The sequence below is a fragment of the Alligator mississippiensis genome, chromosome 1 (genome assembly GCF_030867095.1).
Source record: "Alligator mississippiensis isolate rAllMis1 chromosome 1, rAllMis1, whole genome shotgun sequence".
Taxonomy (NCBI): Eukaryota; Metazoa; Chordata; order Crocodylia; family Alligatoridae; genus Alligator; species Alligator mississippiensis.
In genome coordinates, this window is record NC_081824.1 from 48,454,239 (window position 1) to 48,526,327 (window position 72,089).

A 72,089-nucleotide genomic window follows, 5' to 3' on the forward strand; every position below is an offset into this window, starting at 1 on the left:
ACAATATGAGGATCAGATTCTGACGCTGAAATCTCACACCACAAAAGTATCATTTAGCTTCTGCAGTTAAGTAGCATTTAGATTAATTTAAAGACACACTGGGACAGATGTGAACAAGTTGTTTTTTACTAGCATAAGGAATGTACTCACCTTTTGATACTCAGGGTTTATGCACAGGACTTCCATTAATCCTAAATTAAGGGAAAAACTGCTATGAGGTTTAGTGTTATTTCATAAAAGCAGCATAATACTGTAATATATATATATTTGTACTACACATCTAACCAAACATTTTTTATGACCCTGTTTAAAAGCATATTACTTTAGGAAAAAATGATATTCCCAACCTAGCATAAAGGTGGTGGTGAGTGTTTAAAGAAAGATAGCTATTTTTAAGTTAATTGCTTTCTTTGGCATTTTTAAGATATCTGTGCATAAGATTTACATATGTTAATATTTTTTTCTGATGTACTTTCTTGAATAAATAACTTCAACTTGTGCTGAAATTTAGCTTAGCAAGAACCTATGATTATTTGAAAAATGCCTATTGTCCATGGAGAGTAGGTAGTTTTATACTGTTGTTTTGAACAAGGCATAGGGCATAGAGCTGGAGGACCATGCAATATAAAGAATGTTACCTCTTAAGAAGCTTTTGACAGGTCCATTTCTCTCTTGATTGCTTTCCACCAGCCAGTTATCTTCCCTTATTAACCTGGTCCTCAACCAGCAAAGCGTATTTGAAGGCATAATCATAGTCATGTAAAAAAGCCTGTTAATTTGCATGTAAAATACTGCATACGCTGGATTGCACAGCACATTTAAAACCCCAGATTATTAACACAGAATATCATAGCCTGAAAAACAAATAATCATTTGATGCCAAAATCTAGAGATGAAAAAAGGAACTGTGCTATCACCGTGTGATTTTTCCCATCAGGCTTTCTGTTGTCCAGACAAACTGCTCCTGGACCGACATTTACAACTGGAATTTACAGTTGGAATACAATGAAAGTGAGCATGCCATATTAGAAAACTTACCTGTTTTCCAAGACTTATCCCTGGGTGTATGTGTACAGGCATAGCATAAATTGTCATTAAAATGGAAACCTCTTCATATGGGAATCATTACAGCAGGCCTGGAAAGGGAACTTTATTCCCCATTTTTTATGCTGTGTTATTTCAACATAGTTTTCTAAAAGAATATTTATGGTGACTGCTGCTTACAAATGTATGCAATCAGCTAACTTGGTAATATGTTATTGAAAGTAGCAAAATATTAAATTAATTGGAAACCTTTTTTTCTTTCCCTCTTTGTGTAGGGCCATTATTAATTCACATGTTAAGCAACAGTTTTCTCTGTTTCACATTACTTCTTAAATACTTTAAGTTAGGCCATGTTCATGCTTCCTTACTTTTCAAGACGGTTCATTTTTTTTTTACTTTCAGCTTCCATGTTCTATCAAATTGACAAAGTTCATTTTTATTTTCCCCTTTCCCCAATCTCATACTGGGTTTCTCTATTTCTGTCTCTCTTTCTGTGATAGTTGCATCCTATATGACAGTTCCCCCACATAACGGTGTGTAATGAAGGCCAAGGGAGCAAAAAGTGCAAATTATGTCAACAAATGTGATGCAGGCTCTCAATTGGTGGTAGAACTATAAGTATGAAAAAATAATTTACAATGCCACTGATTGATCTCTCTAGTTTAGATAAGGTCTAAAAAAATTGGGGAGGAGAGAAGATTGCTGTTGCCATGACATATGGAAGATATTGCCTGCCTGTCCTTCTAAAGCTAATCACATTCTAGCAGGCAGAGGAAATGCACTTGTGTAAAAGGGATCAGAGTTGTTATAGCCATGATGATCCAGGGAAAATGTGAGAAGCAAGATTTGTTTGGTGATATCTTTTATTGGACCAACTGTATAGGTAGAAGAGATGTTAGAGAAGCTTCCTCTCATCGATAAAAGATGTTACCAAACAAGCCTCAGGTTAAACTAGGTTCTACACATCTGAGACAGATGGGTATTATTCTGTACCTTGTCTCTTACAAATATAGGGTTAATCCATCACCTTACAACCTGCTCCAAGTAAGCATCAGCATGTAGCCATGCAGCCAAGAAAGACTAGAATCACAAGGCCTTTCCTGGTAGGACATTATTTTCCCTTCTGCGCCAGTGCTAGGAGGCAATTATGAGGGGCAAAGGCTAGGCTCCATTTCACCCTGTCAAAATCCTGCTCTCAGTTTCCATGAACTTTCTCCTGTTTCTGTGGAAACCAAGGTAGAGCTCCCATTAACTTTACTAGGAAAAACTGCAGGTCCTGCATTAGGCTTCTTCATTGCATGAACTTTATGTTCACTAACTCAGTGATTCCCAAGTAAATCAAAACACTATCATACTCCGGAGTGCATTTATAGCTTGCATGAAATATACAAGCCTGAGAAGGGCAACAATTTAAATCCATCCTCTCAAGAATAACTTGGGGCAGTGTGTAACAGGGGCTTAGGCAGGAGACCCCGTTACTAGGGTAGTCACGGGAGCAGGTAGCTGTAGAGAGGACCTTGCCCAGGTGAGGAGAATCACACAGCGGGGGAAGGTTAGGGTAATTAGCCCACCATGGCCGGTATAAGCCAGGCAGTGGGTGAGCACATTTTGTCTTCAGAACCTGGAGAGAGAAGGAAGGACTGTAGGAGATGAAAAGAAGAGAGAGAGAAGGATGCCCGATCGATAACCTGGGAGAGTCCAAGACTGCTGACCCTGAGACATCATGGCTGACTGGTAAGGTGAGGTACTCACCCAAGTCCTGCAGCCAATACGGTGGACCCAGAGAAGAACTGGGGATCCAGGAGATCACCGCACCCAGGAGAACTCCTAGGTAGAGGGCTCCAGGGTGGCATATGGGCAGCAAAAGCGGCACGGAGCTACCTGTGCTACTGAGAGAGCTCTACCAATATGCAGGGAGGGAGCAACAGGGACAGTTCCCAGCTCGAGACCCGCAGAGGTGTGGGGAATGTGCCCCCCTAATGAGTAAATTAGTGGGGAAGACCCAGCCTGGTCTGAAAATAGCTTAACACATCCAGGGCACTCTCAGGCTTCCAGAGCTGTGTTATCAGTGACACTGGTTTCCCTCGCTAATGAGGTAATTAGCGAGATGAATAGAACTTTGTAACCTTCTGCTGAGAATAAAATCTGCACTAGGTAAGTTAATCACCTGGGTGGTCTGTGGTGTTTCCTCACCCTTAAGGATAACACTAAACATCTTCTTTCTTTCAATCAAAGTCATGGCAGGCGAGTTCAGAGGGAGACCAAGGGACCCAGTCACCCCTTCACACAGTGATACTGAGTTTACCAGTGCACCTTAACTCTGGGACTGGAAGAGTAGTCCAGAAGGCCTGTTCAGTTTCATAGTGATATTGCAAACCACAAAGGGGTGATTAAAAAAAAAATTGTTTTTGTGTTGTAGTCATTTGTTCATTAGGAACTGAGCATACCATTTCATTTCTCATGTGATTGGCTGCCAAGTAGATATTAGATGATTGATTTCCGCTGCTCACAGCCTAGGCCAGAGTCAAGTGTCATGATTTCAATGTTTATCTCCCCAAATACGATGATCATATTTAATGCTTTTTTGAGATTTTGATTACTATTTGGGAAAAAGATGTATAATGTTATACATTTAATTTATTAATTATAACCTACTTCCTTATTTCACATTTGACAGAATTTCTGGATAATAGGTTCATTTGTATCAGCTTGTTTTCACTTGCTCATAGAAGTTATCCAAGTAGTTCAGTCTTCTTGGCTTTTTTTTTTTTTACCCCACATTTTTAAGTATAAACTAAATCAACAACAGACAGAACATGCAGATTGGAACATACACGTCAACAAAAGATCATGTGAAAGAAAAATTTCCAAATTGGACCAGTGTTTTCATTTCACTTGTTATTGGATTCAGCGTTAATGATAATGCAGAGTTTAAACAAGACGACACATGAGCCATATTCCATAGATCACTGAAATAGGATGCCAAGATCATCAAAAAGCACAAGGAAAATATTTCCTTGGAATAATCTTTACAAAAATGTATGTAATTAATGTGGTAGAAAATATATTGTGAACAGTTAGATTCTGTGATAGTGAGCAAACCTTTAATACATATATTAGACACAACCTTAGACAGCATATCTTTTTGCATATACTTTTATAAGAGCAACCAGGGTCAACCTGGAGAATATGATATTTGGTAAATTTTCTTTGTATATACTCGATCAATTATCCACATTACTTTAGTACTGACTTCTCTTGAGTAAAGAACTACTGATTATGGACACCTATTACTTTGAAATATATAATGAAAATGGATAAGTTTTATGCGGTTTCCCTTCTCGTACAGTATGTTCAGATGCTTATTTGCTGAGACCTGCAAGGTGTACACATAGTATTCTGTGTCTTATTCAGTGTATACAGGTACATTTTAAAAAAGATATGCCAAGTATTTCTCTGTGTATTTGTGTACATATTTATCACACATCTTTTTTAAAACTTTCTATCTAATATTCAGTTAGAAGTCTAAAAATAATTTTGGCTGATTTATAGAAAAGCTTTGACTTTGCCTACCTTTCTCAGGAAATAAATACTTATTTACACTTTTACCTGTATTTACAAAACTATCTATGTTAGAAATTCTACTAAACCTTGATTTTTCTCTTCTAAATTTTAAAGCTTCAATTACAAATGATCTTGTAATATTCTATTTCTTTTTCAATAAATTAGATTTAAATTAATTCCTATCATCCACAGTCTTCTAGACAGCGATATTTCTATAGAATAAAATACCTCACTCAATACTTTTTCCAGCTTTTGGTACTGAAACAGACCTGTGATTTTACAGTCCAACGGGTGAATTATAACATTTCAATTACAGTAGAGTAGAAAACAAATGGATCAGAGTAGAGTTTGCAGCAGCCAAGTCAATGGACATTTTTATTTTAGCAGGGGAGTTTTTAATTCTCTCTTTCTCTCTCTCTCTTTCTTTTGCACATCCAGAATGAATAATTTAACTTTTAGCATTCACATTTCATAGGTAGGTTAATTTTTAAAACATAACTCCAGTATGTGTTAAGATTATGCATATCCTAAATACCTTGCTGGGATCTTGATACTTTTATCAATGTTTGTTTTTAATTAAAAATACTTTTTTCTCAGACCACTAGAAGAAAAATACCATTGGCACTATAAGTTAAATTGAGCAGCCTGCTATGGCATAGCCAGGGAGAAAATCCTCTAGAAGACCTTTTAGTATGAAAGATTATTAAGTATACTTTTTGGTACTGTAAAAATAATGATAACTGGCAAAACTAACTTGATTTCTGCATTTGTCTTTTACTGTTCTGAAATTTGGATATTTAATAAATTGCTAATATTGTTAATTGAAATTAAGATGTGAAATTTAAAATCAGATAACTTTTATCATGTTCATTGTTAGGCATTTTGAATTTTGTTATTTTATTTTTACATTTTGTTATCAATTACTGGAGATTGCATGCTTCTTAAACAAATCTGGCAAATAACTCTGCTAGAGAAGAAATGATTGGCCCCTATAGGCATGCAATATCACTTAATATTGAATTGAATTTACCATTAAAGTTGAACAAATGTTCTAGTACCTTTATATGAAGTTAAGAATTTACAAGGGCCCTAAAAACAAAGAACATTTGAACCACAAATGTACCAGACAGAAACATAAGGATTTCCCAGTATTTGAAATGGACTTTTGAGTAAGAATGAATTACGTTTGTTCTGTGGGTAAACTGTTTTCAGTAAAGTAAACAATTAAAAATATGATTACCATGCTACTCTACATATATTCTATTAATATCTGCCACAGTATCAATTGTTCGGTTTTTTAGTAATACAATTCTTGCATTCAATTTTACTTTTACTTAAATGAATGTTCCCTTGTTATTGCATCCCATCCTGAAAGTGTTTGTATTTAATAAATCTTTTTTTGAATCACTAGATATAACAATTATCAAATGGAAAAATATTAAGCACAAATAAAACACTTAGCTTTCTAATTCTGCCATTAGCCAAGGCAATAAGTATTTTAATTTGTATTGTAAGATGCATGTTCCCATTCTCCTTAGTAGAATTATACCAGTATATCTTCCTCATAAACCTGTGCCTTATCAATTGCTCATTAGTGAATGAACTGCTTTTTAATGTAACTTTAAATCTAAATGATAACAACTAGTTACTGCTACTAGGTGTTATCAGTTAGAATTACTAGCATACTAGTTTTTTGCATTGCAACCTCATCATATGTATTGTGAGACTCTTTCACCCAAGTTTTCTGGCACACCATACATTTCTTGTCTATCCTTGGGATCTTCTTAAAACTGCACTGTAGATAGTGCCACCCATCTAACTGAGCGCCACTGATTTGTCCCCAGTCTTTTAGCCTCATTCATTACCATCTTCTTCCAACAGCCATTACAACCCTTTTTCTCTTTCAGGATTAGATACTCTTCTTTATTACCACAATCAATGCAATTAGTCACATGGAACTAGATCCACAAAGGAACTTATGTATTGTAATACCTAACTCTTAGGTGCCCTGCTTCTTTGTGGAAAATATAGGCAGAACTGAAAGCAGATCTTCCATCTCACAGGCAGGTGCTCTAACACCTATTGTAATTGGTTCTATGGTCTCTCTGTCTGATCTTTCAAAAGAAAGGCTGACGTGGCTTAGGCATCTAACTCAAGGGGAGGATTCATAGCTGAACATCTTGAATGGAGATAGGCACTGTATAGCAACCTGAGCTGAGGCTCCTAACCTGTGAGGGATGGTGCCTAACTAGCCAGGGTGGCTTTCCTACTAACTTGCTGGTTCCTCTGAATTCCATCCTTAGGAAGTCAGCTCTCCCTGCATGTTGCATGGATGCAACCCTGCCCTGCCTTCTGCACATTGTATAAGGAGCCTTCATAACGTATGTATGTAGGCAAAAGATTCCACTAGGCTGCAGATGCTATAAATGTGTGCTTTGTGGACCTGGGCTATAGGGACTTTAGGGGCCTGTAATTACAGCGTGTTGGAGCACACTTGATTAACTGAGTCTGTGGGAGCATGCTAATTAGTGCACTCCAGCAGCCTCCATGTTTCATGTACCAGTGTCCCTGCACTTCCAAATGGCAGTGGAAGCGCTTTAACTAAAGCTAGTTTGACAAGCTTTAGTTAAAGCACCCCCCCGCCACCATTTTGAAGCACAGGGATGCTGATACACAAGACACTGAAGGCACTTTAATTAGAGTGGCTCTTGGACAGGGGACAGATGAATGTAGACTGCAAGCACAGGGGACAGATGAATATAGACTGCAATGGTGCCTAAATAGTACATTTAGGTACCCACATCCTTTGGGCTTTGAATATGCAAACACCTGCACATTTACATTACTTACCTATATGAACAGTCCTATTCTATGCATATAGGTATCTGTGTGATTGCTGAATTTGGTCCTTGAGGCTCAAAACTTCAGCTGTTACTAAGGTGAAAATTCCCTCTGAAATCAGAGTTAGGACTGCAAGATCAGGATATCAATTAATATGGTTTTCAATATGACTTAAAGGTAGTCCCTATTCAGCAGTTTTCATTCTTAATTTACTTTTGCTAGTGACAACTGTTAATTTAAAATCATATCTTATTAAAGTTCTTGTAGCTGTCAGGAAGATCAGTCCCTTCTTTGGCTGGCTAGAAGTCAGCACCTCAACCTACTAGACTCAGACATGACCATACTCAGCACTTCATTTGACAGGTCTGTACAGGAAGAGATAAAATAACCCTGGCCTATTCATCATAAGAACTACATGCAAATTCTCTCCTTAGCTAAGTTTTCCCATGGGAAGTTCTTCTCATACAATACCATAGCGCACCCTCTCACACAACTGTGCAAACATAAAACAAACAAAATCTGTAGGCTAATCACACGGCTCCATTTACAGAGTGTGGAGGAAGATTATTTCTAAGTTCTTTGAAAGTGCAGATGCTAGCAATGTGGGCTCGGTACATAGAACATTAAAGCTCATCTGGTTACTTTAATTACACTTTTTATTACTACAATACTAAAGCAAGTCCATCTGATATTGTATAAGTTTGCAATCTGTATCTTACTCAGATGGAAGAATTCCTGTATTATTTTTTAAAATACTGTTATCCTCCCCTTGCACTTCCTAAACTGAACATTCTTTTTTGGAACATATAATGTTTCCAGTTCCAACCAAGCTGTTACTATTAAATGTTTTGGGACTAAAAATACTATTGGGACAATGATAGAAAATTGTTCCACAACGTGTAATGTACAGACTTTCACAGTTCTAATGAAAAAAGGTATTTTAAACAAAAATGTCATGATTATGTAAGTAATTGATACCTAACAGGAGCAAGATGAAATTAAAGCCATATCCTAAGGGCCAAATTCTGGCTCAGTGTGCAGTTGCACCCTAAATACATGCTGCAAGAGCAAAACTGAGATATTTTGGTAATCGCAAGCCCTAAACGTGTACCGGTACCTACTATTTATTTTGCCCTGAAGTACATACAATTTATGCAATAGAAGGATATCATAAAAAGGGCAATGGCTGTGTCATGGGACGGTTGAATGATGTCCCTTGACCCATACTACAGAACACAACTTAATGGATTTTGTGGAGAGCTCATAGGCCAAACACTGAGAAGGTTCTCTCTCTTTTTGGGGCACAGATTATTTTTGGAAGGCATCAACATGTATTACTTTGCCAGAATGTGGCCCAAAGTGCTAAATCCCATTTCCCTCATTCAGAATTCCAACTTAATAAGATGAACAGGATTTAGCCTCAAAAATTTAACCCTTCAAGTCATACAGAGTAGTTCCATTGCACTTAATCTATAATTCATAAATCAATTTCTATAAAAAGGGAAATCATATCACTGTTTATCCATGGATGTGATACTTAACAAAGCCAAGATGAAATTAAAGTCAGCTTTACATTTTCATATGTTAAGGGCCAAATTCTGGCTCAGTGTGCAGGGGTACCCTAAACGCATGCTGCAAGAACATACAATGTTTCCAGTTCCAACCAAGCTGTTACTATTTAAATATTTTGGGGATTAAAAATACTATAGGGACAATGATAGAAAATTGTTCCACAACATGTAATATATGTTCATTAGAGAGGAAACTTTGCAACAACTCACTACATTTTATTATTCATATAGTTATGGAATTGATAAAAAAAAAAAAAGAGAAAGTTTTACATGGCACAATTTTCTCCAAAGCACAAGTTCAGCATGTCTACACAAGACTCTGACTACACAGTAGCTGAAAAATACTTTGAAGTAGTGTGTTACAGCATGGACAGTGCTAATATACTACTGCACAGTATTATTAGACTACTGCACAGTAGTGTCACCTAAAAGACATTCACCAGTGCTGGTGTTACTGCACATTTATTTAGTACTTGCTAATATAAGTACTAAATAAATGCATAGTAATAAGTGCTCAGTAGTGTCTCGTGTAGCTGCACCTTTTGAGAAAAATTAGTTATGGGGGATTTTAATATATTTACCAACTAGGGTGATAGATGCTTTAAAAAAACCCTTTATAGTTATCTAGAATAAGTCTATGAATGCTCGTGTATATATATTATATGCATCGGCATGGATAAATAATAGCTACTTTAATAAAAGGATAATTGTAAGCTTTATACAAAATTACCAAAGAAAACAGAATTCTCAAAGGGCCTTTTAGATTTTTCATGTGGAATGTGTGTTCATGATTTTGAGAAGAAAAAAAATGCAAATAATCCTAGAGAAAGTTCCTGCTTGACAGAAGTGGAGAAACACAGAATTTTTATATTAAAATGAGAAAATGTTATTCAGTTACTCGAATGTATGTTATGTTGAATTAAATAGGTCTGGATCTGAGTTGTTATTCATTTAAATTATACAGTATAAAGAGTGAACGTAATGACATTAAAATTAAATTAGCCAATACTGACAGTAGGCTTTTGACGAAATTCATTTTAGTGTAGTCTAATCTAATAATATACAGCACTCAGAATAGAATCTGGGGATTTAATATCATTTAAAATATTCTAACAATCTTTGTATAGATTAGAACTAATGGGAAAGAAGAACATGTAAAACTGAGATAATCCCAGTTGAGTTGGTTTAATTTTGGACACTATATCATCATTGCCAATGCTTAATATGTAACTCTACTTGCCAAAAGGTAGTCATAATAAAAGAGTTCTGCAAATGCTTTTCCTAAAAGTGTCTGCATTTACATATAGCATAGAACAGGGTAAAGTATATTTGGTTGATCAGTAACTCTTTTGGCCTTTCAGTGGATGTTGAGCTTTGAGGGGTTCATTGTGTTTTGAGAAAGTTACCCATAAAAGCTTAATAACTCTGTTAAAAGGAGTGAGTTTTACAAATTTGGATCTATCTAGTCATTTTAGTTAATTTTAGTGCTTCTTGCCCCAAGAGTGAATGGTATGTAAATCTTTATTAATAATAAAGGTGTAAATTCTAGAGATTACCCGGGAAAATAGGTGCACATGTCTCACTGGCAATGGAAATAGCAGACATTACATATTTACTTCCCCATGCACAGTGCTGAAATAAAGCATAATTTGAGGGACTAAAGATAACATCCTGATCCCATTGAAGTCCATGGCAAAACTCCCATTGACTTCATGGGCAAAAGGATTTTATCAGTCTGGTAAAAGGGAAAGTCACATAATAAAAAGCCTGTGATCAAGGCCACATACTCATTAGTAAGGCCAGGAAGAAGTTAGTGTTAATGACATTGTGTGTGTGCCTGGTAAGACAAGTATGAACATCTTATTGTTAATAATATTGATATAGTAATACCAATATTAATAGTTCAGAGCTGTCATATATGATTTACTATTTCCCATATATATATATACACACACACATACGTACACACAACCGATGCTTTTATGCAAAATTCTGCAGCATTTACTCATTACTTACTTATCGGTCTAATAGCAACTTATAGGATAAAAGGATTGAGAAGAGAAAATGTTTTCTGTTGCTCTGCTCCTGGCACCCGTAGTCCCTCTTGCCTCCAGCAAGTAGTGCTGCTTCCAAATGTTCTCTGTTGCTCCCTCCCCTGAAACCCTAAATGACAGTAATTCCCAAACAAGGAGTTATGACCTCAAGTGCAATCAAAACAGGACTAAGAATGGTAATGAGCCGCTATTTACTCTGAACCTACAACTATTCTGTAGGTGTAGGTGTCCTGAATTAACAGAAGGCAAAGTTTTACTGTGGCCACGTCTACACAAAACTCTTACTGCACAGTAGCTCGTTACTAGTGCACAGTAGTGTCATGGGGCATGAACCGTGACACAATGCTGCTGCACAGTAGTAACGAGCTAGTGTGCAATCAACTTCACCACAAAGCCATGCAGGGATGCTACTGTGCTGTAATGTTGGTTACTGTGCAGTCATTTAGTACTTGGTTATGCCAGTACTAAATGATTATGCAGTAACAACTGCTCAGTCAGCATCTCATGTAGATATGGCCTGTGCCTCAATAAATACTCCAGTGACTGCAACTGTTTCAGTCAAAAGAAAGCAAAACTAGAACAATTATCCCTGTGTTAGTTGTATTGGTTTCACTCTGTCTTGCACACACAAGCAGCAGTTACAGATTGTATGGGGTAGCATGAAATTATCTGACTGTAATCCAGGTCTTGACTGGAAAAAGCTTGGAAACTGCTGCACATTGGTGATAGGCTTCAGAGCACAGATGATACTCTTGGGGTACGATAACTAGGAGTGTGTTCCTATGAAGGGAGCAGCTGTGAGATTAGGGTGATCTTCCCTTTCTATCTCTGCTGGACTATCACCTCTGCAGACTGGGAAGGATACCATTGAGCAACTAATGAAGGAGGACTCTCCTCCTTTTCTTTTTGCTCGTAGATATCTGGACAGAAGATAGGGCAAGCAGGAGTCAGATGCCCTGAGGCAGAGCCCTTAGGATTGGCCCATAACAGACAGTGCAATTTCGCTCTTGAAATCCTTGCCATAGCCCTACCTATGAACATTAAATGGTTGCAATCTAAATCATAGAAAACATTTTCTAACTTCTGAGAGGAAAAAGTTTGATGACTTCACTGCTGTGAAGTGGTGGGGGGTAAAGGAGGCATATATTTTCTATTTGCTATGTTCAATAGTTTTTTGTAAAATCTCTTTCACAAAATATACAATTCATAAAAATGAACAAAACTGGCTAATTTTTAAGATGACATGGTGCATTCCCAATATATATTGAGATTTACTGGCAATAATATTTGGCTGCACGGAGCCTTTTATTAAGGGATCTAAAAGCACTTTTGAACGTTACTTGAATAAGCTTCAGAAGGACCATTTGAAGCTAATTGCATCCCCATTTTACAGCTAGAGAAAATTAGATGCAAATAAATTAAGTGATGGCCAAAGGTATCGCAGCATGTCAGTGGCACAGCTAGGAATATAAATTAGTCACTGTTCCACTCATGGCATAACACTCCCTTCCTACTAAGTACATTCATTGTATCTTAATTATGTTCGTTTGACACCAGCTATTTTAAAGATCATGAAAAATGGGCTGTTTTGTAGCATTAAACTTATGTCAATTATATATTTTTCCATGTAGGCACAAAAGGCTATTTAAAGGGTTAACTGCACACCCATGTAGGTAAACATTTTAATTTACTGTGGCTTATATCTAATTACAATGTTTAAATGCTGACTGGCACAGAAGATACTGAGCTAGCCCTGGACTCCCTTGTTTTGTTACTGGGCATGGAAATGGTACAACAGGATACTCCTACTGTAGCTTCGGGCAATTCATCTTCTTCAGTCCATTCATTAAGATCTGGATTGTAGCACTGAATGCACTTCTTATATTTCTTTTCTATTTCATTCCAGCCCCCCACCAAGTAAATTTTCCCATTAAGGGTTGAAGCACCTGCAGTACTTACTCCAGTTTGAAGGGGCGCAGCATAGCTCCATTGCCCAGTGTAAGGGTTGAAACACTCAACAGGGAGGACATCAACCCTTTCACCTCGACCTCCCAGTTGAGACCCACCCATGACATAGACCCTTTCCCCCAGGGTCACAGAGCAGTGCCATCCTCTTGGAGTGCTAAGGCTTGACTTATCCTGCCAGCTATCGTTGCTGGGGTCATACATACACACAGAGCGGGAGTAAGCATTATTTATATAACCTCCTGTAACCAAGATCCTGCCATCTGTTACTGCACTAGCATGGCAACACCTTGCTACCTCTAATGAGGCCTTCATTTGCCACTGATTAATTGCAGCCACATAGCATTCAACTGAGGATAAACATCCATCAGAGTTCCGACCACCCGCTGCAAAAAGGAGGCCATTGAATACATTCAGGCTAAAATGTGTACGCTTCTGATTCATATTTGCCAGGTGAATCCATGTGTTGAAACGAGGATCATACCTGCAAGCATTAAGAAAAGAGGGTAACTGATGCAATCAAAATACTCAAATTTTTTTGTGGAAAATACTGCATTGTATCTGCCTCTGCATAGCAGATGTTGTAGGCATGCGAAGTCATTTTTGCTACTTCTTATTTTCTAGTTTTAGAATTTACTTGAACTAAAAGTTGTAATTACTGTTACATTTCAAAGAAATAGGGTTTTTTATGCTTAAGAAATGTGTTTTTGAAATTCAAAAATAGTTTTTTCCCCTCAAAATTTAGCCCTTAAATTTATCCAATTCCTTTTAGAAGTCAGATTGTTTAATTTTTATTTGTCATTTTAAAAGTAAATAATCTTTAAAAGTGATTACAGTAAAAGTAGTTTAACTATTTCTATATAAAATATTATATTTTATTATATTCTATGATTATATAAAATGTCTTATAAAATACATTGTAAAATTTATACAATCAATAGTTAAAATATGACATATATTACACGACGAGAATGTCTCCTTTACAACTAATAATGCAACTATGGGTGCTTACAGACATGGAACCACTCCACCCAAAACAGCACTTTACGTTCACTATGTTGTGCCCCTGTGCTGAGCACAGCTCATGCCCAGAAGAGGAATTGCATCAGTTTGACCTGGCTCCTTAGGATCTATATAGCTCACGCACTTCAGCAGGGCTTTTTTTGAGCTTTTGTCTAATAGCCGATTCAATTGTCAAAGGGCCCAATATTGCTTGAGTCAATTGGGCCCTACAAGGAGTAGTACAATGCATAATGTAGACACAGGTAATAAACATTTGGGATGCTGACAAACAAAAGAAGAGGAATCAGGCGCTTTATGGGAAGAGGAATCCTGTCAGTTTTACCTAGCTCCCCAGCATCTGTATAGCTTGCACACTTCAGCAGGGCTTTCTGGAGCTTTTACCTAATAGCTGATTGAATCAGCTATTAAATAAAAGTGTGAAAAGGCCCAGCTGAAGCACTCAATCTATACAGAGGCTGAAAAGCTGGGCTGAAGCAATGTGCTACTTCTTCTGGTAAAGCGCATATTTTTTTTAACATCTGCAAGCAACCAAAGCTTCTAATTTACTTTAGTCCTGTTTTAAATGAATACCAATGAAGGGAAAATACTAAAAATATTAATGTTCAGAATAATTAATACCTTGACTGTTTTCAGAGACTTTGTATAATATATAAGCAGCCCTCAGATATGAAACAACTTGCCCAAGGTCACTGAGCTTGGAATAGAATATGGGACCGCAGCACGTTGAACTGGGTCAGAGCAGCCCAGGCTGGCAGTGGGCTTGAGGGGTCAGCCTGCCAGGCCCGGGCTGCTTCAAGCTGGGTCAACGTGCTGTAAAGGGCCTGGTTGGGGAAAGAGGGTATTCTAATGCGGGGCTAGCCAGCAGGCAGCCCTTGCACTAAGGCTAGGGACAGACATTACACATAAACTGGTTTAAGTGATCAGAAACTGGTTTAAACCTGTAACAGAACAGATTTTCAGTGCACATAAACCAGTTTGAAAATAACTGAAACCAGTTTGAGATAAACCTGGTTGAATGTAGTATCAGACTTAACTAATTAGGCTCAAACCAGTTTATGCTATGTCTGTCCCAGACCCCTTTTTGGTTTAAGACAAACCAGACTCCCCCAGCATCCTGACATGCTCTCTGCGTTGGGCAGGGCTGTCTGCTCCACAGCAGAACTGGTCCCTCCCCTCTGCTCCCTGGATGCAGTTCCGGCAGAGACTTGCAGGCTGCTCCCCTCCTCTTCCCCTCACACTCTCTGCTAAGCAGGAATTCCCCCCACCCTCTGCCTTGCTGAGAGGTACTAGCTGTGTATTAGCTAGCAGGCCACCTGCGGGCTCCAGTCTGTGCTGTGACAAAGGCAGAATCAACAGGTAGCTAGTAATGACCCTCTGTTGTTTTCTTAATGGGGTGATAAACACTGAGTTAGGGGTGATAAACACTGTTATCAATTCCCTGCAAATCAGAGCATCCTGCCCCAGCCCGGCCACGTTCCCTTCTACTCAGTACTGTGGAAGGGAGGGAGGGCTGCTCTAATACCCCTGGCTTCTAGCCTGAGCCACTGCAGGCATGTATCTGCATTTCTGGAATGACAAGGGAATGTCTATCCACCTCCAAATCAGTTCAAGCTTTGCAGGTTAGACTAACCTGCAAAGATTGAATCAATTCCAGGTCAGGCTTTTTGAATGTCTGTTCATAGCTTAAAGCATCTTTGTGCCCCAGCCAGCCATGTCAGTAACTACATGCACAGTGCTGCAGAATAAAAATCTCTGTAGGAAGATAGCACTTGTATTTACAAGTACTACCCTGCTGCTGGTTTTATTTGTTTCCTACAGCCTACTAGGGCCACATGTGTAGACACCAAGACATTTACTGGTGAGCTAATTAGTCAACTCTGCAGTAAATGTAGATGTGCCCACTGGTTCCTATCACTGTTTAGTGATATTCCATCCTGCAGTTTGGCTTCCATCATGCTGGCAATATAAAAAAACTAGGACTGACTGAGCTCCATTTTGCAAGGAAAGGGGAGACAGAACTGAGAAACCATCTCTTTTATGCAATGTGTTCTTCTGCAAATTGGCATATGTAGAAAAATGAAGAGCCAAAGGCAATCATTGCCTCATTACTTTTCCTTACATACTTACTGAGGTGTCTAGGAGGACTTTAACATCAGGGGGCTATAGCCAACAGCAGAAGAGCAGCAGCTTTGTACCCACTCCAGATAACAGGCATAAAAGTATGCTCTTATATTATTTTTTTAGACATAAAGGTGAGTTTTCCAATCTCCATGTTTTAATGCTATTTTTAGGCAGAATTATCTATTAAGGTCAGTTAGGATCCGCTTAAAATTAATTTGACCCCCCAAACTTCAGGCTATGCTCACTTCCTTTCCCATACATGCAGTTCTATGGGGACAATCCAATGAAACTACAGTTCTTCAGAAACTTTGCGTTATTTTGGGTCTGTTACACAGAAGGGAGCAAAATGATTTTTAAGAAACAATTTCTGTTTCCAAACCTCTGTCTTTAGGCTTAAGCTTTGAAGAGTCTTGCTTCTTTTGGTTAGTCACAGCTTTAATACTATTTACAGTAATCCTGCATTTGCAGTAATCCTGCATTTTAATATTTTTTATAGAAATTATTCATTTACTTTGGCATGAGACAAATTTTCTGACTTTGACTTATTATATTTTGCATTTTTTTGATTATGGGGAGTTTTACATAACTATGGTTGTACATTTATAATACCTAATAACTTAAACACAAAATTACATCCCTTTTCTTCCCTCCTACAAATCTTATCTGTTGGTGCTATGCTTTGCACCCTTGCTTGGATTGTGTTCCTGCTCTATGTGGAATTTGTCACTTTAAAAATAGTCTGTTACCTGCAAAAATTGCTGACTGCATGCTTGGCTTGGTTTCTGGCATCATTCTGGTCTTCACCACCAGCTACATAGAGAAATCCATCCATCACAGTCACACACTGATTAAAACTTTTAGCAGGCATTTCAGTAAGCTTCTTCCATCCATTTTCAGGATCTCTGTACAAGATGTCTCTACTAAGGGATTTTTCTGTTAGTGCTGGGCGTCCCCCAACAGTGACTAATACTCGGAGACCTCCACGGATCCTTGTTCTTCTAGATTGCAGTGAATTTTGATGATATGGAAGCAAGTGATAGTTCATAGCATCCACTAGAAGTCTATGGCAGTCAGCATCTTGCATCATTCTTGGTACATTTTGAACGTAATTGACCAGGTCTTGAGCAGAGATGGTACCAAAACGAATGTTGCTTAAGAGATCTGCAGCATACTTTACTCTTTTTTGGTCAAATTCCAGCCATTTTATTGCAATCTGGAATGCAAGAATTTCAGAAGGCAACTGCAAGTCGTCATCTGCAAGGAGTTCATTGATCTGATCAAAAGTAAGTTTTAAGAACTGATCTGTTTCTGAAAATTCAATGAAGTTGTCTCTAATAAATTTCTGCGCTGCTTCTTTGGTGTTTTTTAGTCCATATGTCTCTGCAATATTGGCAATGTACATGCAGTTCTCAACACTGATTTCTTGTATCAAAAAATCACAGCACATCTTTACAAGAGTGTGAATCTGAAGATAAATTGCTGTGGAAATGATACTACCTATTGTATACAGTGAAAGAGTAAGTTTTCCAGTGTAGGCATAGGTGATAACAGTGGCTAAGCCCAGTGGAGATACATCATTGAGGTCCACTCTTTGAGTGGATGGATCTTTCTTTAAGATGTTGTGAAAATAGTCACTGCATGAAGCCATCACCACCTTGTGGACATTGAAGGATTTGGTTTTTGTACTGATGGTCAAGTCACAAAGAAAATTTTCCTGTCTCATTCTACTTAGACCGTCCAAGAGATTTGGGCTATAAGACGAATCGGAAACCTCAGTTGAAATGCAGCTGAAACCATTTCCACCATCTAAGAGTCCATTCAAACCATTTAGTTTACTTAGGGGGCCATCCTCCACAATTATGGTCATCTCATTGATATCTCCTTTGTTCTTTTTTACATTCTTCTTCTTAGGCGCCATGACTGCAATGTAATATTACAGCCAAGAGCTTGCTAAAAAATACAAAGTTGAGAGCTATATTTCAGTTTCAAGTATTTAACATTTCAGTGATGACACACCAAAGACTAAACTTGATCAATAAGTTGAAAACAGTCTCCACAAATAAAATATGTAAAATGTTGCACTTTAGGCATGGTTTTACATGTATTTTTCTGTATTAAATGTCTGATCCAGAGTGTTTCCAGGCTTCTGACCTTAGATACGTTAGGCAAGGCTTATGGTATATAATTCCCCATATCATATTCACAAATGCACTTCTACAAATAGTTTAATTCCATAACTTTTCCATTGCTATATACATTACCAGTAATTTGAAGTTACTGTGCTTTCACTTTCAGCAGTTACTATTGAAGACATTGCAGAGAAAAACCCACTTTTATTCTTAAAGGGTTTTTTTGTGAGTTGATATAGACTTTTAAGAAGCTGTGCATGAACAGGAAGATCATTTTCACATAACAGTGTTAAATTAATTGATCACATCATACATATAAACACTGACAATAATCCAAGGACAAAATTTCTACTCAATTCATTGTAGAAGGCCCTTTGGTTCTTTCAAAGGAATTATTTCATGTACCAAAAAAAAAAAAAGCAAATGTACCTTAAAGGAAGGCCATGGTCCTGGATTATTACATCTAAGAAAGGAGTCACTAAAGCTAATCAAATTCAACACTATATCTGAAATACAGTATTTTCTTGGATTCTGACATGATTTCATCATTAGCAACCATTCTGATCCTTATGGTCAAACAAAAAATACAAAATAGAGGAGGGTTGTTTAATGATAAAATAAGCAATTATGTCATTTACTAGATCTATTTAGGAAGTGTGCTTCTCCAGTAATATTTCCTTTTAAAACCTTACCCATACAATTTGCCTAAAGCACACAGCCTATAATAAATCAGCATTTTAATTATAGAAAGGAATGGTTATTGCCTCTTTAAGAAATTTTTTTTTTCCATCCTACTGGATGAAGCCTGTTCACAGTGCAGGGGACGGCCATGTGTGCGGAAAGTGTCAGTGTCATTGCATGCCAGAGTGAGTTGAGATCCCAGAATGTCTCCTTGCCAAAGAGGTGGGTCAGCTGCTGCTCTGCTCCCTCCCCATCCCGGCTGCATTCCAGGAGCTGCATCTGTTGAAACCTATCAGAGTCAGCTCCAGGAATAGTAACACTCACAGCAGCTTGCCATTTTAAGACAGGTTCAATTTAAGGTGCATTTGTCATTTTGGATGTACTTTGTTGTTTTAAATGCCTGGAACAAATCAAAACTATAGAAAATACAATATGCATTTAATTGTTAGATACCTGAAAAGACAATAAACTTTGGATAGCATCAGATATTCTACTCACAAACACCCTTGTTGGCTAGAAAATATTATCTTGGAAGGCATAGCTGTGGTTTTAAATATTTCCAGAGACCATTTAACTTAATAAATGTTAACACACACACAGTTTGACACAAATATTATAGTCTTTTTTCCCATTAAAACAATTAAGAACATTATAGATGCAATCATTTTAAAAGTTGTTTGTTATGTAAACAATCATTCTCCAAAGTTTTCCTCAGCATGTACTTTGCTACCAACAAAAAATTAATGAGCAAAATTGTTGGAGTACTCAGAAAGTCAAATTTCAGGAAATGAAAAAGCAAAGAGACAGATTAAACTACCCATCATGTCAATAAACTATTTTTAAGTATTGCAAATCTCAGCTAATTTTGTAAGCCATTTGCCTTCCCATTGATAGAACAAGTCATGTTTGTTTTCATTCGAGAATAATTCATGTTGAAGGACATTCCAGGTGCAGAGGGAATGGTGAAACTCACTAGATACAGAAACCCCCTCCCCCAACAAGTGCCACCAAAAGACCAGTAACAGCAGCATTAGAAGCACCCTTACCCTCCTCAGCAAAATGCTGTTCCACAGCTGTCCACCAAGGTATCAATGAGAATATCCTAGGAAGAATGAAAGGAGAGAGAGAGAGAGAGAGAGAGAGAAAGAGAAAGAGAGGGGGGGGGGGAGATTGGAGGCCCTTTGACAAGTCCTAGCACTTACTGTCTCTACTGTGACACTGCTGTGACTGTGAGTAAAAGAGACTGGAGTCTGCGCTCTGGGGCCCTTTAAAATGAGCCCTCCCCCTCCCTCTCTCTCTCTCTCTCTACCATCCAGAGGGGTTAGGTTTCCTTTGCTTGCCTGGCTTTTAAAACTCCAAAGAGCAAGTTTGCCCCCTTGACATAAATATGTACAAGGGAAGGGCTAGGATTAAGAGTGACCTAGACAAACTGGAAGATTAGACCAAAAGGAATTGCATGAGGTTCAACAAGGACAAATGGAAAGTCTTGCACTTACAAGGGGACAATCCCATGCACCCGTGCAGGCTGGGGGCTGACTGGCTGAGCAGCAGCTCTGCGGAAAAGGACCTGGGGGTTACAGTGGACAATAAGCTGACTATAAGCCAGCAGTGTGTCCATGCCCAGAAGGCTAATGGCATACTGGGCTGCATTGGTAAGTATGTTGCCAGTAGGTCCAGGGAAGAGATTATTCCCCTGTATTCAGCACTGGTGAGGCCACAGTCTGGGAGACTGGAGTACGTGTTCAGTTTTGGGTCCCCTGCTACAGAAAGGATGTGGACAAATTGGAGAGAGTCCAGCAGAGGGCAGCAAAAATGGTTTTGGGGCTGGTGGACCTGACTTACAAGGAAAGACTGAGGGAACTGGGCTCATTTAGTCTAGAGAAGAGGATACTGAGAAGGGACTTAATAGCAGCCTTCAAGTACCTGAAGAGGGGTTTGAAAGAGGATGGAGCTAGACTGTTCAGATGACAGAACAAGGAGCAACAGTCTCAAGTTGCAGCAAGGAAAGTTTATGTTAGATATTAGGAAAAATTTGCTGTCTAGGAGGGTAGTAAAACACTGGAACTGGTTACCCAGAGAGGTTGTGGAAGCTTCAACCTTGGAGGTTTTCAAAACCTAGCTAGACAAAGCTTTGTCTGGGATGATCTAGTTGGATAGTCCTACTTTGAGCAAGGAGCTGGACTAGATGACCTCCTGAGGTCCCTTCCAACCCTAACTTTCTATGATTCTATGAAATAGGGGCCATAGGGCTAAATCCATAAAGAGGACTTGGCTCAATATTGTACCATCAATGTCTTTGGCGGACAAGTGAACTCTACAGTCACAGGTTAGGTGCTTAGTGTCGGGACCGAGGGTGGTCTGATGCAACGGCCAGTAGCCCGGACCGTCAGGTGGGGTTTTTCCACGATGGAGTAGAGGTAGGCACGGAAGCGTATTGGTTTTACAAAGAAAGCTTTACTTACGCTGCCGATGGTCACAGTGCAGGAAGGAAACTTGCTTGAGTTGCAGTTGCACACAAACAAACACAAGTGAGATCTCTTCCGAACCGAACCGAGATGAGTCGTCGATGTACGACTCCACAAGCGCTTCACACGGGGGTACGTCAAATTTTCCACTATGATGGGGAGTGGCTAAAAACTGATCAGGCCTCTATGTCCTCCTCCAAGACACACGCGGAGTTTGCTAGGCTCCACAGTGCGCTCAGAGTTCCCCACGAGATGGTTGTGGAGTCCTCCAACTTGGGCGGAAACTGCTCTAACCTTTTATACGGCTAGCGAGCCAATTGCTAGCCGCCACATAGGAATAATTTAGAATTGATCAATAGTGAGACACTAATTTGCATACGTGTGGCGGGAGCTCTTTGCACCGGGGTTTTCTCTCTGCAGCTGAGAAATCCACCGTGCAAAGAAAGCTCCATGTGGCGGGAAAATTCCAATGTGCTGAGGCACTAAAAATCATTGGGTTATGACACCTAGATTCTCTGTGTCTAATGCATGGGTAAAGAATGGGATCCACAGAGGCCAGCATGCTAAGCAAGAAGGTATCTAAGCTAACCAGAAGGAAATGTCAAGAAGGCTAAAACTCCACCCTTTCTCAGGGTATTAGGCACCTAACTCTGGCATGGTTGGAGGTGCCACTCTTTACTCAGGTTTCAAAGCCAGAGTTAGGTGCCTTAACCAAGTCAGTCCTCTCACATACAATATAACCCAGAAGAAGAGGTATCTAAACCCTTTCCCCTACACCAACATGCACATGAGTTCAAGTCCAATACTTTGTGCATGTGCCTAGATTTGATACCCTAGTCCAAATCTTTCTGCCTGCTTTGGTGCAGGGATTTGAACAAATGTGTTGCATAATTCATCGAAGTGCCTTCAGAATAATGATGTTGTTCTAACTTACATAATACAACATTAATATTCCTCATAGCAGAGAATAGAACCCAGGCAGGCTTCCAAGAGCAGTGCCCTAATCACCAGTTTAAGACTGTTTTAATACTCTGTCTCACTTGAGTCCAATTAAGTGTAGAAGGGATTTGAACCAGGTTCTTCCACATCCCTGGGAAATACTCTTACTGGACTATTGCTTAAAGAGGTGGTAAGATAGACCTCTACAGTGGCTGGACTTTGAGCAATATTTACTCAAGTAGGTGTATTCTGAGAGTCCTTACCACCTGGAGACCACACAAGAAACATCTAGCATGTCAAACCTGGTGGGAGCAAGCGATGTCAGTATTACAGCTTGTTCTGCATGTTCTGGCAGAAATTTATGTGCCTAGGGAACTTTACCAGTGAATACAGGTGCATAGGGAATTGAGGTGCCTCAGGTATTAGATAGAAGATTTTAAGGGGTTTTGAGGACCAACATTTTGAACTTCCATGCTCGACCTGTTAGTTAGGTACCTATGTTTCTTTGTAGGCTATATCCCTGGAGAGGATGCTTTTACAGCCTCATGCAAAGCTCTATGGGGGGATTCTTTATGATAAATGTAATATTTACCTTAAATGGCAAAAATATAGTTTTATTTATGCTATCTCTCTCCACCGCTCAGAGTGAATGTTTCTTTCTGTCATAACAAACTAAGGTAATTACAGCTTAAGTAAAGCTGATGGAAGAATATGACCCTCATGCCAATGACTCGGAATAATTACCATAACCTTGACCTGTGCAAACTGACTTCAGTTTCCATTGGAGAGATGCCTGCATTGCAATAAACAAATAAATATCCATCACAGTTGGCATCTACTGCTGATTTTGAAGGACTCAGTGGATGTAGAATCTGTCCATGTCTGCAAGAGGTCTCTACAGAGTGTGGCTGGAAGATTTTGACAGGGTGACACAAGGAGTTTTGCAATTAGCTGGGTAGGAAACAAATTTACAGTCCTACAAAATTGTAAAAGATTTTTTAGATATCCCTCTTCCTCATTGGCATGAAAGCATTTTTTTTTTTTTTTTTGTGGCTGGGACAGGCATGGGGTGGAGAATAAAAGCAGTGAGAGAAAGAGAAAAAGAGACTCTTATCCACGCTAGAAAAGCTAATGGCTCTGTTGTTAAAGCACTCATCTGGGAGACCTGGCTTTAATTTTCTACTGCAACTAATTTAGATAAGGGAGATGAACCTCAGTTTCCTGCATCAAAGATGCCTCAAACCCCAAAGGCTTTCTGGGTCACATCTCCTTCAAGTAAGTAGCCATTCTACTTTGTAGAAATAATTAAACATTCTTTGGGTCAGGAGACAGACAGTGTATTCACAGTATCTGAAAAAATAGGCTGTTGCCCAAGAAATTCATGCATATCTGAAACATTTAGTCTCTAAGAGTGCCTGTACATGTGTGAGATCACTGCTCTGATGCACTCGAGCAGCCTCTGTGTCTTGTGCACTCAGCATCCCCATACTTCAAATGGCAGTGAGGGTGCTTTAACTGAAGTCCACTGAATGAGCTTTAGGTAAAGTGCCCCTGCTGCCATTTAGAAGCACTGGATGCTGAATACACAAGATGCTGTAAGCACTTTAATTAAAGTGGCTCTCAGAGCTGCTCTAATTAAAGTGCCCCACCCCCCTACCCTCAGAGCACAAGGAAAGATACCCTAAGGTGCCACCTGGGCCTACTGTGTGCCATTAGTAAAGTAGGAATTCTTTATATCACAAGGTATTGTGGAACTAGATGTACCCTTTGGGTATGTCAAAATGGCAGATACAGCTGTGATGCAGTATAAGTAGGAATACCTGCACTAGTTTTAATGTAGCTAGAATAAGTAATAATCTTAGTAAAGATTAACTCCTTGGGCCTTTAACCCAAGGAGTCTTGTACAGCCAGTGCTGCCATATATTCTAATTCTTGTTACTTGTGCCTACTAGACTAAAGCTAGCATGGTAGGCCACTTTAATTACACCTTCATTTTTTATGTAGCCTTGCTACCATGTTTATTAGCCACTACACAAACCCACAGCTTGTAGAGGTAATAAACATACTAAACACCTAATAGCAGGTCACTGCAAATTCATATCAGTGAATGCAAAGGTCTTTTGGGGTTAACTTTACTCCCAGTCCATTTTTTGCAGCATCTCAGAACTGCTTACCTCTTGGAATTGCTGCTTCAACCCTTGAAGCTTGAGACTGTTTTGTTTCCAGGGCTATGCTGGCACCAGATACAATTATGTTCCCTCCCTCTTGCCCTGCTCAGTATATAAACCTTCATGACTGCTGCTGAATAAACAGCACAACATTTAAGAAAAACAACTAAAGTAAAATAAAACATTTTTTTTCATCTTATATATATCCATTTACCTGTGCACATTCCTACCATGTATCCTTTCCTGAAAAGTTATTCCATGATTTAGGAACAGTGAATCTTACAACTGTGGAGAGTTTTGGACTAAATGACTCCTTGGTTACCTTCAAACTTTTGATTCATGATGCCCACAATAAAAAAGTCAAAAATAGAGTATCTCAGATCCTCAGCTGTGTCACTCAGTGCAGAAGACCAGGTTGCAGGGCAGGAAACAAAGCTGCCCTTTTATGACTTGCTAATTACGGTATAGGTATAGGCTGGAAAATGGAGAAAAGTGCCTGCAACAGCAGATCAGAGAGGCATAAGGAACTTCCAACTACATCCCAACACCCTTTCACTTAAGATCTTTAATACAGAAGATCCAAAGCCTTCAAAAACTAGTGTGACACATGACCAGGGTACTACCTCTGCTTTGGGTTCATCTAATGTAGTGGTTATCAACCTTGTGGAGACTCAAGGCATCCTCGTCAGACTCGAGGCATGCCTCAGAAAATGCTGGCTCTTAGTTTTCTTTTTTTTTTTGACTACCGAAAAATAATAGAACAATTATTTTGTTGCACAGAACTCAGAAAGACCACAGCAGGTCAGAATGCTTTAAATACTATGGGTTCCCGTTTGAAATCTCTGTTTATCTTGTGAATCATGTATGTACACCTGACAGTGTTGCCATTGCTTGGCACCCTTGAAAGAATCTCAGGGCATCCCAGAGTGCCATGTGACCTTGATTGAGAATCACTGACCTCACGGCAGGGCATTTTTTAGATGAAATATGTCCATTTCAGTTATTAATTGCAATTGCAAATCAATGTCTATGACAAGATAGCATCTAAAGGCTTCTGTGGGGCCTTGGCAGCTTCCCGGATTTATGAAAGATAGACTCTGTCTAGTGGCAGTAAGACATCCTCTCCCATGGTCTATGTCAGGGGCAGGCAATTATTTTGGGTGGAGGGCCACTTACTGAGTTTTGGCAAGCCACTGAGGGCCACATGACATGCAGCCCAGGGCAGATAAATATTAATTTTCTAAAATTTTTAGGGGCCCCGCAGGCTGGATAGAATGGCTCAGGCCACATTTTGCCCACCCCTGGTCTATGTGCTAGTGCTACCAGGCAGACAAGCAGGGTTTGCCATGGTAATGACGACAATGGAGCAGGAATAACAAAACTCATTCAAGGCATGTAGAGGACTTCGCTTTTCATGCTTGATCCTTGCATAGAAAGGACAAACTCTAACCAGTCTAGGGGTTCTAGGCATGCTATGCCTATGTCCTACTATGGGTATTTCCCATGCTTCGGGTCTTTGCTGGTGCCCCCCCTCCAATTTTCTGCTACGTGTGTTTTTAAGCCTTCCCACTTTTTAGCCTGGATACAGAAGAGGCTTGGGATTTTGACCAGGGTGTACCAATGCTCCTGCTTGAAGCAAAGCCAGAAGTTCCTGGGTAGGATGTCCTGTCCGTCTGCTCAAGGTCAGACTGATCACCATATTTGGGGTCAGGAAGGAATTTTACCCCATAGTTAGACTGGTATGGGCTATGGGGGCTTTTGCCTTCCTGTATAGCAGGGGCCTGGCCTTCTACCCAGGGCCTGTTGTGTACACATCTACATGTGCACTTTAATGACATTAACCTATTTTAATATGCATTAAAGTGTCACAAAGTAGCCTAATAGAAGATATCAGATTTACCCAAAGAACCTTGTCTGCCTATGTCTTTAGACCAACACTGCTACAACTTATACCCCCGTAACAAAAAAGCCATGCTCTTTAGCTAATACACATTAAAATAGGCTAATGTGCCTTTTTCTAGTACCTCACAATGGGACTACTCAATTTAATGCTCATTACCTAAAGTGCATTAGTGAATATATAGATGCACGGCTTGGGCCGATTATTGACATGTCAGAGAAGCAGGGCCTTCGCCGCCCTGGCTCCGCTGCTTTACCTGTGGCGGGTTAGGGTGTGAGGTCTGTGTTGTGTCAGGGCTGAGGGGAGAGTTTCGATCACGGTTTGCATGGGGTGGTTCGGCCAGGGCTGATCCTGCTTCAGGCGGGGGGGACTGCACGAAATGACCTCCGGAGGTCCCCTCCAGCCCTCCTTCTGCCTCCGGTTGCGTGCGGGGGAGGGAGGAGGACCGGGAGGAAACGGGCGGAGGTCAGGTAGAGGGAGCCCGCGGGGAGCCTGCCCAGAGCGCTGCCCGCTTGCAGGCAACACCTGGGGTTACAAAGCCGAAGCCAGAGGCCGCGCGGGGCAGTGTTTTGCCCCCCCCCGTTCCCAGGCAGCCCTAGGGCGGGCGGGAGCTGGCGCGGCCGGGCCAGGTGCTGGGGCGCTGCTATAAGAGGCGCCGCCCGCAGGCGGCAGGTGCTGCCTGAGGAGGCGGGGGGCGGCATGGCTGTGGCCGGGAGCCTGCTGCAAAGGGTCTTGGAGCTGAACGAGCGTCTCGGCCAGGCCCAGGATCCCAAGAAGGTAGCCGGCTGCCGGGCCCCGGCCGGGGCGTGTCCTGGGGGGGCAGCACCAGCGAGGCTGACGAGGCGTTCCCCCCCCCCCCGGCGGCTCCGCTGTGCAAAGGGCGAGGGCGGGTCGAGCCTCCCTCCACGTGGCTCCCACACCTCGTGTCTCCCCTGGGCTTGCTCGGGAGCCGCTGCCTGGGCATTGAACCAGCTTTTTATGCAGGGCAGATCTTCACTTCTGTGCAAGTGAACGTCTCCTCCCCTCTTCTGCTGCAGGCCCATACAGCGGCTGGGCCCTTTGAAACCCCCCCGCCCGGGAGCTGGGGCTGCACGTGGGGTTTGCAAAGCTGTCCTGGCCGGGAGCTGAGGGGCAGCCTCTGAGTCGGGCCTTAATGCTGGAGGGCAAATGGGAGAGGACCAGTGGGGAAGAAACCCCTCTGGGCCCCTCTGCCCTTCAGCACCTGCTCTCTGCCCTGTGTGACCCAGGAGACTGGGCAAGACACACCTGCGGTGGCAAGTCTGATGCTCTAAGCTTAAAAGACGAGAGTTGCCCAGCATTTCTAACATGCATTTGCCACCTGCCAGCTGGCTTTTGCTCACCTACACTTTATTTAACTGATCTAAGCAAAGGTAGAAGTTGCAGGATGAGGCTGATGGCAAATGTGGCCTGTCTCCTTTATTTGCTGTACTCACTGCCCCCCTGGGAGAATGGCCCTGATGGTTAATAGCTAGCAGTGGTGGCAAGGTGGTAATCCTGCGGATGGGTGCAGTCCTGTTAAATTCAGTGCAGCTGCTTGCGTGCGTGAGGTGACTTCTGTGCAGAAGTCCTAAAAGTTCTGGGTTTAAGGTAAGTTGAGTCTTTCTTTTCACAGCTTTAGCTATTTTGTTTGTATTGAAAGGAGTGTAGTTTTGCTTGCACTAAATTGATTTAGTGAAGTGACTGTTCTGGATCCAGAAATAAAAGGATTAAATTAGAAGCACCAGTTTTTTGAAATCTGGGTGCCTTCCATGACTGATAATAGGTAACCTGTCTGTAAGATCATGCTCTAATAAAATAAATTGGGGAAACTGTCCAATGTTCTGAAAACAAATAGAAAATAACAAATGAGGCAGAGTGTTGCCAATGAATAGCAATCATTGCAACCAATGACCTATAATATAATAACAGATTTAGAGCAATAGCATCCGAGTTGCAATGTCAGTCATACCTGACAGGCAGAATAGAAAGTTGAAGTGCGATTCTTGAACTCAACTTGCTGTACATTTGATAGTATATTTGAAAGCTCAGTAACACAAGTGAGCTTTATTGATCCAAAGAGAACAAAGAAAGACTAACTTAGAGGAAAAATGTTATTTTATGTCCCAGTTTGTGCAGGAAGAACAAACCTACTCTAAACCTTGAGGTTTCATAGATTTCATAGACATTAGGGCTGAAAGGGACCTCGGAAGATCATCGAGTCCAGCCCCCTGCCCCAGGGGCAGGAAGTCAGCTGGGGTCATAGGTTGTCCAATATTCTGTAGAATAAAGTGATTGATTAATATTTATAAAATGTTGGAACTAGATACACATAGCCAGAAGTAAATCTTGGACAGACAGACCAGAATTAGCCAGTAGTTGGCCATTAAAATTAACCTAAGATGAGACTTCACAAGAAGGAGTATGATGATGATGACAGTCAATAGAATCCAACTCAATTCCTCTACTGGCCAACATCTTCTATCAACTAATGGTTATTCATAAATATGCTTACAGGAAACTAAGCATAATGGTAAACAATTCTAACTTACTGTTTACTAAGTAACAAGCCTTTACTGAATGGAAATAAAGTAGTAAATTTGCAATAGATACTACTTTAAAAACAACAGCAACAACAACAATAAATTCAGTTGACAAAGTAGCAAAATAAGTTCCCGGTCCGAATCCTGAGGCATTGGGATTTGATACCAATTTGTCAAACAAAGCACTTGTAGGAATTGCACAGGTATGAATGTGGACATTATTATCATTGGTCTTGAGGTTGAAAAAACTATGAACAAAACTGTTTGGGAGGAAGAACATAATATTAACTGTAAGCTTACTAGATGCCCTTAAAGCAGCCATGCTGTAATAAAAAAAGACTTGATGGTAATGAAGATTTTTTTTTTTTTTTTTTTTAAGAATCTCAGTTAAGAAAGGGAAAAAAGCCAGCAATGTGCTTTGTTTTTAACAATAGAGAAATGAGAAGTCTGATAGTGATTACTATAAATTTCTAGTTATGAAAAGCGGATAATTGATAAGGGAAGCTAAATGTATCAATAAAAGTCTTATTACCTAATAGCCTTAGACAATAACATTTTTTTAAATACATAAGGAATAAAAGAAGTCATAGCAATTTGCTAGATCTGTAGTATATAGGGACAATAAAATTCTAGTTGAACTATGACTAGGAGGTGTTAAACGAAAATTGCTTGCATTCAACCCAATTTTTAGGACTGAGTAGCTTGTATCCACAAGTATTCAAGGAACTGGTGAAGACACCCATGGAGAACTGATCTATTGATTTAAGTATATAACAAATCTCAATATATTGAGGAGGCCCCAAAGGAATAAGAAAACTATGGATAAATTAAGTAAGGGCAAGTGAGCTATGTTGTCCTTAGAACAGTTGTGGAATAAGTGATAGTGGATATAAACAGTAAATATTTAAAGCATGGGCTGATAAGACTAAAAACATATCCTTATGGCAAGTCCTGTCAAGCTCGGTTAAAAAAAATAATAAAATAAAAATAAATAAATAAATATCAGTTACTGAACATAACTGACAGGATAATTAGATTTTTCTAAGGCAGTTAATTTAGTTCCACATTACATATATATTCAAAGTGGAGCATGATGACATCAATTCAGTATATACGACATGGGTTTAAACCTCCTTGGTAGGTCTCAACGTAATCATAAATGGGTAACCATCATCCAATAGGCCTGCTTCTAGTTGGGTGACAACATGTCTGTCTGACTGCTAAGTTATATCTAGGTTCCATGAATATAGGTCACGTTATAAGATGGGGGACTGTATTTTTGCAAAGCAGTGACTCAGAAAATAAGTTGGTGTTATGGTAGATAGTCATTGAGCATAAAATTGCAGTAAAATGTGGTGGTTTAAAGAACAAATCCCTTCTTAGGATACATTAGCAAGAAGTAGGTCTATGCTTTTACTTGACACACTTCTAGAATACTGTGCCCAATTTGTGGGGGAAAAATGATGTTGATAAGTTGGAAAGAGTTTAGAAAAGGAGCTACACAATTATTTTAGGTATGGAAATAAATTAAAAAGATCTGAACCTAGCTTAAAATGAAAGCTCAAGGGGAGATGTGCTCCATCACAATGTCCTAAATTAGAATACTGGATAGTAGAGGGCTCCCTAATCTATCAGAAAGACATGGTGGCTGCATCCACACATGCGTGAATGTTTGGTTCCCCAGGGACAACTAGTGGCTGTGCAACTTGTGCTGCCACTACTTGTCCCAAGGGTACGCCCATGCCACACACCTCTGGCGCACAGCAAGTTACTTTGGGTGGGGTAGGGCAGGCTGGAGCCAGTACTGGGCTTGCCCCAACAGCTTTACCTGGGGTCCTGAGGGCCTCCTGGGGCTGCAGCAGTGGCAATCCTGCCATGCAGAACCTGGTCGGCTGCTGGAGCACAGCTCTGGCTGTCCCAGCTCCAGTTCTGTGTGGCACATGCTACCCCTGCATGCACTGCTCTGTTGTTTTTCTTTCCTCCCCTGCAGGTTTTTTTTGACCCCTGGATATCCAGGAGTCAGCCTGTCCCCCCACGCTGCTTCCTTGCATCATGGAGAACAACTGAATGTTTGGGATGTGGCACCCTAGACATGTCTGTGGTGCCATGTACCACATGGCCGTGCTTCTCTGGGCATCGCCAGTGAGATCTACTATTGAGAAACAAATTCAGCCACGTACTTTCGGAACGAAAATGAGTTGTGTGCTTATGTGCTTGTTTTTGCAATGAGTGCAATGAAGCTTGGGCATAATTAACATGAGCATGGGGTAGATCCTCTTTCGTTTGATGCTAATGTCTTTTTACATTAGATGCTTTATTTCAGTCAAGAATTGAACTAGTGCTTGATGCACTATGCTGGGGAGTCAGAGAAAGACAGATTCAAACTGCTTCTGGGTGAGGGGGACCTAAAACCTGGTTCTTTGCCCCTCTGAGTAAATCCCTCAACCACTTGAGTATTGACACTAAGATATGAGAGGCTGTTTTCCTTTTCCTGCCTCCCTGCCACCTCCCCCCCCCCCCCCAACTGTTTTTTGGGACTGATAGTCAAATGCACATGCACCTAACCATGTAGCTCCCAAGCCAGTATGTAGTCTATTGTCAATATATCCATGTTTGTGTGTCCACACTGCAGGGGAAATAGCATCTTAATCTGTGCACAAATGGCAAAAATGCTACTTATGCAACTAGAAAACTGTTATTTAGACTCATAAGCAAAATCAAGTTCTACCTGTGGTGTCGTGGCTGTAACTTCAGTGTAGACCATAGACAACTTGTGTTTGCTTTGACCCCTTTTCGCCTACTGTCTCTGTTGCCTTTGCTCTCCCTTCCCTGGATGCTCCTCTTCCCTTCCATATCCATTGAAACTCTGTCCTTCTCTTGTTCTTAATGTCACTTCATCTTCCTGATCTCCTCAATTTTGCTCCAAACTATACCATGTTTTAAAATGTACCAAAGAAAGCAAATAGAGGTATCATAACCTTTGCCAACAATAACTCTGTTGAGAAGTATCCCCTTTTTCTCTCTTCTTTTGTCTGGTTTATTAAACTGTAAGCTCTAAGGGCAGAGACCATTTTTCTACTGCATCTAGCATAATGGGACCCTGATTGTGGTCAAGATTAAGAAAATAGAATTAAATACAGTTTGGCCTCAACATACATGCATGTAGTTATGGTTTGAGCAAGGCACCGGAACCAACGGTGTTCAGGTTCTCTGAGAAGATCTGTTAATTGAGACCAGACTAGAGCTTGCCCTCTCTGCATCTCAGTATAAGTCCCAATAAATATAAAGATGCATCATTGGATTATTGTAAAAGTTAACTAATGCTTGTAAAAACCTGTAAGGTTGTCAGTGAGACCTTTCATTTTTTCCCATACCCCTAGGACCAAGGCTGTAAGATGATAGGCATCGGATCTTACTTAACTGAGTAAAAATCCGTCTTTAAGATTAAACTGATATGAAAGCTGTCTAGTATATTTATTTGACTACAGAGTTTCTGATCAAGCATCTGTATTTATTTGATACAAGCTACATTTTTATTTTTTCTTGATCCAGTATAGTATAGTATTTTAATGGCTTCTGAATGAGATGGGAACAGTTGCCTCTGAGTGTGTTGCTGTAACTGTTCAGGCTTTGCTTTCTTCTTCATGGGATTGTGAGGTCAGCCATGTTTTATCGCCAGACTAGCAACTGGCATTTACATTGCCCATTTATAGTACAAGTAAATGGAGCTGGCTGTCCTGTGGTAGCCCCATACATAGTGACTGATCTCATTGCAGACTCAGCCATTCCATGCTTTCTAGAGAGCAGGAGGTGCTTCCCATAAAAGGGGTGTCAGGGAATCTGATTTATTCTCTCTAGGTCATACCTTTATGGCATAATGGTGTGTTATTGTGTTTGATTTATTTGTTAATTGTATGTTACACTTAACCCCACCCCCCCAACAAAGTTGGTATTGTAGCCTGGGGTGAGATATGAAAACTATAAATTGTGCATTAAACCATGGACAAAAAATATCAGAGTTGCTTGCCATCTAGATGCTTAAATGTTCTTTGTTGGACATACCTCTTCAAAATAGCAGGACACCTTTTTGTTGTTAATATGGCCTCTAGTGGAACACGAGGTACCTGAAATCTTATTGTATATCCTGCTTAAAGATTTCTGAATTAACTTAGCCCCAAATCTGTAAATAAAAGAACTATTTTAAAGTTTCTTCCTGTACTGTTACTAGAATGAATTGAGACCTCTAATAAACACCGCCCCCCCCCTTTTTTTTTTTTTTTAATAACTATCCTTCTAGGCTGGATACACAGAAGGCCTTTTTACAAACCACCGGAAATAAATTTTATGGGAGCTGGTAACTTAGTTATACATGGCAAAATGTCTGTGTCCTTGCTGCTTAAATTACATTTGTTTTCTTAAGGAGATAACTGTACTATCAAAAGTTTTTTTTTTTTGTTGTTTTTTAAGATCTTGCGAGAACAAAAAATATTATTAAAAATCTAAAATGATACTGCCAACTTGCTTTCTAATAACTGTGAAAATAATGAACAAGTGGGCTTTGTTTTATATCCTTTTGTATATCTTTTTGTTCAGGTTACTGGAGGAAGAGGACACTAATAAGAGTTCATTTTGGTAACCATGTCTTAAGTGACTGGTAATTGAGCTAAGCATTGGGAATATGGTGCCTTCAGGAAAAAAGCTATCTTTTGAGATGTGAACTATGTATATGTATGTCCTAAAATTAAAATGAGCCCTTTATACCTAGCACTTTTACTTGCTTCAAGAAAATCTTATTTTTAAATAGAGCTACTTAGAACTTCTAAAATAAGTGCAGAAGGAGTATGAATTACAGGGAGCTTCTTTTTTTTTTTTTTCAAGGGGTACTGCTATGTTAAAATCAGGTCAGTTTAAAATAAAAAGTTTAAAGAAATTCCAGGTATAAACCTGAAAACTCTATAAAGCACATTCCTGAGTATTCTAGATAACTTCTGTGGTTTTAAGAGTTTCTTGGGTTACCAGAATATTGTTTCTTCCTTGTTTCAATATAAAAAATGCACACAAACATGGATACTGCCTATGTACAAAGGTAGACAGTGAAACTCAAGACACAAGGTTAAGTACAGTATGACCACTGAGCCTTTCTGTTGGTACTTGTAACAATACTGGGTAAATGTCCATTTTAATATGCATTTTTAAAATGGCTTTCATACTAAGTCTGTTACTGAAACAAACTCCTCTCATACCTATACCACTATTTACAACAGGGTTTGACAAGCAATATCTAATGTAAAATTATAAATGTCAGTTCATTATGTCGTCTTAGTCAAAAGTTTATGGAGAACTGGGCTTTACCTCATTTATATAGCTATGCAAGTTCCTGTCAAAATCTGCTTTGTATCTGTTTGGTCTGGATATAGACTTGACAGAGAACTTCGATCTCTAATACCCTAGATTCTGGATTTGTTAGAAGCACGGATCTGAATTTCTTGTGCCTTGAATCCTTCATCAAGTCTATCTGTACTTCAAGGAAGAAAGCGCAGTGCCATTCAAGGAAAAAAGACTTAATGAGAAACGCAAGATTTTTGTTTTTAGAAAGTACACATGGCTAATCAAGCAACTCAATCAAGCACGGATTGCCTCGTTCACATTTTACGCTCTTTACAAGTCAAAAGAGACCTTTTCCCTTAGAAACAAAATCCATGTAGCCTCCAAAAATAAAGCTGTTATTGCTTTAATTGCCAATGACAAAATATTTAAGAATAAGTGCTCTCCTTTGGAGTGTGAGAGGGACGGTGCTACAGCTGTGTCATTCTGGAGTTAGAGCTGTAAGAGGACCAATATGATAACAGGGAGGAGACCGGAATTGCCTTTATATGGAGTTCTAATGGGAGAATTCCTATTCCCTAGATGCAGCTTTTTAAATCTATTATCTTTGCACTGTGGGCTTCTTTAAGACAAGCATCTGAATTATCTGAGTAATGATTTTGTCTTCACTTGCAGTGAAGTCACTGATACCTACTAGACTTCTCTGGGGTTTTTAAGTTTGAAGGTGCAGGTGAAATGCCTCAACTGAGCTGTACAGAACCCCAGCATAGTGAAGTTCCCATCCTTCTCAAATCGACTTTAGAGAAGGGGGTGCAGGTGCAAGGGGCAATACACCCTATTGCCAAAACTACTAAACCCATTTAGATTATGCAGATGTTTAAGGGCTGAGAATAGGAAGAGAAGAATAATATTCATAAAGATATGCAGATGAACTGATCCTAATGTTTTTCTTTCAGGTCATAAGAGCACTTAAGGCCCTGCAGGGTCTAGATATATCAGTGGACATTCTAGCAGTAAGTAACACATTGTCCTTAATTCATTCTTATGAAGTTGTGTGGTATCTTCTGTGGCTGTAAGCCAAGGAAGCCAATGGTGTTGCTGCACCCTGTAACCCATACAACAATATGAAAAGTAGTGCCAGTACTGAGCTAAGGTTTCTCCTGAGCATTAAGGAAATAGATTCCTTTTTTTAAGGTTGGGCTCCCTTTGCTAAGTGGAATGACCTCTCTAACCATGATGGAGACTGGATGTGTGTGGTTAATTATTTTTTTCTTTGTAAATTTGCACATACTTACTGAAGGATAGGGTGTTCTTAAAATTACAGTATAAGGTTGTGTAGTACCACATTATTGTTAGCTGTTAGTAGAAATGTTTTCAGGATGCCAGTCAAATTTTTATTTTTTCTGTCCTTCCGCTATTTTCAATAGGAGACTGGAGTAGGAAAAACAGTGAACAGTTTTAGGAAACATGCCATAGCTGGGACTATAGCTAAATCCCTGGTAAGCCACTGGAAAAAACTTATCCCTCCAGAAACTGAAAGGTAGGTGTGAACCAAATTTAGATTTTTCAGATAAATTATTTTTCAGTATATTGTGTTGGATAAAAGCATACTCTAGAATAATGAAGGAAGCATGTGGAATGGCAGATGATAGAAGCAAACTTTGCAGAAATAAAACAGGTAGAATTAAAACCCTTTTAAATGCTATTTCGCTGGAAAAACATGGAAATAATTTGGCTGATTAATTTAAACATACACACTAGGGTCTGTCAGTCCTTGGCTGACTGATTGAGGAAAATGGCAAACCCAGTGAATGGACATCTCTGATTCTCTAGGGAAGTGGCAACTACACACCAAGAAGAGAAATAATGTGGTGGTGATATTTGTTTTTCATCACACCTTGAGTCACTTGATTCCCAGTCCTCCACATAGTCTTCTTCCATGGGAGAAAGAAGCTTCCTTACTAATACACAAGAAAAATAAATTAGTGGAGACCAGATGAGTGGAGAAATTTGACACCCTTGTAAACTAATACATTCCAGGCCAGGATGATAAAGCAGTGCAAACTGTGTAGCTGCCTCTGGTCCTGAACTGGTCAGGGGTCCTACTTGATTATAGGATCCATAGGAAAGTAGGACTGGAAGGGACCTTACAAGGTCACCTGGTCCAGGCCCCTGATCAAGGCAGAATCATCTCAGACTGAACCATCCTAACCAACTTTGTCTAACTTGCTCTTGAAAATTTCCAAGGATGGAGATTCTGCAACTGTTTATTTTTAAGTAGAGTTCCAAAATCGAACTGTTCTAGGAGATTCCCCATTAAGTAAACACTACTGCTGATTTCAGGAACATTGCTGATTTATTTATTTATTTATTTATTTATTTATTTATTTTTTGATGACATGTTTATGATGATGTCACATTCACTGGCATTTACAATAAATTCCACTGAGTACTGTCATTCTAATGGGACCATAGCATAGGTCTATATAGGCCTCCTACAAAATTCTGCTATCACTGCCTGATAGCAGGACCAACAGGCCTGATTTAATGATACTGTCAGTAGCAGGCCAAAATTTTTCTAGATTAGTGGTCTTGAGTGGATCACATTGGGGGTGAGATGTTTATAATCTTAAAAGCTTCATAATCGGTCACGGACCACTATATACCCTTCAGGGTTAGCAGTTGTCCGTTGCTGAAAAGTTTGGTAAGTGTTATTCTAAAGCTTTTGCTGCTGTTTGCCTTATGAACTGAAAGCTTGAAGTCAGAGCTTCATTATCATTTGAGCTATAAATCTTGTTTCCATTGAACTGCAGATAATAGCAAACTGCACAGAACTTGGAATAAGCACTATATATACTGAAACTTGTAATGTATTACCTGTAATGTATAAAAATGACAGATATACATAGCAAGATATGTTACCTTTTATATATCATCATCATCATCAGTCCTCATATGAGGAGGACAGGCTTCCAGTAAATAGGGGAGTCATCAGTGAGTGTATAGATGACTGAGGAGGTTAATCTGATATCTACATGTTCTACTACAGACATGGCAAAGCTTGTGGAGGAAGGAGTGGGTCCTGTTAACATCTGGTAACAGATCTTTCCCATGGTATGCGTCTTGTGTCTCTGCCTCTTCAGTGAGATGATTGTTATCTTGTTGTACAACATGCCATCATTGGAGGCAATTCAGTGCTTGTTTCTCAAGTACTGATTATTAATATTGCATTTCTTCAGACTGGCTTTCAAAGTGTCCTTGAATCTCTTATTTTGCTTACCTCTAGAGTGGTGACCATCAGCGAGTTGGGATTATAGGGCCTGTTTTGTGAGTTGTCAGGCATTCTTATGACGTTTTCTGTCCAAAACAGCTGGTGCTGTATGAAAGTGGCTTCAGTGTTGGTACAATTTGCCTGGCCTAGAGCACTGTTTTTCTGTCCTTCCAATTGATATGGAGGCTTTTCTACAGGCATTGCAGATGATAATATTGTAAAGCTTTCAAGTATTTCTGAAATGTTATGTAGGTATCACATGCATACAGCAGGGTAGGAATGACAACAGCCAGGTAGATGAGAAGTTTGGTTTGGGTCCTGATATCATGATCGACGAAGACATGAATTTGGAGATGCTGAAAGCTGCACCAGCAGGTTTTATCTGATGTTGAATATTGTTGTCTATATTTACCTTTCGGGGAAAAAATGGCTTCTCGGGTAGGGGAAATGCTCAACATTCTCCACAAATTGTCCTCTAATTGTAATGTGTGGAGGAGTAGTTGGTTAGTTTGGTGGGTTGGTAAAATATCTTAGTTTCTGTGACGTGGACAGTGAGTCCAAAAATATATATACACTTTGCAGAAGCCATTCAGAGTGACCTGGCGGTTTTTAGTTGAGTTGGGCACACATGACACAATCATCAGTGACTTAGAGATGAGAATGGAGGTATTGGTCATCTTGCATTTGGAATGAAACCAATTGATATTGAAGAGATTCTTGTCCATTCAATACTGGATGTTGACTCTGAATGGAAGGCTGTCATCAGTGAGATGTAGAATGACTGTGATACAGATAGAAAATAGTGTTGGTGCAATCAAGTATCTTTGCTTGACTCCAGTTCTGATAATGAAAGAGGCTGTTTCTAGGCCATTGCTTAGGACTGCTGCTGTCATGTCATCATGAAGGAATCTGATGGTAACACATTTTAATAGGCATCCAGATCTCATCAGGATCTTCCGTAGAGTCTCTCTGTTGATTTGTATCAAAGGCCTGAGGTCAGTTAAGACCATGCTGCAGTGTGGCCCAAAGCACTTCTGCAGATGTCTAACAACACAAATCATACCAATGTACCTCTGAGGAGACTGAAAAAGCATTGGGACTAGGGTAGAATCTCATCAACAAGGAAGGTGAATCTACTGAGATGACTGTGGATGAGGATCTTCCTAGCTATGGACAGTAGTGCTACAATCTGTTTTATCTCCTTTTTTGTGTATAGTAATGATTTTGGCATATCTCAGGTCACTGGGAGACTGTTCATGTTTTCAGAATAACAGCATAGAGTAGGTGAGAAATTCTTTCCACCTTGCTTATAAATTTCATCTGGTATTCTATCAAGACTACATACAATGTTGTTTTTCATCTGTTTGATGGCTTTCAAGGCCTCTTGATTTAGCTGGTGCATCTTCAAGGTAGTCCTTAACAGGATATTGTGGAATGGCTTTGATGGCATTGCTTTGACATTAAAAATCTGAGTTCTTGAAAATGTTCCTTCCACCCTGTATTGATAGTGGTACTATCTCGAAAGGGATTTTTGGACATTAGAGGAATGGCTGTGTGTGCTTGGCCTATAGATAGCTTTTGAATCTCTTTTGCCTTGTCCTTGTACCCGTTGTCTCTCTTGAATCTGCCTCTGGATCTTTGTTTTAATGTGCCAGTAACTGTCTGTCTTTGGTTTGCAGTTGATGTCATTCTGCCAAGCTTTGCAGGCTCTCCTTTTTCCATCATTGAGAGCTTGAATTTCCCTGTCATTCTCATTGAACCAGTCCTGATGTTTCTTTGTGGAGAAACCTAGAGATACTTTGCATCCTTCATGGATGCCTTTCTTGAGGCTCCCTCAGTGATCAATGGTGTCAGGAGTTTCTCACTGAGACACTGCAGGAGATTGCTTTTAGCAGGATCTGTCAATTTGACATTAAACCTCTTCCTTGATTGCTTTTTTTGTTTATATCATTTTGGGACCATCTGGATGGATGTGATGGACCATATCAGCAGTTGTCTGTGCTGGTCATAACTCTAGTGATACAGACATTGCAATGGTCCCAGGCATGAGCTGTGACATGATAAATTAGGTGTCACTGTTTTGGATGGCGGTATTTCTATGATGTCATCTATTTGTTGTTTTGGCAAAATAGGGAGTTAATGATAATGAGATCATGTTCTAAACATTTGCTCAGGAGAAGAATTCCATTTTGTTTGACTTTCCCCACTCTTTCCTTTCAAAATGTTTTGTTCCATAGCTCAGTCCCTGTCAGGGGATTTGTCTTCCTTGGAGATGGATGACAAGACTTGGTCAAGTTTAGATTAGAAATCTTTTTTTGTTTCATTAAGGTTTGGGGCATATGTACTGTTGCATGTTAACTGTTAGTTGCAGATGAAGGGTCATGAGATGCTCATTGAGGCCAACTAGATATTCCAGTATTTGAAGAACAGTCTTGTTCTTGATAGCAGAACCAGTGCTGTGGACATGTCTTTCAGCTTTTCCTTTCCAAAAAAGGGTATAGCCACTACCAGGCTCTGTGAACTGCTCCTCTCCTATATGTCTGGTCTCACTAAGTACAGCAAAATCTATATCAAATCCTGCAAGTTCTCTGGCTACAAGTACTGTCATTTACTGGTATTTTTATCCATCTGCTCCACCATGGTGTACCTTTATTTTCAGATCACTGTTAGTTTGGAAACCTTGCTCTCAACCTTTGCCACGGGTGACCGAACCAGGAGCATACAGAACTCCAGGAGTGTCCAGAACTCCAAATGAACTCAGGCTCACTGGTAGCACAAAAGACTCTCCTGCATAACAAAGTTGAAATCCATGGGAGAGACTTCAATAATAGTGCTCCTTTGCTGAATAAAAAACATGACTGTCATAATTATTACAGTAGAAGAGACTCAATAGGAAGATAGTAAACATTTTGATCAAAATAAGTCTTAAATCCTTATCTTTTCTTCAGATGTTACCAGTTTGAGCCTTGGGAAAATTGTACTAAATTGTGTGTCCTTTCAGAATCCCATTATACTGGCCTCTGCAAATTTATATTTGGCTGTTGTTAGTCTCTGGAAGGGTCAGAAAAGAATAATGTCTGGCTTTTTCTTACTCTACATGACAACATGTGTTGGCTGGCTGGACCCAAAAGCTGCTTCACTGGGATCCTGTGTTAATATGGAAGAACCATCACAGTGCAGTAGGGTTTTTGGATCCTCCTTATTTGTTATGAGATACCTGCTGCAGTGGGGAGATGCCCAGCCTGCTCATCTCCTGGGATCTGCAATCAAGAGTGATGGGTATAGGCACTGAAGGATGCGGGGTTGCAGCAGGGCTGCAAATCAAGGAGGGGGATAGAGGAAAAGGTTGGGTGCATAGAAAATATTTGGTAAGTGTGTGGAAAGATCTACCGAGGCCATTTCATGATAAGTTTGTAGTGATTCTTTTCCATCAACACACAGTTAAAACAACCAACCCCTTCACCCTCTAGATCCCCCCACCAAATATTTCTTGTCTTCTGGAACTGGTCAAATTCTCTCTGAGGAGCACTAAGTGGATTTAGGACTTGCTACTGGTTTTAATCAGTGCTATGATTGGTTGCTGTAATCCTCTCTCTTTATTTTAAGGGACACTGAAAAGAACTTTGGGTTAACTATGTGGGTTTGAATTTGTAAGTTTAAAAAAAAATTGGAAGAGATTTGTGCTTTTGCAAACATTTAAAGAAAAATAATATAACTAGTCTATAGCATCTGCTGCAATTTGACCACTGAAGCATGATGTGTATCACCTTGAATTTTCAGTTTAACTCTTATAAGTAAAGGATTAGGAGGGTATCCTTTAGTGATCTAGCATAAAAATGGTGTGAAGTCTCATTCTGTCATTTTGTATTGCAGTGATCACAGTGAAAAAAAACAGGTCACCAAAAAAGTGAGAGATGAGAGAGGATCATCCATTTCTAAGGAAGACAAGCACTCTGAGAAAACAAAAGCATCTGAATCATCCTCAAGAGATGGTAAAAAGTCTCCCAAATTGGATAAACCTAAAAAGGAACATAGTTTTGCAGAGACTGAACATAGAAATAAGGAGTCTGAGACTCCTAATGGATGTGAACATAAAGTACACAGCAGCCATAATTCTAACAACACTTCCCAAGGCATCAATCCTAAAGATAAAAAAAGTGACTGCAAAGAAACAGTCCTTTCAGCCAGCAAAAAAACTTTGGAAAAGCACCATTCTTCTGTAGCTGACAAAGACTCACCCTCAAAGGAAGAAAAACCTAGTAAGGATGTCTCCAAACATAGAAACTTTGAGCATGCAGGAAAACTAAAAGAAAATCTTATGATGGAAAGCAAAACAAAAGTACCAGGTGATGAGGACTTCGAGCCTCCTACCATGTCTTTTGAATCCTATCTTACTTATGATCAGGTTACAAATAAGAGAAAAAGGAAAGCTTATCCTAAAAGTGTACAACCAAAAATTATCAAGTGCTGTGATAAGAACACCTCATCCCAAAAAAGCTCAAAACTCCTTGTCACAAAAGAGGATGAGGAAAAGCCACAACAAAGTGAAGATGGTCAGTCAGAAACACCTGCTAAAAAGGTAATTATTGTTTCATCAAGCTGACCTCAAATTAAACACTCAAATGAGCACTTCATTTATTTTTTGCAAACTAATTGTCGCATAGTAAAACTTTAGATGTGACATGCCTGTGGTGCAAAGACACTACTGACAGTAAATGGGAATAATTTTTTGAGTGAAAGGGATCTGATTGATTTCTGCTTAAATCAAATCTGCTTAAATCAAATTAAGAGGTAGATGTTAAGTTGCTAAATTGATTGTTCGTTTTAGCAGAATTTCTTTAACCAACAGTAACTCAAATGCTTATCTAGTAGCAAAAGGTAGTCAGAGTAGGGGAAGCTCAAGAACATTTTTCTTTTCTTTTTTTGTTTTTGTTAAAGAGGAAGATACAATCTTGTTTGCAAATGAAATGGGCATTCAGTATTGAATAACAATGACATTCTTTGGGGATTGAGGATTTTTTACTGTAATTGTAGGCCTATACCTACTACAGTTGCACAATGAAAGTTTATTCTTATTCTTTTAAAAAAAAAACCCAAACCTCTAACAACACCATTTGTTTTTAAAGGTTACAAAGCCATGTGCTAAAAATAAGGAAATGCCAGGATAGAGAGAGGTTGTTGGTTTTTTTTTTTTTTCTTGTTTTTGCAACCTTAATTTTACCTCATGGTGTTATGAAAGTCTTTATGTGAGCATATGTTGCTTTTATTCTTCACACAACCTCTGCCTTATCTAGGCCCTGATCAGGAAAACATTCTGATTTGGGTAATCCCTTAGACATGTGCTTTACAAGCATTTATATGCTGAAGACCCTTTTGAAGTCTGCATAGCTGAAGCACAAATTTTAAAGCAGTTTCTGGGACCATGGGATGGGTTTAAGAATACGCTTAACAGCTTATCTGAATTGGACCCTGTATCTGTTCAAATATCTTTATTTTCATCTAGCATGTGATAACTCCATTCCTTATTTACTGCACAGGATGCAAGATCTATGCTGCAAACAGCAGTATTAAACTCCTCATGTGATGTGTCACATAGGGCACCAGTATATTGCTCCATATTGGATTGGCACCAGTAAAAGTAAAATTGATATTATTGGCTATCAGCTTTTTTTGGTTGGTGTAGCCAATAATGTCACCTATTAATGCCGTCTGCATGAACACAGCCACAGCTTGCACATGGCGAGGAACGCAGCCTGGCAGCTTGGAGAGCAGTGTCTGGCCGGTAAATCTGGTGGTAGGGGTGTGGGGGAGGGAAAGGCGGTGGGGGGGATGCAGATTGAGGCCCACCATGTTGAGGGATGGAGTGGGGCTGGGGCAGAGGCAGGTGCTGCCCAGTCAGGGCAGGGCACAGAACAGAGCCACAGGTGGCTTGTCCAGGGGAGTGCAGGGGTGGGGGTGTGGGCAGGGCAGGCAGTGGTGGCACTAGGAGGGGGAGCCATAGCCACCTCAAAATTTGCCATAGCCCCCACTTCCAGAGCCCCCACTGCCTGCCCCCGCCCCCCCCCACCGCCCCTTCCACCCTATGCACAGCACCAGCCCAGGCCCCCTGCCAGGAAGAGGATAGCACAGCCCATGGCCCCAAGCCCTCAGCAAGCAGCCTACCTGCACCCTGCACAAATTCTGGATGGCACATGTCCCCTGTGCCTCCCTCAGCAGTGCATGTAGCAGCAAGGAGCTGTCTCCACTCCTCGCTCCCCCATGCCCCATAGGAAGCCACCTGCAGCTGTCTTGAGCCCCATCCTGCCTTAGCTGGGCAGTGTCTATCTCTGGGGACCTCGATCTGCACCCCCCGCCTCCCCCTCTACTGCCCTTCCCTCCCACACACCCCTGCCCCCAGACTTACTGGCCAGACACTGCTCTCCAAGCTGCCAGGCTGCATTCCTGGCCACGTGCAGGCTATGGCTGCGCTTATGCACACAGCATTTATTGGCTGACATGGCTAGTTAATAATTGGCCATCAGTATCAGCCAAAAAAATCTTTGTCGGTGCACCCCTAGTGCCTATACACGTGCAGTGAAGCTGCTGTGACACACTGCAATTACAGTGCATCAGAGCAGACTCTATTAATTGAGTCTGCTGAAGTGTGGTAATTACCACACTCCAGCAGACTCTAGTGTCATGTATCAGTGTCCCCGTGCTGAACAATGGCAGCAGTGGCGTTAAAACTAAAGCTCGTTGAACAACCTTTAGTTGAACACCCCTGCTGCCATTTTTCAGCACGGGGACACTGATGAATATGGTGGTCTGGGCACTTTTATTAGAACAGCTTTTGGAGCTGCTGTAGTTGAAGTGCCCTCTCCCCCCACTCCTGGAGCACATTTATAAATGCTCATAGATCCCCATAGTTACTTTTTGAGACCTGGATGATAACTTATTCAATGCTTTAGTTATTACTAAGGAAAAACTGTTAGATAAGGAAAAATGAGGCTCAGTAAGAGCCCAAAACTGCCAGAAGTCTTGAGTGGCCAGTGATTGGCACACAGTTAGGATACCCAGGGTTTGGGTTTTGGCATATTGCTAATCTGCCTTTCATGTTGTCTTTTAATGACAGTGGTCAGTACACCATCTTTAGAAAAGCTTAAGAGTCTGCTGTATCAAGTTGGACAAGAATGCACACTTCAGGTGCCTCCAGATGAGCTGCAGGCCCATCTGTGGCACCACAAACCACACACAACTCATATGAAGGAATTCAGTGTGCTGCTAATTTGCAGTGCAGCAGGGTTTTTTGACACTGGGAGATTCCGGTATCAAAAAAAAAACCTGCACCAGGAAGAAGCAGGGCAATACATGTGACAGCAGCATGCAGCATCTGAAACTGGATGATGCAGCCTTTGGCTGCTGTTCAGGCTCTGCGTGCCCGGATCACTCTTGCTGGAACCCTAGGAGGCCCCCAGGACCCCAGGTAAGTCCCTGCCCCACCCAGGGCAACTGGCCACATGGCCGTGTGTGTGCAGGGCCATTCCCTGGAGACAATTAGCAGCAGCACAAATGTCTGAAGTCTTTTTTTGTGCATGATAAAGCTTGGGTAACTAGTGAATAGAGAGAGGTAGTCAAGCACATTCGTCTGAAGTTAGGCAGAAGACAGGGCAGGGTGGCACCTTCATTCGTTTTTAACTCGTTCAGAAATGCATAAACATTCATAGCATTCTACTTTGTTATAGCAACTGATGAAATTGGTTGTTGCTTACAAAAGCCTATACATTTGTGAATGAATTGGTCTATAAAGGCCCTGCCTTCTGCCTAACAAGTGAATGAAAGGAGATATTGGTAAGTAATTCATAGTTATGGTGAACTGATAGTCAGTGCAGGGGAAGCAACAAGTCCAGTTAGCCTGGAATATTTGTTAGTTTTTGCTTTAGTACTTCATGATATTTGTCTAAAGATCATGACTTTGAGATACCAAAATGGTGTTTCCTTGAATACATGTAGGCCAAGACAGCATCACTTCAAGATCTACTTAATACTCCACTACCTAAATTTCTACCAGAGATATCAATATCCTCTCCCCCCTATGCCACTGATTTTAAAGGTGAGTACCAGTAATATGCAAGACCTGTTATGGGTGAAAACAAAAGACAGCACTGCTAGTAGACTGGTCCTGTTAACAGAGGGTTTTTATAGTTCTGCCTCTGGGCCACAGTGTTTCCTTACAAAATTAAATAAAAACTTCAGCCTGTGACAATGCAATATCTCCTCCTTATCTGACTCCTGCACAGATCTGCTTTCCTCTGAAAGGATTATATGAAATACAGTAGACAGTAGGTATCACCAGGGTTCCTGTTTTTCTGATAAGAAATTCCAGATTCTCCGATTTAAAACCCCCAGAATCCATGATTAAAATGAATGCTCCCCCCACCCTGCTTCTGCCTCTCAGTCCTTCCCACAACTCCCCCCGCAGCCCTCCTAGTGCCCCTTGAGCCCCACCCACAGCTCCTGCTCCCCCAGTCCTGCTGGAATGGGCCTCTAGCTGCCAGGGCTATGGCCAGGGACCTGGGTCTGCAGCCCCCTGCCCCTGGCAGAAGCGGTGGTTGGTACAACAATGTAGAGCCTGGCTCCTAGCCTGCTACAGACTTGTTGGGGGCGGGGGGGGGGGGGGGGGCAGATCCCCACTGTGGTGCATGCTCCCAGGAGGCAGGGGGACCTGTACCCATAGATGTGTGTGGGACAGGGGTTGCCTGCTGTGGGCTCCAGCCCTACTGCCCTACCCCAGGGCCTCCACAGTCCAGCACTGCAAAGAAGAGCAGAGCTGTGCAGAAAAAACTGCCTGCTGCTGTGAGCTCCATGCTGACCTGGTGATGCATCTGCTGTGCGCCACTGCCACCACTGCAGCCACGCCCGCAGGGGACTTGTCACCAGGGCAGCACAGAGCTCACAGTGGCAAGCAGCTTTCCAGTGCAGCTCCACTGTTTGCAGCATGGGGGTGCATATGTTGGGCTGCAGAGGCCCCATGGGAACCCAAGCTTGAAGTGGGCAGCCTGTGCCCATGCCACGTGCACAGATCTGGGGGGCATGGGTCCCACCTACCTCTCAGGAGTGTGCACAGCACTAGGTAGCAGCTCTTGCCTGCAGTGGGCAGCAGGCAGCCTGCCCCACCTCGCCCCTGCCCTGTGCACAGGTCTGGGGGGCATGGATCTCCCTGCCCCCCAGGAGTACATGCAGCAGCAGGGAGTCAGCCCCATTCCCTCACCCCCCTGCTAGGGCCCTGCGGCTGTGCATTGTGGCCCCAGGCACTGCCCAGCTGTGCAGCAGCTCCACCCCTGCCCAAGTCCCTCCCTCCCTTCCTATGGGGGCCTCAATGCCCCCCTGCCACTTACTTGTGGACATCAGTGACATGTAGGGGGTGTACACGGGTGCACGTGTACCCCCTGAGGTTGGCAGTGCACCCCATGGCCTGCGTGCAGTTGCTGCTTGCCACCCCCGCTCTGCTGGTGCCATCTATGGGCAGTTGCCGATCACTGCTGGTGGCGTCTCGGTGGTTGCCAACCACTGGTTGGCACTTGCTCCCACCCCCCGGGCCCCGACACTGCTGCAGCTGCCTGTGGGAGCTCCCCGTTTGCTGCCCCAACTGCTGCCTGCGGCCAATCACCACGCCCCCCCCCCCCCCCCCCCCCCCCCCCCCCCAGCCTCTGGGAGCACAGGTTTCTCCACTAAAATGAAAAATCCGCGTTTACCTCTGGTAAAAAGGTGAAATCCATGATTTTTTTTTCCATGGGAAACAGAAAACTCAGATCCCTGGATATCGCAGTCAAACCTTGTAGAATCCTAATCTTAAAGATTGTGAGAAGGTTTCCATGGATTTGGAAGGAAGTTTATAAGGGAATTTACTGTATTGACCCAGGCTCAGTACAGCCTGTGTATTGAGCCTTTTCTGTGGCTCTTCTCCATTTTCTTCTTGTTGGACCTAATAGCAGAGGGGAATTAGGATTATTACTAAGCAGTCCAGATGACACAGCTAAATGTATGTTGTTGTTGTTGTTTTTTTTTAACATACTACTCCCTGTTGGGGAGTGTGATGCAATCAGCTAGTATGCAGGCTCCTCTGAACAGTGAGTACCAAGTCTAACTTAATTCTGTCCTTGCAGTACTCTGATATTTCAGATACGGACTTCTGTATAATAACTACTATGTTTAACAAATTACCATTGTTTTCATGATGTATTGCAATCGAAGCATACCTGAACAACTTTTAAACTAGTAGGTTGGATACAGATAGCAATTATATCAATGGAAGAATTCAACAGTGCCTGCAAAACCTGTCTGAGGAGCTGGGTAAATGCTTGGGCACTTATATGTAGGATGCCATGACTACAGTGCTGTTAATACTTAACCTAACTGATTTGGGTATATTTCTATGAGCCACAGTTGTACCTTGTTGTAGTGTTGCCATATCCATAGGCAAATGTATGAAGACTACACCATGAGTCAGCTTTTACTTGTGGCATAAATCAGTAGCTGAATGCCATATTTTAGGTGAAAGGTGCTGTATCCGAAATGGAGTTTGGAACCTGTTTAGTAGAGCTTAATGTTTTAAAAAAAATGGTAATTCCTTTAGTAATCTTTTTTTTAAATGAGTGAAGTGCATCTATGTCTTTAGGTTGCTTTTAATCATCTTTAAACAGCCATGGTATATAGAAGCAATCTCTTCTTTTAAACTTTTGTTGATAGCTTCCATAACGCCAGCCACAGAAGTACCTGAGCAAAACAGTGTTACAAGCCAGTTCACAGGACGGAGACTAAATTCTAAAATGCAAGTTTACTCTGGTTCTAAAACAGTCCATCTCTCAAAGATGCTAACATTGTATGAACAGTGCATCCGTGTACTTCAAAACAATATTGATTGTAAGTATTTTAATATGGCCTTCAACAGGTTGAGGGGTGTTGTAAAGCTAAGTTTTCAACAGTGCAACAGTGAGGAACAATCTTATATGAAGTTCCAATTTTTATTAAATTGTAGAGCCATGCAATATAAATATTAAAAGATGTGAACACTTGCTTTTTCCCCATCTAGATGTGCTTGACATATATGCATTTACCTGGTATAAACTGAGATGAGCAGTCCAAGTACTCCACTTGATTTTAGCCAAAAGGCGGAGAAGCAGCCTTAGATCAAAGTACTTGATCTAACTTATGTGAGCACTCCCCCTTTGGAGGGGTGACATGGGTAAAGATAATACAATGAAGAAACAAAGTTGTCTATTTTCAGAGTATAATCAGACCTTGCCTTTGTGTCGCCATAAAAATGTTTATGGCAGCACAAAGACCAAACAAACAGGTGTCCGTAGCCCTTGTTAGGTCACAAATGCCCAAAGTTTGTGGCCATGGCATAGGTAGTATGGAGTGGACATCTTTCCTTTAAGTTGGGACAGTGCAGGCAGCTTAAAGCTGCCCACACACTCTAGGCACTCCTGAAGTTTCAGGGGCCCAATCTTGCATGCTGCAGGCACTCCTTTGCTAGCAATGAAATCTTGGGTCCCACCCCCTGCCCCCATTTATAGAGGTGTACCTCAAGTCAGATTCCCTGGAAACACGAGGTTTCCTCATTTGTAGAGATGTGTGCCTGAGGAATCCAATTTTGGGCACATCTCTGCTAATGGAGGAAACCTGCGCTGCCTCGTTTGTGGAGACGTACCTGAGTGTTGTCCCACAGGATCAAGCCGTTGGTGATGTGCATTTCACCCAGTGAAGCAGTCTGCTGTGCTGAGGTGCATCCCAGCACAGTTGACGTGCTTCATTAGAATACCACTCTAATGGTGAGTACAGAATGTTTTCCATAAGAAACTTAGAATACCCAGACGTCAGAACGCATGTCATAGAAGGTCTGCTAAAATAGTCCAAATAAATCTGATTTAATTTTTATATAACAGCTATTTAGTAAGTGATGAACCTTATTTAATGGGTATACGATAAAAATACTCATGACGTTTGTTTTGTTTTGTAGCACTACATGAAGTAGGAGGAGTGCCCTTTGAAATTCTTGAGCCTGTGCTAAGACGCTGTACACCAGAGCAATTATTTCGAATAGAGGAATGTAATCCGGTAATGTCTTTCCTTTTAAACGCTTTTGTATTTGGTACATCCACTCATAGTGCTAAAATTACTTCGTCAAACAAAAAAAGCCCTGGAAGCTGAACCTGATATCCACCCCCCCCCCCCCCTTTTTGTTTTTTAAGGATTCCATTTTTTTTCAGAGATGACTAATTGAAAAAAGTGATCTGACCTTGTATAAGGTTGATGTTGGTCTAGATCAGGGGTATCAAGCTCCTCTGACCCTATGAGCCAAATAAGGTATAGGAGCTGCTCGATGGGCTAGATCAGATCCCTGGACCAGCCCCATGTGCCACATACAGCATATGTGCTGGCCCTAACCCCACACACTTCATGTGACACTTGCAGCAGACTGGCCGTGTGCACTGGATTCCGTGTGTGAGGCTAGTTTGTGGGCCTGATCTAGATTGACCCCAGATCCAGCATTTAGGATTGCTCCAGTGCAGGGTGACTGGTTGGTTGGTCAGCAGTCCCAGGCTGGAGTCTGGCAGGAAGGCTCAGTGGCATGGTGCGCCAAGCAAGTGGGCGGGCAGGCACTGCTGCGGCTGTGCAGGAACAGGGCAGGTGAACATATGGTCACCCTACCTAAGGTGCCATATCCAAGGTCTCTCCATTCTTTGTTGCTCTACCTCCTTGCCAGATTCCTGTCTGGGCTTGTGAGCAACTGGCCAGGACTGATCTATGGAATCCAGGACTGTCCCAGCCAAACCAGGATGTATGGTCATTCTAGGCAGGTGGCAAATGCCAGACCAGGTTCATGCATTGCATGCTGTACAGAGGGCTGGGGCATAGGCACCTCTGCCAGCTGGATGATAGGGCTCCACAGACCATACCTTTGACACGTCTGGTCTAGAATTTGGAGTTCTATGCTGGGGGGGGACAAAATTAGCATCCGTTACCTACTTTAGAGAATCTGGTTGTACAGGCCTCTGCCACACATAGATGCAAATCAGGTGGATACTATACAAACGGATGGGGTTTAGAAGTGGTGGGTATTTTTAGTTCAGCTACATCTCTAGTTCATCCAGTCTTTTGCCCAGGTCTTACTTTTTCATTCTGGTTCACTAATTTTTATTTTCCTGCTTCTTTCTTGTGAAGTTAGTCCCTTATCTGTTACTTCAGTCTTTCACCCCCATTTTGTGTACACTTTATTCCTACTAGACACATACCAACCTCAATATGAAAGAAAAACACAAATGGTGTATGTAGGCAGCACTAATTCAAACGGATCAAAACAAAACTTAGGTAAAAGTTGGTATCTCTTTTTAGGTCCAGAGGGCTTGGTTCTTACCTGTAAGGTTTTTTTAACTGAATAACTGCAGCCTGTTTATGGGATAGTTTAATATAACTCTTATGCTTCTTGAGCTTCTGATTGAAAGCAGGGAGCGGGGTGTGTCTTGTTCTATGCTATTGTGAGGGCAGAAGGAGATCTGACAGACTGGAATGATCAGTATATTGCTGTCTCCTCTGCACAGCTCTGCATAGGCAGTTTTGGTCCGAAACTGGTAAACAGAGAAAGCAAGAGTATGAGGGAAGCAGACAGCTATGTGTTCGTTCTACCATGGAATCATGCAGCGTATCAGTGCTTTTTCCTTGCTTATTTGTTCCTCTTATATGAGAGTCCCTACTGTCTAAACTAATTATCCATCATCATACATGCTGACATCCTTGAGTTATGCTGTAATTATTGTGCTTGATTTTTCTACTTTTTTGGCTATATCTCAGTATCTGAAGCACCTGGGGAGTTGTTAATGTTGAGAACATGGATGTCACTGTAGGCAGCAATGTAAAAAAAAAAAATATATATTTGAAATCATACCTGTTATTGAATCTATAATAGAACCAATTGTTTACTTGTAAGTGAAAAATAATTGCAAAAATGAGGATCTTAGGGGTAAAGTTTCTTGCATAATCAAACTGATACCTTTTGAAAATGCATATGGTACACGAACTTTAATTATGTTTTTTCTAATTTGGGATTTGAAAGTCAGGTTGCTTGTATACCTAAAACCAAGCACTCAGTCTGCCTGCAATATAGCATAACTTTTTATTACTGGTATAAGCTTCTGGCCTGTTAAGCAGTTTGGAATGGGATGTTGGCTAGAGTTGCTCTGTTTACCAGTTTTAGACCAGCATAAAATTATCAAAATTGCTTATATGACTTAAGTTTCTAAGTTATGTAGGCACTTCTGAAATTTTCCCTTAAATCTATTAATAATCTTAAATACTTGTTGCTTCAAATTAAGACATTCACAGAAGAATCTGACCACTTGTGGAAGAGACACTGCCAAAAGGATTTTAAAAATGATCTACTCCTGGAATATGAATCATGGCGTGAAATGTACTTGAGACTTTTCAATCAGAGAGAAGAAAAACTTAAGACACTTACAAAAAATATTCTTTCAGCTCAATCTGAAAAACCTAAAGGTAAAATCTTAAGGTAGCTTTCCCTTAATACTAAAAATAAGAGAAAAAATCCTTTAGTGGGGATGTAGTGATTTCTACTGAATGCTGACACATTTCTGAGAGGCTCTTGTGGTTTCAAGTTTGTCTACTCTTATGTAAACAAGGCTTGTGTGACCTGTAGTTGAACCAGGATTTAGATCATATCTGACCTGGCTATTTGCAGCTTGGGACTCAGTTGCACTATTTTTCTGTTGTTCCTTGGCACTAGAACATGAGGCCACTCCATACTGTATAGCAGTGGTCAGCAACCCCAGCAACCATGCCAGAGCATGACATGCAAGGCCATTTTGTTTGGCACACCACAGGTGGCCTGAGCTCTGGTCTAAATTGCTACTAGGTGGCTGGAAGGCTGTTGCAAGCAGCCTGGGCTCTGCAGCAGGTAGCAGCTGCCCAGAGCCTGAGTTGGCTGTGGCAGGTAGCTGGAAGACTGCACACAACTGCGTGGGGGTCCAGAGCCCTGATACCAGCTCCATGGTGGCATTGTCTGCATGTGCCTCCAGGCAGATGGTGATAGAGGGGCTAGGCCTGTGCTGCTTTGGTGCAGCTGTTTGCAGCCTGCCAGCCTCCTGCTACAACTGTCCAGAGCCCTGGCCGGCAGTAGCAAGCAGCTGGGAGGCTGCAAACAGCTGCACTGAAGTCCAGAGCCCTGACACTGGCTCCATGGTGGCGGTGGCTGCATGTGCACCTCCAGACAAATGCTGGGTAAGGAGTCGGGGCAGTGCAACTCCAGCCTCTCCCCTGCCATCCACCTGGAGGCATGTGTGCACTCGCTGCCAGCAGCGAGGTTCAGGTCTCTCACGGCTCCCCCTGTCTGTCCCTGGTACGCTAAGTTGAGGCATGGGTCAAGGTTGAGGTGTCTTTGGCACTCTGGCCAAAAACATGGATGATTCCTGCTCTATAAAGAGATGATTTGCCTATTACATGATAATATTTTGCCGTTGCTTTGTTGGTATTTTGGGATCAAGCTTTAAATCTGCCATTCTGAGTTTCGATAAAATTTGAAAACCACGTTGTCACATGATCAATCCTAATGTCTCTCTTTAAATATCCATTTGATTCTTCTAATTTTACAAACACTACTCCCCTTGGCTTTGTCAGGGCGTCAAGTTAAAATGGCTTACGTAAATAGTGTGGCTAAACCACCCAGAAATATTCGTCGGCAGCAAGAGATCTATGGGACAGCTGGACCTATTCAACTTCATCCTACAGAAAAGGGCAAGTGAGTGAACTGCTACTCCACTATGGACCTGAAATTACTTTGTCAGCAACACATTTTACCAGCAACACCCCCCAACACACCTTTGTTTGTTTTGTTTTTAAACAAATATTTAAAATATATAAGGAGCAGCCATCAGAAACTCACATTTTAGGCCTTATTAAGCTCCTCTGGTATAGTTCTCACCCCTGCTCTATACTTTGCTCTGAAAGTGCAATGCTGTGTTGTGATCTCAGTATATTCCAGGTGTCTTTTGCCAGTGCCACAGTCAAAAAGAAGTATAGGCTGACCTTTCTGATATGGCAGTTTCCTTTAAGGTCATTTAGATTCAGTTTTCAAAAAAAGAAGAATTTGAAGCACAGGTTCTAAAAGACACTGAAAAATCCAAAGTGACGCTATCAATAAGCATCCTTCATGTACAATCTGACATAAATTGTGATCCCTTATTTCTTTTTGATCTATCGTTAATGTAAATTCTGAATGGAATATAAATGTAGGTGGGGAAAAAAACAAACTGTTAGAATGAAATGTCACGATAGAACTGAAATTAGGAAGTGTGCAAGTTTCAGGAAACAATCTTAATTCTTCTTGAAAATAAATCAGCTAATGGCAAAACCTGTCAGGTTTTAAGATCATTTTTCCTTATTATGTTTGAATAGACTGAAAAATCCAGAAACCAGAGACAGAAATAGCACCTTGTCGAGTCTAAACTCTGCCAGTAGCAGTGTAACACCTGGATGTTCCAGTGCTTGCTCAAGTGGAGTGAACCCGGATGTTAAAAAACATATCAAAAGTGAGTAGACCTTCAGAGAGGCTATTTTAGTGCAATTTTATATTTTCTATTCAGTGAACAGGGATGGATAATGGTATTACTCTAAAGTTATTTTTGTCTACTAATTTACAAGCAAACCCTAATTAAAATGTCTTTCTTTAAAGAAGTCGCACCAATGATGAGGAAAACCTTGAGAGCTTTCAAGAATAGGGTTGGACCACGATAAACTTCAGACACTCAGTATCTTAATTTGTTATCATTGCACTTGTTATAACTATTGATGTATAATATAACCAGTATTAATTTCAAGTGGTCTAATGAATAAAGTGGCAGAATGTGCTCAGTGGCTTGTGTTTTAATTAACCTCCTGACTTTTTTTTTTCCCCAGAGTGCTCCTTCCCTTTCATCCATGAACAAGAAAACATAGTTGAAATGAGTCTACTGTAGAGAAGTTTTTAATAATCATAGTCAAGGCTAGACTTGGGATAGGTGGAAGCAGGGGAAGGTTTCGGGCAGGCCAGGGCCCACTGTAGAAACTCTCTAGGCAGATGCATCTACCACGTCTGAGGATGCAAGGCAGGAAGCAGTGGCTCTCAATTTCAGAGACATGAAATCCACTATGCTTGAATCATCTTAGATCTACAGAACACAGCCTAGGGGTAGGCAGAGCCATAAAGAGATGTTGAACTCCTTTGAATGAGCAGATATTAAATCCTTCAAATTTAAGTATTGTCTTCACTGGGTGTGGGCTCAGTAGAGAAAAGGATTCTCCTTGGGGGATCTCCATCCCCATAGTTAGCTTGCTTCATTCTGGGGAGAGGAGAAATCTCAAGCCTTGGATATCTAAGCTTTAGGTATATGAAATTCCTCTGAGCTGTAACATCTTTGAATTTGGGGCACAGGCTCAGACAGGATTTCTGGTACAGCCTCAATTCCTCAGCAACAGGTTATGTGAAATCCTCAGAGCTGATGCTGTTTTTAGTTTGGGTGGCTTGATGCCAGGCAGCACTAAAAGTCAGAACCCAAGATATTTCAGAAGAAGGAATAGGATGGGGCTAGGATTAGTTAATTGTTTTTCAAATTAATGTAATCTTCCTCTGTCTTGTGGAAACTGTGGTACTTCAGAGCAACTCGGCACAGGATATGTTTCTCTTAATTTGACATTTCATGGTTCATTCATTTGGATGCTTGTTTGGCTCTTGCTCTTTTTCATGCCTTTAGCAATGCACAGGATCAGAGATTAACTTCTAAATTCAGAGTTCTTAATCAAGTGTTGCATGAAGCTGTCACCAGGTCACTTCCTCTCTTCCATTAACTAACAGCGAGACTTGCCAATGGACTTCATACAAGGGCTTCCAAGAGTACTGTTATTTCTGTATGTAGAGAATCTAAAATATGCCACATTGTGCTCATTAGTTACATCCAGTTTTTCTATAAAATCTGACTATTTAGAGTATGACAAGCTTGGAGGAAGTGCACTAGGCTTTTTTGTAGGATGTTAACCATCTACTTCTATGTGCTGACAATGGACTGCCACTTTACATTTATGAAGAAGCATAAACATTGAAGTGTAACAGACCTTTCGAAGTCTGCCACAATGCATTTATGTAAAATCTGCTAGGCTTGCTGCTTTTCACAGAGAGCAATACCAGCCCTTTATAACTTCCGTATTTTTTTAAAAATCTGCTTTCAATAGAAAATACTGCATTAAAAGTCTCCCAAATGTTTGGGAGGCAGAGACACATAGTTAAATAAGTACTAATTCAGCAGGTTAGAGGAATCTTATCAGACAATAAGAATACGTTGTTTTTTGTAAGAGCCTTGACAGGGGTTGTCCAGGTCCCCGAGTTATCTCCCTTGCATCTGATTAGAGAATAAATCTGGAGAGAGATGCTACCTCTTTAAAATAGTTGTCAGCCATCATGGAAGATGGTGTAGGAATCAGCAGGGGATAAAAAAAAAAATCTCTCTAATGTTAGGATAATCCCTCTCAAATCTGTTTTCTGAATAGTATGCCAAGAGTAGCTTCTGTTTTAATGTCTATTTATGCTTATGAACTGAATAGAATAAATATTAGTGGAGCTGGTATTCTTGACAAATGAAAAAGTAAGCTGGAGGCTCCAACTGTCTTGAGTCTATAATAAAATGCTCTGCATTTTTAGACTTTTAGTATTTGAGATTTAACCTGTTAAATTATTTAAACTGTAGTTTTAGAAATTTCCATTTAGACCAATAGTCCATGTAGGTCAGTACTTGTTTTACTAGCCAGTGAGGGTAAGGATAGTGAAGTGAGTGATCACCCTTAGTGATCTAATGTGGATCAATAATCCCCTTTGGTTTGTCATCTTTGTTTAGTCTCCAAGAGCATCTGTACACATGCCCTGGGGTGGGGGGATAGGGGGCATTTTAGTTGAAGTGGCTCTCAGGACCTGCTTTAATTAAAACACTCACAGGATGTAGTGTATTCAACATCCTGCATTTCAAAATGGCAGCAAGGACACTTAAGCTTGCTCAACAAGCATTAGTTATAGTTAAAGCACCAACACCACCATTTTGAAATGGGGGATGCTGAATATATGAGATGTTACAGCACACTGGAGCATTCTGAGTAGAATGACGCATTCCAATTGGAACGCATGAGAGTACATGTGAAAGTGCCTTAAAATCAGGGCCTTCCTTAGGGGGTGGTGAATCAGGGTGACTGCTCCAGGCCCTGTGCTTTGGGGGCCCTGTGGAGCCAGATGGAGTGGTCATGGCAATTCAGTGCCACTGCTGCTGCCGGCTTTGTGTTCAGCTGCTTGGCACCACATCCAGCTGGCACTGAATCTGCCACTGGCTTCTTTGCGTCTGGGGTGCACAGAGGCAGGGCCCTGCACAGGCTGACTGGCTCTGGGCCCCACACTCTGCTTGGGTCATCTCTGCCTAAAATAATAGGCTGTGCTAGTGGGTCAAATGGCAAAAACCCATGGTGGTCACAGATGCATCTGTTAAAGCAGTTTTTTGTTAAAACTGACATGTAGTCAGACAATGCAGTTGTATACAAATCATAAGGTATATAAAATCTACTACAGTCAGCATGGCTTTGGAGCTAGTACGTCCACTGTAGATATGATCTTCTCCCTCAGCCAAATTAAAGAAAAATGTAGGGAATAAAGCAGACCCCTCTATCACTTTCATTGACCTAACCAAGCCTTTTGACCCTGTCTGCAGAAAAGGTCACTTCTAATCACTGAGAAAGATGGCTGTCCACCAGAACTCCTCAGCATAATCCATTTTCCAAAATGTAATGTGGGGAACAGTCAGCTATGAAGGATCTATATCTGAGGATTTTGAGATTCAAAGCAGTCAAGTAGGGCTGTGTCTTTTTGCATTGACCCTGTTTTAGATTTTTTTTTCCCCTCCCTTTAATATATGCTTTTGGGACTGCCATCAAAGGAATTTTATCTACATGCACACTTGGACAGAAAATTATTCAACCGCACGCACTTTAAAATGAAGACTAAAGTGTGGAAAACTTTTTGATTTGTGAGCCGCTGTTTGCTGCTGCTGCACTGATGGCCCACACAGAGGACATCCTTCAAATCATCATCAGTTGCTTTGTTCACCCTGCCAAGAGTTTGGTCTTACAATCAGTATCAAGACCACCAATATTATGGGCCAGAACACTGGTTCACCACCAGTAATCACAATAGGTGAGAACATATTGGATTTTAGTAAACTTACATAACTTGGCTTTGTTATGAACCACCTGTCACTAGAGGCTGAACTGCATACCCACACTGGCAAAGCATCAAGTATGAGCGTGCTGAGCACATGAGTGTGGAACAACCACAGACTGTGACTGTTGAGACCAAGATCAAAGTATATCATATATGCATCCTCAGTATTCTTGTATGGCAACAAATCCTGGACCTACATACTGTACTCGAGAAAAGTGCCTTGGTAGCTTTTACTTGCAGTGTTCTTGCCATATTCTAAAAATTTCCTAGTGGGACAAAGTTGCCTGTGCTGAGGTCTTGGAATGTACCAATATTCCAAGCATCCATTGCTTTCTCAGTCAGCGTAGACTTTGATACTTGGTCATATGCAGAGAATGCAGGTGGGTAAGGCCAGGCTGTTCCTGGGAGCTCCTGCAGCCAGGCCTTTGCACTGGGAATGACTCTACCCCACTTGCACTGTGCCCAGCAAGCAGATAGGCTGAGCCCAGAACCAGAAGCCCTCGAAACCAGCATCCTGCCCCTGTGAGGAGGTGTCCTCCTTGTGGGCGGGGCAGCTGTGCTGTGGAGCTGTGTGGGTTGGACTGGGTCCTACCTTGGATGCCACTGGGTGCCACGGCCCAAGCTCCAGGGCAGCCCCGCTTCCCACCCAGACCTCACATTCCCAAGGGCCTGGCTGCCACCTTCCAAGGGTCCAGCCCCCTGTCGGGAAGAGCTCAGTGTCTAGCCCCAGTCTGCAGTGGCATCCCATCTTCAGCCTGCATACAGATCTGGGGGTATGCGCTCCTCATGGATCTCCCGGGATGCAATGACGGTAGCTCCCTTCTCCCCCGGATGAGCTGCTCGTGGCCCCATCCCGTGCCCATCACCAACCCCAGCCCCACTTTTTCCTTTACTAGATGGGCCTCGATCTGTCCCCCACTCTTTCCTCCCCAACAGACTTACCAGCCGGATGCTGCTCTCGAAGCTGCCAGGCTCCATATCCACAGTTGAATTGGTGTTGGCTGATATGGCTTGTTAATAATCAGCCATCAGTATTGCCCAAAACATCTTTATCAGAGCACCCCAATTATTAGTGTATATAATATTTATGAAATAAAAACATTAAAACCCTGATGTAAAATGATAAAATAGCCAACTAAGCTTCTTCTAAAGCTCAGTGTATTAAATATTTATGTAGAGGACCATCATGATGCCCATACATAGTTGGCTACCTGTACTACTGTAAATGGTTTTAAATCTAGAAGAGAGTTGTTCTGGTTACCAGCCATAGAACTATGAGTTGGAGTCTAAGCCACCTCTACCCATTTCCTACAGCTCAGAGTATGGAAATAAGTATTTGCTAATTTTTGTCTTAGGGTTTAGTTGATATATTTTTTCTCTTATACATTTAATTTCTTACATTTTTGGTAGAAAACAAGATGATGTTTTTCCTTTGGGAGATGGCCCTTTGAAGATAAATGTCACCCTTCTGCCAGGCACTGGTTGACAGCAGAAGAGCCAGGTTCACATTTTGGGGTACCTCATAAATTTTGTACCTGTGGCTTGAGCCCCCATCAAGAAATCTGAGAACACTAAATTAATTATTAGGGTGTCCCGCATAAATAAAAATCCCCTCCTCGCAAGTAGTGTAACCAAAAAACCCAGATTTAATGCAGAAAACAGGAAAAAATGCCAAATGCAATGTGAAACTACTAACCACACAATATAGTCTATAGGTTGTGCTGCACCAGGGGAAGCTGCTAGAGAGTGTGGGTCCTTCAGCGGTGCAAGGGGCCCAACAGTGCTCTCGGAGTGATAGTGGCATGGCAATCTTTCATCCCATGGAGAGTTTGTATCTGTGTGTGGGGAGTGACTGTGGCTCCAGACAGCATGCACACACCCCACACTTGTGGGCTGGATTGTATGGCCTGCTGAAATGAAACGGCAGGAAAAGCTCCAAAGGAACCAGGCTGATTGCTGACTACAGCTGGCCCAAAACTGGCGGGATTAGACACACCCAGGTTCCTACCCTGCCTAAGATGCCAGGCCTAAATCCTGCAAACCCAAGAAACCAATACTCTTTTCCCAGTAGTAATCTCTTAAAACCCCCCAAAAGAAAAAGGGGATGACAAGGAGGAGAGCGGAGTTCCCAGACACCTGGACAATTCTTCCTCTCTCTACCTGAGCTTCCCTTTTTGCTATTTGCACTGCTTCTCCCTTGGAGGAGACTTCACTCTTCAGCAGCCCCTAACAGCTTCTCCTCCCCCAAACCAGCCTCGCTCCCATTATATCCCTCTGTGTGACATCATGCCTTGTCCAGTCAGGGAGTGTCACGCTGCAGTCTTTCTCCCAACCAATCTGCCTAAAGACTACCCTGCATCTTCTGCCCAATGAGGCCAGAGGGTTTTACATATTTTGCCCAGATACAGGCCCCAGCTTGCTGTGTGCTGAACACATGGCTAGAACAACAGAGGCCATCTTGCCCACATAAAAAAAAGCAACACACACACAAAAACACAGTATACACCCAGTTACCTTATATGCAGTGAAATCTTCCACTAGCAAGACTAATGCACTACTGCTGTTTTTGTGGTTTGAATAGAAATGGTGTAATTTTTGTTTTGGTGGACATATAAAATAAATGAAACAGAGAATATTTTGCTGACACAATTGAACATAATCTTCCCTGGATTAAATATACAATCTTGGTAGTGTTCATAGTGAACTCAATCAATTTGAATCTCCCAGGTCAGTGTAGTTCCCTTGTGTCTGCTTTTGGCACGTTCTAGTCCTAAAGATACCATAGATAATAGATCTCCCTTCTTCTGAGTGATCTCTGGGGGCCTGGTCCGTAGAGAGGGGTTCATGCCAATCATTCATTGTGATGCTACTGTAGCAAAGGAAAATGGAAGGACTAACAAAACATGGCTGAAAGGCTTTTCCAATTCTTAGGTGTTTTTTTTCTTTAAACCCCTTGCTCTGCTTTATATAATTCTGGCTGCATCTCATTGTCTGCACTTTAGGTAACTGAAATGTTTACATCATTACCCTTTTTTTAACTCCTTTTTACTCCATATGTAACTCTAAATTGGCTGAAAGACAACTATAGTTTGACTCTTCAGTATGATATTTCAGGATTAAAAATTTTGGGCTTTCAAGTCCAGATGTCAGCATTCGTAGGCAACCATTTTTCCAGAATGGCCAAAATTTTTGTCTCAAAACAACGTAGCATTTGCAAATCTATAAACTATTTTTTACTTTAAATGTTTTCTGTTTGTTGTTCATGGGGGATGATTTATAGTTTGTAACCTGCAAACCAAAGGTGGAAATGAAACATCAGGCCCCATCTGGCCCCATTGAAAATCACTGAATTTTTTTTGTCAGTATTGATGTTAAATTTTCCTCCTTGTTGTTTTGAGAGTGAAAGCTGTGACAAAATGTCATGCCCACTAGATTTGCAAGCCAAAAAAACAAAAGCCATAACCTACTATGCATGATACAGACTCAATCTGGTTCATGTGCATACAGGGAAAAAAAATTTTCTGGTGTTCATGCACTGGAAAGACCAGACTGTCCAACAAGGACTCAGTCCTGTTAAGTGCCCTAATTCCCAGTGCTCTGTGGCCCTGTGCATCTATCCACCATCGTCAAATTAAATGCCATCCATTTTTTTCCTGTCGTCTGTATCGTGCAGATCCCTCAAAAAGATAAGCAAGAACTCTAAAATTTTAGTCTTCAACATGAAGATATTATGGAACATTTAAAAATACCTAATGCTATAGTACAATAACATAATACTATTTATGAGAAACAGCAATAAGGGTGCTTGTAGGTGAGGAACAGGTATGTTTGATATTAGAGTTTAGGAATGGGTGGGGAGGAGGAGGGGAAATGAGATACAAGAAAACAAGAAGAGTAAAAGCAGTCCTAATGAATGCAGTCCTAATGAATGTCTCATCCATACTGCATCTCCAAACTCCAAAATATAGACAATGGGGCGTTTGTAATTAATAGACGAGCATGGATTGCCATTCAAGATGTCAGCTACTGCCAATACAACCCCAGAAACTTTTCTTGTGGAAGCCTGCAGATGTCCGTTTTGACTATGAATAGAGGATGCTCTTACAGGTTTATTAGGTAAATTCCGGCCAAATTATAAAAAGCATTTTTTGGAACAGCCCTTGAAAAGTACTTGCTGCTTGAATGCAGCTTTTGAATGGGATAAGCAGCCATGAACACATAACATCACTCTGTGCTGACTAACTTTTTCTTTATTCAATGTACAGGTTACAGATGATCAAGCCCTGAACTCTTCAGGCTTCAGATATGAGTAATTCTTTCCCCTGTCCCTGTGAGGGAGTTAAAATTGTCCAGGAAGCTTTTTGGGGTTAAATTTTCTACTGCTAGTGGCAAAACCCTTTTGTCTGAAATGTTCAAGGCCTGGAACTGCTTCTCAGCAGTCTGAGTTCAGAACCCAAAGTTAATACATTTGTTTGATTTGGCTTTTTTCATTTTTAAGGCCTTGGTTTTAGGGTGTGCTCCTCTATTGCTGCATTGCTGGGTGACAGTGCCAATTGGACTGTTCCACGCTAATTAGACCACCATGGCACCACAGACACAGCTGCACTCCTCTTTGTTAGATGTCACAGTGAGGTCATGGAGGCCATTGTTGGGCGTGGTAAATGTATTAAACATTGTGAATGTTATTGTGCTGAAATCCAAGCACTTTAAAACCTAATGTTTTCCTGGGGTGGACTGTCTACTTAACTGTCATTTGCAGCTCTTCTACAATGGCATAACAAGTCGAGTTGACACCTGGGGCAAACATGGTAGGCAAGTTGGGGGGAAGGGGCAGTTCTGGGAGTTGTGAGAAGGGTGGTGGGGGACACATGGGTTCTGAGTGTTAATAGATATGTATCCAAACTAGTCTAAAGCAAGTTCTGGTATTATCATCCCAGTCAGAGCTACTGTCAGCATAGCATCAAAGATGTTTTTTTTGTCGTAAAGGAAGGATTTAAAGATACGTGTTAGTCACGGCCACTTTTGCTATACAATTCTTTGCAACTGAAAGAACAATATGGGACAAACAAAGGTAGCTGTTGCAAAAGAAATTTCAGCCCTTTGTCATACTTTGGAGCTACAGAAAGACCAAATCAGATCTCTTTACTGAGAGGTAAAGAAAACCCTTGTTTACCAGTCCTGCAAATTCTTTCTCAAATCTGCAGTTCTGTTTGGGTTCTTTCCAATTCACTTCTCTCAAATTTTGTTGTAAAACCCACCCACAAACCATAGAAAGGAGGCAGAGTTTGGCAGTCATTTCATGTTGGGCAGAGGATGGACAAAGTAGTGGCTGGTCAAGGTGCCAAAAATGACAGAAGCTGACTTTTACTGGCTACTACCCTAGATAGGTCAAGTTTTCATTCTGTAATTTCCACTGCTTTTACAATGAAAATGTGTTTACCCTAGAATATTCTGCTTTTTCACATTGTCTGTTGTTTCAGTATCATAAAAAGGGATTAATTTGGTCCAATATGTTATTTTAATTCACATTTTAATTTCTCTTTTTTAAGGTATTATTTAAAAGTTTAATCAACTATGACACTTGATACTTAAATACTACTTTTGTAGTATTTATAAATGGTTACATGAAATTTTGTAACAGGTATTTTATGTTACACTCCTAAATGTACTTGGAGCCCTTAAATAAAAATGGCTTGACTTTTTTTTCTTTTTCAGAGGCATGGACTAGCTGTACATATGGTTGGCTTAATGGTATTTTGGGGCTTTTCAGAATTTCTGAAAATCGCATATTTTTGACAGATGGCTAACAAAGCAGTTAAAAGCCTGGGTTTGAAGCTTTTGGCCCCAGTTGGCTAAATGATAGCATTTTGAAATGTAAAACACAAACACAATGCAGATTTTAATGTGAAAAAAACCCAAAACTAAACATTGAGTTAAAGGAAATGTGGCACTTTTTGAAATAACGATACTATTTCAGCAGGTAAGTTTGTCTATTTGGTTCTAAAGTACATTAAGCATTTAAGTATAGCATAAAGAGCACAGACTGGGTGTTTTTTAAGTTGTCTGTGGGGACATCTAGCTACTACAGAGTTGCCTAATTATTTCCACAGCCAAGCATCTCTGTCTACATGTGCAGAGCGGTTAGGCTGGAGTAACCTTATTAACTCTGCCATATGTTAGTACTGCCCAATACAAGTACTGTCCTATGGTGGAGTTATTTACTTCACCACAGTGCATGTGTAGGTGGTGACTGGGGCTGGCTGGGGCACGAGGGTGCAACAGTGGGGCTGCCTGCCAACTAGCACTGTGCCCCAGCCAGCACCTCTGCAGCATGTTGAGCCAAACAGGAGCAGCCCTAGGTTGGCAGGCTGACCTCCCAGGCTCCCTGCCAGCCAGGGCTGTGCTGCCCTGGCTTAACATGCTGCAATCCCTGGCACATGTGTAAATGTACTCCCTGGAAGCAAAAAACTCAGGTGTGACCTGTGCGGCAGTTTATGATGTTGTGCTAATTGCATGTGTAGATATGCCCTGCATTGCCATGATTGAATTCACTTTGAACTCTATTGTGAAGCCTTGTAGCTACCACACTGAACCACTAGATGTCCTAATTACCCAAAGGTCCACATCTAGGAAGGCTGACAACACCAGTAACCTTGCTTTGTGTGTACACAATGTTATGTTGTTATGTATATAGCCAAGCCTAAGAGTTAGCATGTACTAAACAGTGGAAAGAAGTTTCCCATTTTAATAATTTTCAATTCCTTGATATTGGTAAAACACACATCATTTGATCTTTTCTCTTCTATCTGGTAGTTGAACCCTTACTGTTTTATAAAATCTTGCTCTTCAAAGCTGGTGCTTTTCCAGACAGATAGAGCTGCTGTATTTGATTTCTCTTTCCCTTTCACAAAAGTCCACTACAATCTTTATCATGGATTCTTACTACTGCTTTCAGTTCGGTTCCTACTAATTCCCAAGTGCAAACCTCTAGGTTTTAAAAAACTCTAGAAATTACCTGTTGTTGACAACAGGTGTCAGCAACAAGCTGCTGCTGTACTATGACTGAATGCTGCTTAGCATCAAGTATAAACAAAGTCAAACACATACTGTGATCAGCACTGATGTTTTCCGTCCTTGGCAGCAGGTAACCCTAGCATAACAAAGACTGTTTTTGTTGCACCTTCCCAGTCAACATATCAAATTGCCCAGTTTCTTCTACAGTTTCTGGGGCGGCATCACTAGCTTTTCCTTTGTCACAATTTATATGCCCACAACATCCCACAATTGTTTCCCATCCCAAGCCTCCCCTGAAGCAAAAGCGACCTGCTCAACCTGTTGTTTCTCATTCTAACTAACTACGACAAAACCATTATCTTGCCCAATGTTCTTATTAAAAAACATCACAAACCAAATAGTTCCTTGGTAGTTATGCCAATTTAACTCTAAATAGAACTTACCTAGAGAAATGGGGGAAGTATATTTGTGCCCCTTAAATTAGGCATACAAGAACTTCTAGGTTAAGTATTGTGAACTTTTTAAATTTGTAATTTTGGGTTTCTTAATTTCTCTGATTTAAACCACAGTTTTCCGTGGGATATTTGGTTGACAATTTTGTCTCGAGCTATAGGGAAGTTCATGCTATATAAGCACTAATGTTTTGTTTATCAGCATTAGTTGTGCGTGAGGAAGGAACTGATAAACACTGAGGGTGCAATTTTCCCTTTAAACAAGAAAACATCCACTATTAGCAGCTGGGTGGGGGAGGGGAGTCTAGAAAATAAATACAAATTAGAGATTCATTATCTCTTCAGACAGAACTGTGGGACTGATGGTGGATAGACTGAACCTCCTCCTATGCTGCATAAAAAGCACCACATAAACCCTCTGTGTATGTAGTATATGCATGGAGGGTTCTAGTTACAAATTTAAGGTATAAACTGGACCCTGAGTAATGACCAAGAGATTTAGACCAAGTTCTTTTCAATTTCCAGACTCTTAAACTCAATAGATGCAAGACATTACTTCAGACAGTGATTACTGTCTTAGGTTGGAGTATCCACATGCTCTGTGAATCACACAGTCTGTGACTGTAAGTCATGCAAGCTGTTCTTTCCCTGTCCATGCTGTTTTCTATAATGTGGCCAAGCCCTGTATATTGATGTCCACACTGTATTGCTTGGACCACATGTGTACTACTTATCTATGGGGTAAATTGCAGGATCCATACTGTCCTTCTCAGAATCAGTCTGTAGTACAGTGTGGTTTTCCTCAACAGTCCCAAGGGGCAGAAGTTATTGCAGCCTGCCATTACATGTGGTTTTGTTGGCCTAGCAAGTAGCTTAGTTGTGTGTGCTTGTCATGATGTGAATCTCCCATAGATACAATGGTGGAACATCTCTTGACTGTGTCCCAGGTGTTTGTGATGCATAGGAGAAAGAGGTACTGGAAGGTCTTTTGGGATATATGGAGGTGTGTGAGGTCCAAGGGTACGGGGGAATGAAAAGCAGACGCAACAGATTTGGAAGCATATGGAAAGTTTTGGATGACAATTCATGCTGTTGTTGCTGCCATATACCTAAGAGTATACTGGCACTTATGGGACAAAACTAGCACACTGATAGGATCATCTCATTTTACAGATCTGGAATGATAAGTGATGTCTACAGAACTTCATAACAAACCAGATTTTCATGTGCCTGTGAGAAAAGCTTGTTCCAACTCTCTGGTTTCACAGCAGACAACTGAAGGAAGCCAGGAACAGTACAGAAACATGTTGCTATCACTATCTGGAAACTGATTACCCCAGACTACTGTAGGTCTATGCATTATCAGTTTAGTGTTGACAAATAAAGAATTGTGCTGATGGTGATGGAACTGATGTTATGAACATTTAATAATGTGACCAGGAAAGCTTCTTAACTGTGGGTTGACATAATCAATATATGCCTGAAATAACAGCTGGTTTTCAGAGAAGGGTTGTCCAAATTGTTAGGGCTACTGAGGGTGAACACGTATCCAGTATTTGCCCTTTTGAAGGGACCAGTGGAAAGGTTAACTGCAATAGGTCATTTTGTAGTGTTTCATGGACTAAAGGAATAGGATCATGAACAATATGGGAAACATGTTGCTGGGCTTCTGTGGAGACTGGGCATTTGTGCATTTGGGCAAGCAGAAGCCTTATTTCCTCCCCATGAAATAGTCATCAATGGGGCACAGGTACTTACATTTTATTTTGGGAATCCTTCCCATTCATTCTTTTATGTAGTATACAAAGCCATACCCAGATGACATAGGTCCATGTGAAATAATAGTTGCCAAATGATGGGTGAGTGCTTGTTTAGAAGGCTAAAAGTAAAGTGAGCATTTCCCAAGTAGCAAATAATACCATATTTTCTCACAACACACATTTTCTCCCAAAATCAGTCCCCCCAAAATTGGGGTGCATCTATGAAGGGAAGCTAATTTTTTATCAAAGGTACCCTGCTTTGATTCTTCCTCCAATGCGTCAGCTGTTGCATTATTATTTAGGTAGCTGAGGGAGTTAGTTGGCTTAATGTAGGGGTTTTCAACCTTTTAAAATAAGCGTACCCCTGGCAGCTGGATGCGGAGGCGGGAAGGAGGGAAGGGGTGTGCGGCCAGATGCAGAGCGGCGGCAGCGCAGGGTCTGGGCGGTGGCAGCGACTGCTGCGTGCAAGCTTCCTCCCCATGTTCAGCTGGCCGGGCAGTGCCTGTGTGGTCCGCAGAGGTTGCCACTGCCCTCGCTCACCCCCCTGCCCCCCAGCCCTGCTCCTGGGAGGCAGTGGCACAAATTGTGGGTGGCAGTGCTGCATCCCCACCTGCCCATGCAGGTATCTTCTAGAGTCTTCCCAAGTACCCCCGGTTGACAACCCCTGACTTAATGGTTTATTGTTCCTTACAGTTGTCTTTTCTTTTTAATAGTATTGATGTTCCAGTAATGGGGCAGACCTTTATTAAGGCATTTTTGCTGACTGGTAACTGCTCCCGGTTTCTTACCTGCTCTTCACTGTTTTGGATATTCTTTAGCTCCTTTCAGAATCATCGATCCACCCATGGAGAGCAATCGTCAGTAGCAGCTAGGGCCGTAGTTCTCAAGCTTGTTAAATTTGAGACACCCCTCAGAAAATGCCAACTCTTAATTTTTACTGATTTTTGACTATGAAAGAATAATAGAACAATTTTTCTGTTGAGAAGAACTCAGAAAAATGGCAACAGGTCAGAATGTTTTTAATGCTATGGATTCCCATTCAGAATCCCTGGGTTTATCTTGTGAATCATATTTGCACATCTAACAGTGCCACAGCACCCTAGTTGGGAAAACACTGAAGTAGGGTTTCAGCTTTAGTTCAGCTAATTAAGCCTCCTTTTTCTTTCTGAAAATTTGACTTTGTTCCTGCTCTATGCAGCCATAACACTGGAAAAAACTTTTCTCTACATTCTGCCTTTCAAATACAAGGTGTGTATTTTATATTTCTTGCCATGTTTTATGCAATAAGATATGGTATAAGATTTTCAATAAATCAAGAGCCCTTTCTTCCTTGGCACAAGTACTTCAATGCAGTTAAAGTCTAGCTTAATAAATAACCTTCAGCATATATAAAGTGAAAATCAAAATTAACTTTTCTTTTTGGCTAAGACATTCCTATGAGGTTACATTGCTTTTTTTTGATTAGCTTGCTTATAATGTACATGCACTGTGTTACACACTCTTAGTGTGTAAGGCACCAGGCTATAGGTCACATGCCTTTCCTTCCAATGGAAATTGACATTCCTGCTACATTGCAACAGATGTAAGAGGAATTTCATTTTGTTTTTGCTGAACAATGAATAAGAGTTGTCCTTTGACCTAGGTCACAGGAAAATGATTGGCGGTAGTCCCCACACTAAGACATTCCAAGGTCTTGATTCACTTTAGGTTCAGTGCTGGTCTGCTGTGGAGTGCCCTGACAGCAGAAAGCCTTCAGTAAGCTGAGGAAGTTGCAGCTGCATAAACCCACTGAAAATGCCTGCTCTGGGGGGTGGGCCTACTATGTTTGTGTGGCCTTGATGCCTTAAGATGTGCTGGTTCAATGCTTGCAGCCGGCTGCATTCCTTAGAGCAAGATCAGCAGGCTGCAAGTTGGAGCAGTCCTTGTAGGCATGTAAAACTACAAGCTGTACCTGCAACCCCAACAAGCCTTACCCTAGATACATTAGGTTTTATACAAGCTTTGCTTTATGGTCAGAAAATGTTTGCTCTGAAATGTCCAAAGGCAAATCCTCTTTTTGTTTCAAATAATATTCCAAACATAGACTTTAATTTTGAGAACAGAAAGCACTGATGAATAATAGCCAATTCCCTGCAATGCAGATAATTTGCAAATCTTCATGTTAGTCCAAATATTTTACAAATATTGAGCCTGATTGGGAACAGAATGTTTGTCTTCGATTTTAGTGCGAATGGTGAGCAAAGCATTTGCTGTTCTCCAGTCAGAAAGCAGACACTGTTTTCTTTGTTCTAGCTTTGTATCTCAGGAATCTGATGCTGCAGAGCTCAAGATAGCACTGCTGAAAATGGCTTGTTTTCAAACTGTCGGGTTTGAAATACCTACATGGACTTGCTAAAAATACATTTGAATCTTATTAGGTTAAACTTAGCTTTACATGTAGAGGGTTACATGGAATTTACTTGCAGTATGCGTTATGGACAAGACATTTAAAACAGAGTAATTAAATATCCTATGGCACTGTTTGTAATAAGAGTTGTTTAGCTTGTTTGGGAGGGGTTCCCTGTAAATACCTTCAAAGCCTCTTAATTATTTTATTTCCAGTCCCTCCTTAACTTTTCCTTTCCATGATGTTTACAAAAAACTTGACAACAGCTGGTTTGCTGGTGCACTCAGATCATTACCTATGAAGCTGACTAGGGCTCTTGCATTGTTTTCTTATACTTTCTTGCCTGTCTCTAGCTATTGGTTCACTCTCATCACCGTCAGAAATGGTAAGTCCCTGGTGACAGGGACTGTCCTTTTCATGCTATATTTGTATAGTACTCCACATGGTGACATCCCAATCCATGGTGGTCCAAAGTCCGAACAATTTAAAAAAACAACCCCAAAATCCAAAAATTTGATCCACATTTTAAAACCCACAATTTCTGTCCAGTGTACTGTGTCTTGTTTGTTTGCCTGGCTGGAGACTCTTAAGAACTGGTTGTATGTCAATAGTGTGGGTTGTAAGTATTTGATAGATTTCAGGATTAAGGTTTGCATTTATTAAAATGGTTATTGCTGTTATTTTCTGTGTGTTGTTAATGATAAACAATGGTATTAAAAGAATGTGTCAAGGTTCACGTCAGAAGATAGGGAAAGCCAGAATTCGGCACAAGATTTGAATTGCATGGCCCACCGTAATTCTGTCACTTCCTATATCTTCAATACTTGACTGGCAACCTATTAATCATAGCAAGTTAGGGTTGGAAGGGACCTCAGGAGGTCATCTAGTCCAACCCCCTTCTCAAAGCAGGACTATCCCCAACCAGATCATCCTAGCCAAGGTTTTGTGTAGCTGGGTCTTGAATACCTGCGAGGATGGAGATTTCACCACTCCTCTGGGAAACCTGTTCCAATGTTTTACTACCCACCTAGTGAGAAAATTCTTCCTAATATCTAACCTAAACTTCCCTTGCTGCAACTTGAGACTGTTGCTCCTTGTTCTGTCATCTGCCACCACTGAGAACAGTCTAGCTCCATTCTCTTTTGAACCCCTCTTCAGGGAGTTGAAGGCTGCTATTAATCCCCTTCAGTCTGCTCTTCTCTAGACTAAATAAGCCCAATTTCCAGTCTTTCCTCTTAAGTCATGTCTCCTAGCCACCGAACCATTTTTATGGTAACACAGTTTATTTTTCTTCAGCCTAATTCTTAGAAATGGCTGGAGCATTTTTGCTGAGGCTTTCTAAAAATAAATAAACGAGCAAGCCTAAGAGAGACAACCAGAGTGGATGCTATCTGCCCAAACAATTAATGTTCAGCAAAACTGCAAAAACTTTGAAACAGGTTCTTGTAAAGGAATGAATTAAGCAAAGTTAACTGGAAGTATTGTTATCAGCTTTGCATGGAATTATTGAAGGAGGATGGATGTGGGGTTCCCCTGTCTTTCCAAAGGGATCAGAGTGTTAGGTGGTTTTCTTTACCAACAGAGAAGTAGTTATACATGCTAGTCTTAAGTGGGGCAGCAAGCAGGACAGGGTGGCACCTTAAAAAACAAACTTTTCAGGAAGTTATAAGCTTTCCTAGGCTACCGTCTACTTTCATAGTCTAGGAAAGCTTATGCCTTCCTGAATAAGTTGGTTTATAACATCTGCTCCACCATGCCTTCTGCTTTACAGTCAGAGTAATCTTTCAGCATTTCAAGCTTTGAAAGGTTACAAGTGAAACATATAAAGAAAGAAAACTATATACAAGCACAGATTGTAACCATTTACAATTTGAAATATTTGCCCAGTGGTTATAAAATGCACAACACTGATCTTTTTGCCAAAATCTTTGCTGTCCTGTCGTTTCTCTTCTTCCCTACTTTCAGTCTTGAGAAAAACAGATTCCAAGTGTGGAGCTTCTCATCTTTCACAGAAATGATGTTTAAAATGGTTTTGATCTGACAAGAGATACTGGGAAACAGGGAGAAGGGCATTTAATGGAAGAGTGAAAGAAACTGCTGGGGCAAGCCAAAACTGAGGTAGGATTGGTCCTTCACAGCAACATGTTAAACATGTTGTTAGCTTTCCGGTTAAGTGATAAAAGCAAAGCCTACTCAGATTTCACTCAAGGACAAATCCAACCTCTTTCTTTTCACCTGTGCAGGGAACTTTTTTTCAACAGGACTTCATGACTAGTTCTGCTGTGCAAATTGTGAGGGACTGAGCATGCATGAAGGGCAGTACAAGGAGAAGTGAAAGGACAGGTCCTGGGCTATGTCTACAAGTCTTATTCCAACTTCTTGTCTATGTACAGACAGTCAAAAAACCCAAAGCTGATTCAATTCAGTCTTTGCAGGTTAGTCTCAGCTGCAGAGATTAAACGGAGAAACAACTGACCTTGCCTGACCTATCTCATCTCCTTCTACGACCAGGGGACATATCACCTGGACAAGGGAGAAGAGATTGGCATCATATATCTGGACTTCAAAAAAGCCTTTGTTCTGGTGTCCCACAATCTC

General features: G+C 41.1%; 2 protein-coding genes across 3 annotated transcripts; one reads left to right on the forward strand and one right to left on the reverse strand.

Annotated features, from left to right (window-relative positions):
* Nucleotides 1–12,744: 12,744 nt before the first annotated feature.
* On the reverse strand, nt 12,745–27,034 carry KLHL31 (kelch like family member 31). 2 transcript variants are annotated; one of them, XM_059730430.1, is made up of 3 exons: nt 26,722–27,034; nt 16,930–18,133; nt 12,745–13,523 (listed from the first exon to the last, which is right to left on the reverse strand). In XM_059730430.1, exons 2-3 carry the CDS (start codon nt 18,099–18,101, stop codon nt 12,791–12,793), a joined length of 1,905 nt encoding a protein of 634 aa, XP_059586413.1. In that variant the 5' UTR covers nt 18,102–18,133; nt 26,722–27,034; the 3' UTR covers nt 12,745–12,790. The 2 variants fall into 2 exon arrangements, with proteins under 2 accessions (XP_059586413.1, XP_019352682.1); XM_019497137.2 differs by lacking the exon at nt 26,722–27,034 and adding an exon at nt 20,040–20,159.
* Nucleotides 27,035–27,071: 37 nt separating this feature from the next.
* LOC102575667 (elongin-A) lies at nt 27,072–54,499 on the forward strand. The gene is made up of 11 exons (XM_006262417.4): nt 27,072–27,242; nt 35,287–35,343; nt 35,758–35,870; nt 41,475–42,180; nt 45,591–45,690; nt 48,327–48,500; nt 49,600–49,697; nt 51,953–52,133; nt 53,271–53,391; nt 54,048–54,181; nt 54,325–54,499. The coding sequence occupies exons 1-11, from the start codon at nt 27,165–27,167 to the stop codon at nt 54,384–54,386; spliced, it is 1,824 nt and encodes a 607-aa protein (XP_006262479.1). The 5' UTR covers nt 27,072–27,164; the 3' UTR covers nt 54,387–54,499.
* The last annotated feature ends 17,590 nt before the right edge of the window (nt 54,500–72,089 follow it).

Bases quoted from the DNA above. Each gene is read 5' to 3' on its own strand.
- KLHL31 (XM_059730430.1), bottom strand. From the start codon at position 18,101: ATGGCGCCTAAGAAGAAGAATGTAAAAAAGAACAAAGGAGATATCAAT. The intron at 13,524-16,929 runs GTAACAGACTAT...TAATGCTTGCAG, and splicing joins GCAGTCAGCAATTTTTGCAG to GTATGATCCTCGTTTCAACA.
- LOC102575667 (XM_006262417.4), top strand. From the start codon at position 27,165: ATGGCTGTGGCCGGGAGCCTGCTGCAAAGGGTCTTGGAGCTGAACGAG. The intron at 48,501-49,599 runs GTAAGTATTTTA...TTTGTTTTGTAG, and splicing joins ACTTCAAAACAATATTGATT to CACTACATGAAGTAGGAGGA. The intron at 49,698-51,952 runs GTAATGTCTTTC...CTTCAAATTAAG, and splicing joins GAATAGAGGAATGTAATCCG to ACATTCACAGAAGAATCTGA.